General features: G+C 45.8%; 2 pseudogenes; both read right to left on the bottom strand.

Moving 5' to 3' along the window:
- Nucleotides 1–6,494: 6,494 nt before the first annotated feature.
- LOC148005367 (ornithine decarboxylase-like) lies at nucleotides 6,495–27,000 on the bottom strand (annotated as a pseudogene).
- Nucleotides 27,001–43,042: 16,042 nt separating this feature from the next.
- LOC148005366 (ornithine decarboxylase pseudogene) lies at nucleotides 43,043–49,504 on the bottom strand (annotated as a pseudogene).
- Between the last annotated feature and the right edge of the window lie 1,364 nt (nucleotides 49,505–50,868).

Genomic DNA, 50,868 nt, shown 5'->3' with positions numbered 1-50,868 from the left:
AGAGAAGAGCAGAAAGGTAGCCAGCCATGGACACATGGAGGGGGAGTGATTTGTAAGGGGGGAAGAGCAGTGAAGAACAGAGTAAGATGAGTAAGAGGGTAAGACAGTGCAAGCAGCCCCTTTTAGAGTATCAGGCTGTTGCTAGGCATTTGAGGGGTAGAGCATACCTGGCTGTTCCCACGTAGCTATGTTCTTTGAGCTTAGACAGAATACCAACATTCCCCAGTTTGGTTTAATTAAAAAAAAAATTCGTGGTGATGGTGAAGCAGGAATGGTCTTGTCGTAAACTCTTCTACTTCCTGCTTGCTTTGTGGTGACATGTCTCTAGGGAACCTAGAAAAATGGTATGCTGAAGATTGTACAGTCCTAGAGTTGGCTGTCTCCCTGTTGTCCATGGTCTGTGGAACCGTCTGAGGATAGGTCAGAAGGAACAGGTCCAATATAAGTGTCTGTGTCTGTGAGAGGAGATTGTAACATCTAGAGGTCTCATCTCTGGAGCTGTCCTGGGTGTAGTAAGTGCCTGGACTTGAAAAGATGCTGTAACACACATATATGTTTATTACAGGCAGGGAATAAGATTAAGTGCGTTTGGGAGAAAAGAAAACTTTTTCTTAGATGTACACTTGAAACCCAGAGGACTCCCACCCTTAGGAATAGGTAGTAAGTGGGATCTTTAGGCAGATGAACTTCTCTGAGTGGAGTCTTTGGTTCATAAGAGGTAGATCTGAGTATTTCCTGTAGCTTATAAAAGTTTACATTCTTTAAGATCTGCAGAGCAAGGGAGAAGCAAGTGTGTGCATTCACAGGGAGCTGGGAAACTGGTGTGCACAGCTGAGGCACTGTGCTTGGCTGGCAGTGTGAGCACGCTGGATCAAAGTCCTGGACAGAGAGAGGGAGAGCTTGCTTGTACAAGGTTGTTCGGGGCCACACATGCGTGGGAAAGCATTCTTCGCAGACAAGGTTCCTGAAGAATGGGGTTGGACCTGCTTTTCACAAGGCAGGAACTACAGCAATAAAGAAGGGAGAAGAGGGAGGCCTGCTAATGGGGCAAAAAGAGATACTGTTTTCTGGTTAGTATCAATTAGTCCAAAACATCCCAGGAAGTGGGGATAGGCATCGAAGACCTAGAGACCCATGTGTGAGAATAGGGATTAATTGCCCCGACCAGTGCAGTGCTGTGGGTAGACTTAGAGCCAGTGCTCCTGGGCCAGTGAGCATTCTATAGAGGTCTGGCCTGGCATTAATCTGTCTCAAAAAGAGAAAGTCTCACCCAAGGGAAAATGTTCAGAAAGAGGCTCAGTGAAAGGCTCTATCCCCAGAGGCAGCATGGGCAGCTCCAAGCTCACGAACGCTCCCCTGAAACCATGTGTACCCCATGGAAAGTCAAGCTCTGAGGTAAAGCTTACAGAGGTGGAGTAGGTACCTCTCACAAGCATGTGCTTGAAGAGGGCACTCTGCTTGGTGGGCAGCTATACGCAGGGCATCGTGGCGATGCGGAGGCCTGCTGGAGACGTGTAAGTCCTGAGTCCCCCCGCAGTCAGCAGGTGTTAGTGGTCTGATGGCTTACATGGTGTCGCAGCTGGTTTGATTTAATCCCTGTGATGCCCACAGAAGAGGCAGCAGAAGTAAAGGTAGGACTCAACATTAGGACGCTCAGCAGCAGTCTCGGGTCATGCGCACCGAAGAGGCTGGCACTGCAATTCTTGGGCAACGTGGCATTGTCTCGGGAGTCCATGGTTTTATCCATCTTCACCAAGGCTCCGTGCCCCGGGCCAGAGGTGGCCCAGGGTGGAATGGGGGCCCCTGCAGACAGCAGAGGCATGCGGTGAGGAAGAACTATACTCTGTCTCACGGAAGGCAGCAGTGTGGCGGGGGTGCCAGAGCATATGGGCTCATGGAGATGAAAGTCCTCACATGGTGCATCCGAGTCATGGCACCAATGTGAGGGTTCCTGGTTCAATCCCGTGATTCGGTTTAATGTTAGCATTTTGAATCTTGGCCGGTTCCTGGACAGAACACACCCACCCACCATGATTCCACGTGCAGAATGTTAATGAGAGAAGAGTAGAAGAGCAGAACGGCGGCCAGCCACGGGCATTCGGATGGTGTCGTGTGGAAGGGGGCAAGAGCAGTGAAGAATAAAGAGTAAGAGAAGTAAGAGAGGGTAAGACAGGGCAAGCGGCCCACATTTTTACTGTCGAGCACAGCTGGCTATCGCCAGGCAACTGTGGGACACAGCGTACCTGGTTTTACCAGGTAGCTGTGGGGGTAGAGCTTAGACAGAGTACCAATAATCATGGAAGGGCTCTGGGAAAGCTAAGGTCTGCAGCCTTGGTTGGGTAGTCAAAGATATTTGGCAGGAGATGGTGGAACAAGCCTCAAGTTTAGAGCAGGAGGAGACACAGAGGTAATGAACTGGTCAATCCCACCTGGAAAGCCTGACTTATCTTTGCATAGCAATTGTGCCTAGTAGGCAAATTATGAAGATTTTTTTTTAAGATTTGTTTCACGTGCATGCACGGTCCCTGTCACCAGACACACCAGAAGAGGGGGCTTCATATCCCATTACAGCTGGTTGTGAGCAGCCATGTGGTTGCTGGAAATTAAAAGTCAGAAACGCTGGAAGAGCAGTCAGTCCTCTTAACCTCTGTGCAATACCTCCAGCTCTGTGTCTTTTGTCCCCAGAGTCAAAGGGCTCAGAGGCAAGCTGGTGGCAAGAACCCCCAGAGCAGTGATGTGTAGAGAAAGAGGCCAGGTTAGGGTTGGCAGAGGACAATCCCATAACTAAGAATGGTGGAAGAAGAGGAAAGGCAGGAGGGGCTGGTATCATTGGCCTTAGGCCTGGGCTTAGGAGGTAATGATTGTAAAACTACAGGCAACATCAAGGGGCCTGTCAGCCTGAGTCCCCAGAGCAAACAATTAACGTTTTCCTTTTGGTCAGTCTGGACGTATGAAGCATTATTGTTTCTGATCTTAGACGTGTCTGCAGAAGAAAGTGTAGCTTAGGATCTGGCCACAGATCCCTCTTTCATTATCCCCAAAGAGGAATGTTGTTAAGTTAAGGACTGGTGGGTGCGGTTCCTTCCCCTCAGGGACAGTGGGAGTAATCTTGGGAAGAAGTGGATTCACTGCTCAAGCACTCATGGTCTATCCAGGTGTAGTAGATGGGGATCCCAAGGAAGAAATAAAACCTGCTAAAGGGGAGGAAGGGGATAGAATGGCTGAGTTATTTCCCTACATCAGGAGCAAGGCTGCTCCTGTGGCATGAACAGGAGCTTTTGGAAGCACTGGGAAACATGTGCTCTGGCACACAGGTCTATGATCAGAGACCCAGGTTGTCCAAATGCAGGAAGATACAGGAGCTGATGTTAGTTTACTTTCCCAAAAGTCTTGGGATCCAGATTGGCCACTTTAGATACAATTTATAGAAATTGCTTAATTACCATGAATAAGATGGTGCCTATGTGGACCCAGAAGGGAAAACAGAGAAATTGAGAAATTATGTGGCTGACATACCCATAAACTTATGGGGAAGGCATCTTTTACAAAAATGGGGTACTCAAATTGATATTGCCTCAATTCCAGGACAACAAATGAGAAAATGATATGGTAGTTGCTCCTTGGGAAGATATTGATACAGGTGACAGAGTACAAGGAACTAGACCAACCAATGTAAGGGTGTGTTGACAGGAGAAGTGAACTTAGTAATAGTATTAAGGGGATGTGGTTATGCTTACGTTTCTACAGGGATTGAAGAATATGGCTACCAATAGAACCTTATAAATTTTATATCTGACTAGGCAAATCGTCTTGTGAGCTGAGACAGTGTCTTCACCCAGCAAACAGCCCAGGTGACTCACAGACTGCCTCAGTTACTGGTTTCTCCTAACTGTGCATGCAAATCAACTTCAAAAGGGCTAGCACAGAAACTAGAAAGACAGATTGGCCAACAAATGCTTCAGCTGCCTTTTCTCAAACTAACCATCTTTTTCTCTTTGGGGCCCATTTAGGAATTCTTCACCCCAATTCAGCAGAAAGCAGTTTTCTGAAGATCGTCGCCCTAGTCCCTTAAGGTGGGGTGGATAGGTTTGGTCATTTGATGTGATACAATTGTGATCTAGGATGGAAGGTTATTATGAGTTATGATTAGAGATTGATAGACATTTAAAGTCATTTTGTTGGAATTTTGTTACATTAGAATTTGAAGGTTTTTTTCATTACGTTTTTAGAATTTTCAAATTTTTGTTTTACCATTACATTTGGAAAGCAATTGAAGGTTTTGTTTGCATTGTATTTTGATGGAAATTTAAATTGTTCTGACGTATTGTATATTGATAGAAACCTGAGGTTTTTTTTTTAAGTATTGTATATTGATAGAAAGGTAAGGTTTTGTTAAGTACTTGACTATACTATGCATGTGGCATTTATTGAAAATGTGATGGTTTTTACAATAGTTCCCAGTGTGTGTAGATTGCTCATGATAGTGAATAGGACAATTCTTAAACAAAAAGGGGTATATGAAGAGGAGACTTCTAGGTCTTTAAAAAGGTAATTTTGTCAAATGATTTGCTCAGGCACAGAGATGAAAGGATGTCTTAGTAAAGCAAACACGTCAGACTTTTCCTGAAGCAGACACAGGGGAAAGGCTGTTTGGATATAGCAGACACGTGAAAAGGCTCCTGATGAAGGAGTATAAATCTGACCCCACAGACTGTGGGAGATGAGCACTGAGCTTTGGTTTGCTCCACCTCGCCATTCTTCAGTAAAGATACCACATGTATTGGTTCCCCTTACATAGCGTGGTTGAGCTCAACCTGTGATAAAGCTGCCATGGAGAGAAGCTTGCCCAAGAACTGCTCGTGAGGGTCCTGCAGCAGCTTGTCACTTCTGTGGCCTGACCTCAGGTCGGTGGCCAGCCTGGTGGTTTCTTCAGGATTGAACTAAAGCTGCCTGGTGTTTTCTAACTGGAAGGACTGGGCTGTGGCTGCTGGTTCCTGCCTGTTTGCCTGCCTAGAGGACTGGTCTGCAGCTGCTGAGTCGTGTTTGGTGTTTGCTCTGGGACTGAACAACTGTCCAAGGAGAGGGAGCTTAATCCAGAGAACTACTGCTGAGCAGGTCCACTTCCCCACATCCTAATAACTTTTCTCTTCCACTACCCTTGCTCTGTGGTGGGCGAGAGGAGAGCTTAAAAGGAGGTTTCATAACATTTATGCCTACAGGTGGCACCCAAAGTGCCTTAGGCATAATGGGTAACTCTGCTTCTAATGTGATAGAGGGAACTGTAGATTCTGAGGGGTGAGCAATGTTCCTGAAGGAAGTAGGTGAAATGGCAGCTACATTGGCTGGGTGGTCTCCTACAGTGTTCCTGGAGAGGGTGTGTGGTTTTGCTCTGTAGTGTTCACATACCAGCTGAAAGTTTGGAGGGAAGGCCGAAAAGGTTCACTCAATTCTCTTTTGCTAAAAAAGATTACAGACTTGGCTATGCACTGAGAGTTTGGAACTAGAAGTTGAAATGGTTGGAAAGAAAAACAGGTCAAGGGGAGAACAAGGTTCAGGCTTGGTGAATGAGATTGGTAATGCACCCCATGATGAAAAGGGGAAAGAAATATATTGGAAGGGAAAGTGCCGCCCTGCCCTGCTCCCTGTGCTGTCACTACCAGGTGCCCAAATGCCTCAGGGAGACAAGGGGCTGGGAAGAGCAGGAGGCAGCACAGGCACAAAGGGTTAGTGTGTGAGTGAGTGCATTACTACAGGTTTTGTTTGGGCCTCTTGAGGCACCTGCATCCTTCCCAGTGTCTCTGCAGGGTGTGCCTGCTACTGATGCTATTGCTGCCACTGAGCTGACCTGGTGACTGATAGAAATGCTAGATTTAAAGCATTTTGAAGAATCTGTTGTTTTGTATCATTTACACTCTTCTTATGTTAATGAAACACTAAATAATTAGGCCACAGCATGAGGTGATCCCAGAAGATGGGAAGGGGTTGGTGTCAACTGGTCAACAATGACAATGGTTGTCAAGGCAGAGGCATATGAAGCTACAGAACCAGCCCTTGTGGATTTGGTTGCAGGACCTGGGGGGAAAATCCACCTCTTTTACTTTGTTACTATGTCATAGCTTATAGTAACAATTGGCTTGAAAGGTTGTTTTTCAAAATACCTTTGCATAAGAAAGACAGGGAAAGGTTTGCATTCTCCCTACCTAGTTCCAATAATAGCCCTAAAGAGAGAACTGCAAAGTTAGTCCAAAGGGAATCTTAAATAGTCCAACTTTGTCGTATTTTTGTGTAACAACCGTTCACAATTATTTGTAAGCAATCCCCTCCATCTCTCATTTACCATTTTATGAAAGACATTCTGTTGGCTGATTCTGATAAAGGTGGGTTAGGGAACATGGTAAAACAAAAGATTCTACTATACTTGGGATTACAGATTGCTCCAGAAAAAACAAAGGGGAGATCCACTAGTTATCTGTGTTTTAAAGTCCAAACAATTCAACCACCAAAGATACAGATCTGTAGGGACCAGGTGGGTACCTTCATGATTTTCCCCAGATGCTGGATGAGTAAATCTTCTGCCCTAGGCCTTCCCATGTGCATGATCATAAGGAATGCAGGTAAATGATCCATACACTCTCCACCATTCACAGAACACATGAAGCCTTGCTCATTGACTCCTCTTCATCATCAGAACAGGCTGCTCCTTCCACACTTTCACTGGGCAATGATGTCGACTGCAAGTGTGAAAGCAGAGGAGACACAGTATCTGCCCGGCTCAGCTATGGTTCTCACTCCAGAGTCGGATGGCAAGTGCTAGTCCACAGCTGGGTGGATTACACTGTGTTCCCTTCAAATTTAAGCTTTGTATCTTCAGATCCAGGAGAGCCACCACCAATTTCAAGCAGATCCACGCTGAAACCAACTTCTCATTCCATGTCAAAGACACAGCGGGTGTGTGATGCTGCCTGCATGAAGGTCTCAGGGTCAGTACATCTACTGCCCTCATGGAAGCTGATGGTCTTTTGCCTGTTCCATGAGAAGCCTTCTGGTTTTAAGTGTGGCAACAAACTTGACATTGAGGCGACAAAAGGCTCTGGAAGTGTCAACGTCCATATGTAAAACCAACTTTGCCTTTGGATGTGCTCTGGTGACTTCCATCAATTCAATTTCACTGACAAGGTCCTAATGTGGACTCCATTACTGGCGGCATACTTGACTTGAGACACTTGTTTACAAGGATTTGCATAGGTAATGCTCTCTGGAGGCACCCAAGCCTCTACACCAACTGAATGCCACTCTTGCTTGCACAGTCAAATCCTCTCCCACTTGCAGCTAGAGCTCTGCTGTCGTTCCACTTGTCTGTGGAAGGGAGTCACAAGGCAAGAGCTTTTAGCCACCTCAGATGCTGCTTTAGAATCTCTTCGAGGTCTGATATATAGAAAGCTTCCTTATTGTCAGGGAAGAGTTCTTTTTTTTTTTTTCCTTTTTTTTCTTTTTTTCTTTTGGTGTAGAATGTCCTTGGCAGTAAAGCCTTCCTCAAGAATATGGCAACCAATATTTTCCTTAGTAAAGCTGCTCATGGTTCTTGATATGCCTGCGGAAAACAGCACTGGGTCACTGTTGGACAGACCCAAGGTGAGGACTGCACCAGACCCTGAGGATCATCCAGCCATTTTGCTGATGCTGATCCGAGGTGGCGCTGAGCTTCTGGCTAGGGTGGCTGTTGGTGATGTCTGCAGGGTCTGACCCTCAATATTCTTAATGTTGGTGAAAATGGAACAACACCTGGAAGAGGTTATTGAGAAACGTGAATAACTAGGCCAAGCAATGCAAGGATGTGTTGACATGGGGAGGGAACCCGGTAATAGAATCCAGGGGATGTGTTTATGCTTCTGTATATACAGAATTGAAGATATATGGGTACCCACAGAACCTTTTAAAGTTTAGATCTGACTAAGAGAAACCTCTTGTGAGCTGCGACAGTGTCTTCACCAAGCCCAGGTGACTCACAGACTGTGTCAGTTAATGATTCTCCTAACTGTGCATGCAAATCAACTTCAAAAGGGCTAGCACAGAAACTAGAAAGACAGATTGACCAACACATGCTACAGCGACCTTTTCTCAAACTAACCATTTTTTTCTCTTTGGGGCCCATACAGGAATTCCTCACCCCAATTCAGCAGGAAGCAGTTTTCTGAAGATCGTCGCCCTAGTCCCTTAACGTTGTGTGGATAGGTTTGGTCATTTGATGTGTTCTAATTGCTATCTAGGATGGAAGGTTATTATTGGTTATTATCAGAGATTGATCAATACTTAAAGTCATTTTTTTGGAGTTATCGTGTATTAGAAATTTAAGGTATTTTTGTTTCATTATGTTTATAGAACTTTAAGATTTTTGGTTTATCATTACATATTGATAGCCATTTAAGGTTTTTTTAATTGTATTTTGATAGAAATGTTAAATTGTTTTGAAGTGTTCTATATTGATAGTAAGGTAAGTTTTTGTCAATGATTTGACTTTACTATGCATGTGGCATTTATTGAAAATGTGATGGTTCTTACAAAATTTCCATTGCATGTAGATTGCTAATGATAGGGAAAAGGACAATTCTTAGAGAAAAAGGGGGATATGAAGTGGACACTTCTAGGTATTTGGAAAGTTAATTTTGCCAAATGATTTGAGGCACACAGGTGAAAGGCTGTCTTGCTATAGCAAACGCACGTCACAGACTTTTCCTGAAGCAGACACCAGTGAAGGGATGTTTGGATATAGCAGACACGAGAAAGGGCTCCTGATGAAGGAGTGTAAATCTGACCCCACAGACTGTGGGAGATGAGCACTGAGCTTTGGTTTGCTCCACCTGGCCATTCTTCAGTAAGGACACCGCATGTATTGGTTCCCCTTACATAGCGTGGTTGAGCTCAACCTGTGATAAAGCTGCCATGGAGAGAAGCTCGCCCAAGAACTGCTCATGAGGTTCCTGCAGCAGCTTGTCACCTCTGTGGCCTGACCTCAGGTCGGTGGCCAGCCTGGTGGTGTCTTCGGGATTGAAGTACAGCTGCCTGGTGTCTGTTTTCTGAAAGATGCTCTCACATACATATTTATTATGGGCAGAGAAATAAACGACTCATGTCTAAGAAGGAAAGACCTTTTCCTTAGATGTACATTTGGACCCAGAAGACTCCCTCCCTTTGGTACAGGTAATCAGTCGCATCTTAAGGCAGGTGTACTTGTCTGAGTGAAGTCTGTTTGGTCCAGGAGAGGTAGGTCTGAGCGCGTTTTCTGTAGCTTATCAGTTTACATTCTTTAAAATCTGCAGAGCAAGGTACAAGTGGGAGCCCTTGTGTGCACGCAGCTGGGACACTGGTGTGCACAGCTGAGGCACTGCCTGCGGGTGGCAGTGTGAGTACACTGGAGCAAAGTCCAGGACAGAGAGAGAGTACTTGCTTGTAAAAAGGTCTTAGGGGTCCCATACACATGGGAAATGGGCCTCACAGACAGGATTTTGCACAGGACAAAAACCAGGAATTACAGCAACAAGGAAGGGAGAAGAGGGAGGCCTTGGGATGGGGCCAGATAGAGAGAATGTTTCTGCTTACTGAAAATTATATCCCAGGAAATGGGGAGAGGTGGCGAAGATCTATAGACCCATGGGTGAGAATAGGGATCAATTGCCCTCACCAATGCTGGGGCTCAATTTTGAGGAGGTGCTCCTGACCCAGAGAGCAGTCTATCCAGGCCTGGCCTGGCATTAAACTTTCTCAAAAGGAGAGAAAGTCTCACCCCAGGGTAAAGGTCCTAGAAGGAGCCTCAGTGAAAGGCTCTATCCCCAGAGACAGCAGAGGTAGCTCCAAGCTCACGAACGCTCCCCTGAAACCATGTGTACCCCATGGAAAGTCAAGCTCTGAGGTAAAGCACACAGAGGTGGACTAGGTACCTCTCACCTGCATGTGCTTGAAGAGGGCACTCTGCTTGGTGGGCAGCTATAAGCAGGGCATCATGGCGATGGGGAGGCCAGCTGGAGTGGTGTAAGTCCTGAGTCCCTCCACAGCCAGCAGGTGTTAGTTGTCTGATGGCATCGATGGTGTGGCAGCAGCTGTGATGGTATCCCCCATGATGCCCCTCGAGGAGGCAGCAGATGTAATGGCAGGGCCCAACATCAGGAAGCTCAGCAGCAGTGTCGGGTCATTGAAGTGGCTTGCATCACAATTATTGGGCAATGTGGCGATGTCTTGGGAGAGTACGGTTCCATTCCCTTCACCGGGGCTCTGAGCACAGGGCTCGAAGCGGCCAAGAGTGGGTTGGAGGCCACGATGGGCAGCGGAGGCACGCGGTGAGAAAGGCCGATCCTTTGCCCGGAGGTCGGTGGCAGTGTGGCAGGGATGCGAGGCCATATGGGCATGGGGAGATGAAAATCCTCACGTGGTGTTTCCCATTCGTGGCACCAATGTGAGGGTTCCTGGTTCAATCCCAGGTTTTGACACCAATGTTAGCGTTTCATATCTTGGCCTGTGTCTGGACAGAACACACCCAGCCACCATTGTTCCACGTGGAGAACGTTAATGAGAGAAAAGTAGAAGAGCAGAAAGGTGGCCGGCCGTGGTTATGCAGACAGTGTCATGGGCAAGGGGTCCAGAGCAGTGAAGAACAAAGAGTACGAGAAGTAAGAGCGTAAGAGAGGGCAAGAAATCCCTTTTACACTGTCAGGCACAGCTGGCTGTTGCCAGGCCAAGTGAGGCAGAGCATACCTGGCTGTTCTGAGATACCTGAGGGGGTGGGGCTTAGACAGAACCAACAATAATCATGGAAGGGCTCTTGGGAGAGCTAGGGTCTGCGGCCTTGGGAGAGGTCAAAGATATTTGGCAGGAGATGGTGGAACAATCCTCAAGTTAAGAGCAGGAGGAGACAGATCATGAACTGGTAACTCCTGCCTGGAAGACCGGCCTTATCTTTGCCTAGCAATTGTGCCTATTAGGCAAATTATGAAGTCTTTTTTTTTTTTTTAAAGATGTGTTTCATATGAGTATACGGTCACTGTCTTCAGACATACCAGAAGAGAGCATCACATCCCATTAAAACTAGTTGTGAGCAACGATGTGGTTATTGGGAACTAAAATCAGAAACTCTGGAAGAGCAGTCGGTGCTCTTTACCTGTGAATCTCCAGCCCTGGGTCTTTTGTCCACTGATTCAAAGGTCTCAGAGCCAAGCTGGTGGCAAGAACCCCTAGAGCAGAGACATGTAGAGAGAGGTCAGGTTAGGGTTGGCAGCAGCCAATCCTGGAGCCTAGCCCAGTGGTAGAAGGGGAAGTCCGGGAGGTGCTGGTAGCATTTGATGAAGTCCTGGGCTAAGGTGGTAGTGATCTTAAAACTACAAGCAGCACCAAGTGGGAGGCCTGGGAATGGGCCAGACAGAGATACTGTTTTCTCATTACTGTAAATTACATCCAACAAAATGGGGACAGTTGGGGAAGACCTAAAGACCCGTGGGTAAAAATAGGGATTAATTGCCCAGACCTGTGCCCGGACTAGATTTAGATCTGGTGCTCCTAAGCCAGAGAGCAGTCTATCCAGGCCTGGCCTGGTATTAAATTGTCTCAAAAAGAGAGAGAGAGAGTAATTCTCACCCATGGGAAAAGGTCATAGAGGAGGGTCAGTGAAAGGATCTATCCCCAGGGCAGCACAGGTAGCTCCAAGCTCAAGCACTCTCTCCTGAAACCATGTGTAGAGCACGGAAAGCCAAGCTCTGAGGTAAAGAAAGCACACAGAGGTTGAATAAGTAGCACTCACCAGCATGTGCTTGAAGAGGACGCTTTCGTTTTTGGGCAAGTATATGCAGGGCATCATGGCGACGGGGAGGCCAGCTGGAGTACAAATCCTGAGTCCAACAGCAGCCAGCAGGTCGTGGTAGTCCGATGGCGTTAGATGCTGTAGCAGCAGCTGTGATCAAATCCCTGTCGTGCACACAGAAGCAGCAGCAGATGTAAAGGCAGGGCCCAACAGCAGGACGGTCGGAGCAGATCTCGGGACCATTCGTGGCTGCATACTTGATTGGAGACATTGGTTTACAAGGATTTGCGTAGGTAATGCTCTCTGGAGCCACCCCAAACCTCTAGACCATCTGTATTTGAGCCTGGCTTGCACACTCAAAATCTGTAGCAGTTGCAGCTAGGGCTCTGCTGTCTTTTCATTTGTCTGTGAAAGGGAATCACAGGGCAAGAGCTTTCAGCCACCTCAGACGCTGCTTTAGAATGTGTTCGAGGTGTGCAACTTAGAAAGAATCCCTGTCATCAGGGGAAGAAACATTTTTTTTTTCCTGGTGTAGAATGTCCGTGGCAGTAAAGCCTGAATGGAAGATATGATACATTGGACAACCCCAAACCCTGAGGAACATCCTGCCTTTTGTAGATGCTCTCTGAGGTGGCGCCAAGCTTCTGCCTAGGATGGCTGTTGTGGTGATGTCTGCAAGGTCTGACCCTCAATATTTTTAACGTTGGTGAAAATGAAAGAACAGCACCCAAGAGACACTAGATTAATTAAAAAAAAAAAATTGAGGAACTAGGCCAAGCAGTGTAAGGATGTGTTGACAGGAGAAGGGAACCTGGTAATTGTATTAAGGGAATGTGGTTATGTTTATGTATCTACAGAGATCAAAAATGATTACCAACAGACGCTTATAAAGAATAGATCTGACTAGGAGAAACCTCTTGTGAGCTGAGACAGTGTCTCCACAAAGCAAACATCCCAGGTGACTCACAGACTCTCAGTTACTGATTCTCCTAACTGTGCATGCAAATCAACTTCAAAAGGGCTAGCACAGAAACTAGACAGACAGATTGGGCAACAAATGCTACAGCTACCTTTTTTCAAACTAACCATTTTTTATTCTCCCTGGGGCCCATACAGGAATTCTTCACCCTGTTTCAGCAGGAAGCAGTTTTCTGAGGATCGTCGCCCTAGTCTCTTAAGCTGGGGTGGATAGATTTGGACATTTGATGTGTTCTAATTGTTGTTAAGGATGGAGGGTTATTATTTTGATCAAAGATTGCTAAAAATAGCCTTTTTTGGAATTATTGTATTCTACGAATTTAAGATATTGTTTCATGTTTTTAGAATTTTCAGATTTTTTTATCATTACAAATTGATATCAATTTAAGTTATTGTTTGAATTGTATTGATAGAAAATTTAAATTGTCTTGAAGGTTTGTATATTGTCAGAAAGGTAAGGTTTTGTTAATTATTTCACTAAACTCTACATGTGGCATTTATTGAAAATGTGATGGTTCTTGCAATAACTTCCAGTGTGTGTAGATTCCTAATGATAGGGAAAAGGATAATTCTTAGAGAAAAGGGGGAATATGAAGTGGAAACTTCTAGTTCTTTGAAAAGTTAATTTTGCCAAATGATTTGCTCAGGCACAGAGATGAAAGGATGTCTTGCTAAAGCAAACACGTCAAAGCCTTTTCCAGAAGCAGACATATGTGAAAGGATGTTTGGATATAGCAGACAGTGAAAGGGCTCCTGATGAAGGAGTATAAATCTGACCCCACAGACAGTGGGAGATGAGCCCTGAGCTTTGGTTTGCTCCACCTCGTCGTTCTTCAGTAAATACACCGCATGTATTGGTTCGCCTTACATAGCGTGGTTAAGCTCCACTTGTGATAAAGCTGCCATGGAGAGAAGCTCGCCCAAGAACTACTCGTGAGGTTCCCGCAGTAGCTTGTCACCTCTGTGGCCTGACCTCAGGTCGGTGGCCAGCCTGGTGGTTTCTTCAGGATTGAAGTACAGCTGCCTGGTGTCTGCTTGCTGACAGGACTGGACTATGTCTGCTGGTTTGAGCCTGTTTTCTGCCTGCCTAGAGGACTGGTCTGCAGCTGCTGAGTCCTGTTTGGTGTTTGCTCTGGGACCGAACAGCTGCCCAAGGAGATGGAGCTCAAACCAGAGAAAGACTGCTGAGCAGGTCCACTTCCCCACATCCTAATCTCTTTTCTCTTCCACTACCCCTGCTCTGTGGTGAGCTAGAGGAGAGCTTAAGAGGAGGTTTCAAAACATTTATGCCTACAGGTGGCACCGAAAGTGCTTTAGGCATAAGGGGTAACTCTGCTCCTAATGTGGTAGAGGAAACCGTAGATTCTGAGGGGTGAGCAATGTTCCTGAAGGAACTAGGTGAAATGGCAGCTACATTGGCTGGGTGGTCTGCTACAGTGTTCCTGGAGAGGGTGGGTGGTTTTGCTTTCCAGTGTTCACATAGCATTCTGAAAGTTTGGAGGGAAGGGCGAATACTCAGAATGTTCACTCAGTTCTCTTTTGCTAAAAAAGATTAGGGACTGGAAGTTGAAATGGTGGAAAGAAAAACAGGCCAGGGGGAGAACAATGCTCAGGCTTGGTAAATGAGACTGGGAATGTACCCCATGATGAAAAGGGGAAAGAAATAGACTGGAAGGGAAGGAGCCGCCCTGCCCTGCTCCCCGTGCTTTCACTACCAGGTACCCAAAGTGCCTCAGGTAGACAAGGGGCAGGGAAGAGCAGGAGGCAGCACAGGCACAAAGGGTTAGTGTGTGAGTGAGTGCATTACCACAGGTTTTGCTTGGGCCTCCAGAGAGACCTTCATCCTTCCCATTGTCTCTGCAGCATGTGCCTGATACTGATGCTATTCCTGCCACTGAGCTGACCTGGTGACTAATAGAAATGCTAGATTTAAAGCATTTTGAAGAACCTGTTGTTTTGTATCATTTACACTTTTCTCATGTTAATGAAAGGCTAAATAACTAGGCCACAGCATGAGGTGATCCCAGAAGATGGGAAGGAGTTGGTGTCAGGTGGTCAACAATTACAGTGGTTGTTGAGGTAGAGGCATGAAGCTACAGCACCAGCCCTTGTAATTAACAAGTGGAATAACTGTTGCTAAAGAACAACTACCTGGTGATGGGCCTTATCTGACTTACAGGAACAAATCAGATCTGAAGGTGTGAATGAACAATGTTGTGTTGCCACTTTAAGAGCTTGGGGTCTGGTTGCAAAACCTGAGGGAAAAAAATCTACCTCTTTACTAAAATAGGATTCTGGAGAATTCCTTTAGAGAATTCTTACAGAGGTTAAGTTCAGGTGTTTATAGAACCCTGTCAGACTTAGAAACTAGACAGTCATGGATAGAAATGTTGGCTTTTGGGGATGCAAACACAGAATGTAAGAGAGCAATTAGACCATTGAGAGCATGTAGAGCCCTATAGATGAATGCATAAGGGAGACCACTGGTATAGTTTCTCAGGAGTATAATGCAAATATCATAGGGTAAATGGTGGCTAGAGATATCAGCAATCAGAATGCTTGATGTTTTAACTGTACACAACTTGGTCATTTCCCAAGAAATTGTAAGGCCATAGGTTCCATAGTTCAAAATGACAGGTGCATTGATTCTAGAGAATACGGTAACCGTACCTAAGACCTTGGTTCTGGTTACTATGATCTACAGAGGCTTCTAGGCCACTGCAGTCTTTGACATTGGTCAAAGGATTTGCCAGTCTGAGTCTGAACAAGGAAACCTCTTGCCATAGGGAACCAAACTGACCTGTGGATTGCTGTCTGTATGCAGGTGAGGCCAGGTACAAATCTTAATTAGTTACATGAGCCTGTGATTGGGCAGTGGGAAAAGAAGGCAGGCTGAAAGTTTAGAGAGAGGGGACAGAGAGGTGACCAGGAAGAGACAGGAGATGGAGGAAGGTGAACCGGATGCACATGGATCTGAGTCATCTTCATCTTCTCTGTGTCTTCTTCCTGTCTGTCTCTTCGGATAACGGTGGACATAATTGTTAGGGTTTCGAATTTTGGCCTGTGCCCTGACAGAACACGCCAAGCCACCTTGGTTCCATGTGAAGAGGTTAAATGAGAGAAGAGTAGAAGATCAGAAAGGCGGCTGGCCATGGACATATGGGGGGAGGGATAGGGAAGGGGGAATGAGCAGCAAAGAAAGAGGAAGAGAAGTAAGAGAGGGTAAGACAGGGCAAGCAGCCCCTTTTCTAGTGTCAGGCACAGCTGGCTATTGCCAGGCAACTGTGGGTAGTGCATACCTTGCTGTTCCCATGCAGCTGTGCTCTTGAGCTTAGACAGAACACCAACATTCTCCCATTTAGGTTTAATTAAAAAAGAGTAGACTCGATGGTGAAGCAGGAATTGGGTTGTGATGTCTGACTACTTCCTGCTTGCTTTGCGGCGATGTGTCTCTAGAACCTAAAAAGATGGGTGTGGGGTTATTTGTTCAGTTTTCTGTCTCCATATTGTCCATGGTCTGTGGAACCATCCAAGTATAGGTCAGAAGGAACAGGTCCAATAGAAGCATCTGTGTCTGTGAGAGGAGATTAGAACATATGCGGGTCTCTTCTATGGAACTGTCCTGGGTGTAGTAATCGCCTGGACTTGGCAAGATTCTAAAACACATATATTATAGGCAGAGAATAAGATTAAGCACGTTTGGGAGAAAACTTTTTCTTAGATGTACATTTGAAACCCAGAGGACTCCCACCTTTCGAATAGGCAGTAAGTGGGGTCTTCAGGCAGATGCACTTACCTGAGTGCAGTCTATTTGGTCCATAAGGCGTAGGTCTGAGTGTTTCCTGTAGCTTATAAGTTTACCTTCTTTGAGATCTGCAGAGCAAAGGAGAAGCAAGAGTGTGCATGCACACACAACTGGGACACTGATGTGCACAGATGAGGCACTGTGCTTGGGTGGCAGAGTGAGCAAGAAGTAGCAAAGTCCCGGACAAAAGAGAGAGCTTACTTGAACAAGGATCTTCGTGGTCAGACACCTATGGGAACACAGGGCTCACACAAGGTTCCTGCAGAAAGGGGTCAGACCGGATTTTCACAGGCACAAACCAGGATCTACAGCAAAGAAGGGAGAAGAGGGAGGCCTGGGCATGGGACAGACAGAGATACTGTTTTCTGTTTAGTGTAAATTACATCCCAGGACATGGGGACAGGCAGTGAAGAACTAGAGACTCATGAGTGAGAATAGGGATTAATTTCCCTGACTTGTGCCGGGTCTAAATTTAGAGCCAGTGCTCCTAAGCCAGAGAACAGTCTATTCAGGCCCAGCCTGGCATTAAACTGTCTCAAAAGGAGAAAGAAGGTCTCACCCAAGGGAAAAGGTCCTAGAAGGGAAGGCTCCATGAAAGGATCTATCTCCAGAAGCAGCACGGGTACCTCTCCAAGCTCAAGCACTCTCTCCTGAAACCATGTGTTCACCACGGAAAGTCAAGCCCTGAGGTAAAGAAAGTGCACAGAGGTTGAGTAAGTATCGCTCACCAGCACATGCTTGAAGAGGGCACTCTCGTGGGTGGACAGCTAAGAACAGGGCATCATGGTGATGGGGAAGCCTGAGGAGTGGTGTAAGTCCTGAAGGCCCCCAGCAGCCAGCAGGAGGTGGTCTGATGTAGATGGTGAGGCAGCAGCTCTGATCGAATCCCTCTGATACTTGCAGAAGCCACAGAAGTTTTAATGACAGTGTCCATCAGCAGGATGCTCATTGGAAGTCTCCGGTTATGTGCACAGAAATAGCATACACCTCCATTTTTCCTTGCCACAGCCAGTGTGAGTGAGTAGTCCATGGCAAGCAAGTGTGACTGGGCCCTGGGCCCAGAGTGGACTTCGGGCAGTGGGGCGATGTGGCAGGAGTGCATGGTCCCATCCATCTCGACTGATGTTCCGAGTTCCTGGCCTTAGGCATCCCAGGGCAGGCTGTGGACTACTTTGGGGAGCAGAGGCATGGAGTGGGAAAGGCCTGTCCTCTACCCCTGAGTTGGTGGCAGGGTGGTGGGAGCATCAGGACATCTGAGCAAGGGAAAATCAAAATCCTCACGCAGGACATCGGAGTGAACAGCACCAATGTTAATGTACTGGTAACTCCCACCGGGAAGGCCTGCCTTATCTTTGCATAGCAACTGTGCTTAGTAGGCAAATTATGAAGTCTTTTTTTTTTTTTTTTGAGATTTTTTTCATGTGAGTATACTGTCCCTGTCTTCAGACAACACCAGAAGAGGGCCTCAGATCCCATTACAACTGGTTGTGAGCCACCATGTGTTTTCTGGGATTTAAAGTCAAACTCTGGGAGAGCAGTCAGTGCTCTTAACCTCTGTGCAATACCTCCAGCCCTGTGTTTTTTGTCCCCAGATTCAAAGGGCTCAGAGGCAAGCTGGTGGCAGGAACCCCAGAGCAGTGATGTGTAGAGAAAGAGGCCAGGTTAGGGTTGGCAGAGGACAATCCCATAACTAAGAATGGTGGAAGAGAAGGAAAGGCAGGAGGGGCTGGTAGCATTGGCCTTAGGCCTGGGCTGCTAAGGTGGTAGTGATTTTAAAACTATAGGGAACGCTGAGGGCCTGTCAGCCTGAGTCCCCAGAGCAAGCAAGTTTTCCTTGTGGTCAGTCTGGATGTATGAAGCATAAGGTGTTTCTGATCTTATACATGGCTGCAGAAGAAAGGTTAGCTTTGGATCTGGCCACAGATCCCTCTTTCATTATCCCCAAAGAGGAAGATTGTAAGTTACCCACTGGTATGTATGGTCCCTTACCTTCAGGGACAGTGGGAATAATCTTGGGAAGAAGTGGATTCATTCCTCAATGACTTATGGTCTATCCCGGTTTAGTAGATGGGGATGGCAAGAAATAAATAAAACCTGCTAAAGGTGAGAAAGGAGATCGAATGGCTGAGTTATTTCCCTACATCAGGAGCAAGGCTGCTCCTGTGGAATGAAAAGGGGCTTTTGGGAGCACTAGGAAACGTGTGCTCTGGCAAACAAAGGTCTCTGATCAGAGACCCCAGATTGTCCAAATATGTGTGTTGACATAGAAAGGCTGGTTGATACAGGAGCTGATGCTAGTATACTTTCCCAACATTCTTGGAATCCAGATTGGCCACTTCAGGTTTTGATGCAATTTAAAGGAATTGATAAATTATTGGTAAAATATGGAAGCTGAGGTCAATGATGTCAATCTTTGGAGCTTTCGCTTGTTCCATGAGAAGCTGGCAGGGTTTGAGTGTGGCACCAAACTTAACATTTAGGTGACAAAATGCTTTGGAAGTGTCAACATCTAACTGCAAAACCAAATTTTCCTTTGGATGTGCTCTGGTGACTTTCTTCGATTTCATTGTTAAAAATCTAATGTGGACTCCATTAGTGGCGGTATAGTTGATTTGAGACACTGGTTTACAGGGATTTGCATAAGTAATGCTCTCTGGAGGCACCCAAGCCTCTCCAGCAACAGAATGTCACTCTTGCTTGCACAGTCAAGTACTCTCTCAGTTGCAGCTAGAGCTCTGCTGTCATTCCACTTGTCTGTGGAAGGGAGTTAGTGGGCAAGAGATTTTAGCCACCTCACAAGCTGCTTTTGAATGTCTTCCAGGTCTGCAACATAGAAAGCATCCTTATCAGGGGAAGACTGTTCCTCTTTTTTTTTTTTTTTTTTTTTGGTGTAGAATGTCCTTGGCAGTAAAGCCTTCATTGAGGATATGGCAATCAATCTTCTCCTTAGTAAAGCTGCTCATGGTTCTCGATATGCCTACAGAAAATAGCCCTGGGCCACAGCTGGTCAGACCGATGGTGAGGACACCATCCAAACCCTGAGGATCATCTGGCCATTTGTAGAAGCTGATCCCAGGGGCACCAAGCTTCTGCCTATGGTGGCTGTTGGTGATGTCTACAGGGGCTGACCCTCAATGTTCTTGCTATTGGTGAAAATGGAACAACACCACCCAAGAGAGGTTATTGAAAATACTGAGGAACTTGGTCAACCAATGTAAGGAGGTGTTGACAGGGGAAGGGAGCCTGTAACAGTATGAAGGGGATGTGGTTATGCTTATGCATCTACAGAGAGGGAAAATGGCTATGAATAGAAGCCTATAAAGATAGATCTGATTAGGAGAAACCTCTTGTGAGCTGAGACAGTGTCTTTCCAAAGCAAACATCCCAGGTGACTCACAGACTCTCTGTTACTGATTCTCCTAACTGTGCATGCAGATCAACTTCAAAAGGGCTAGCACAGAAACTAGAAAGACAGATTGGGCAACCAATGCTACAGCTACCTTTTCTCAAACTAACCATTCATTTCTCCTTGGGGCCCATTCAGGAATTCTTCACCCCAATTCAGCAGGAAGCAGTTTTCTGAAGATCGTTGCCCTAGTCCCTTAAGGTGGGGGTGGATAGGTTTGGTCATTTGATGTGATATAATTGTTATCTAGGATGAAAGGTTATTATTGGTTATGACCAGAGATTGATAAACATTTGAAGTCATTTTATTGGAATTACTGTATAATAGAACTTTAAGGTATTTTTGTTTGATTATGTTCTTAGAAATTTCAGATTTCTGTTTTACCATTACTTATGGAAAGCAATTGAAGTTTTTGTTTGCATTGTATTTTGATGGAAATTTTAAATTGTTTTGAAGTATTGTATATTGATAGAAACCTGAGGTGTTTTTTTTAAAGTATTGTATATTGATAGAAAGGTAAGGTTTTGTTAATCATTTGACTTTACTATACAAGTGGCATTAATAGAAAGTGTGATGGTTCTTAAAATAATTTCCAATGTGTATAGATTGCTAATGATAGTGAATAGGACAATTCTTAAAGAAAAAGGGGTATATGAAGAGGAGACTTCTAGGTCTTTAAAAAGGTAATTTTGCCAAAGGATGTTTTGCTGGGGCACACAGGTGAAAGGATGTCTTGCTATAGCAAACGCACGTCATAGACTTTTCCTGAAGCAGACACAGGTGAAAGGATGTTTGGATATAGCAGACACATGAAAGGGCTCCTGATGAAGGAGCATAAATCTGACCCCACAGACTGTGGGAGATGAGCACTGAGCTTTGGTTCGCTCCACCTGTCCATTCTTCAGTAAAGACACTCCATGCAATTGTTCCCCTTACATAGCGTGGTTGAGCTCAACTCGTGATAAAGCTGCCATGGAGAGAAGCTCGCCCCAGAACTGCTCATGAGGTTCCTGCAGCAGCTTGTCACCTCTGTGCCCTGACCTTAGGTCAGTGGCCAGCCTGGTGGTTTCTTTATGATTGAAGTATATCTGCCTGGTGTCTGCTTCCTGAATGGACTGGACTGTGGCTGCTCGTTCGTGCCTGTTTTCTGCCTGCCTAGAGGACTGGTCTATAGCTGCTGAGTCCTGTTTGGTGTTTGCTCTGGGAGAGAACAGCTGCCCAAGGAGAGGGAGCTCAATCCTGGAAAACTACTGCTGAGCAGGTCCACTTGCCCACATCCTAATAACTTTTCTCTTCCACTGCATCTGCTCTCCTGTGGGCTAGAGGAGAGCATTAGAGGTTTCAAAGCATTTATGCCTACAGGTGGCACCCAAAGTGCCTTAGGCATAACAGGTAACTCTGCTCCTAATGTGGTAGAGGGAACTGTAGATGATGAGGGGTGAGCAATGTTCCTGAAGGAAATTGGTAAAATGGCAGCTACATTGGCTGGGTGTCCTCTGATAGTGTCCTGGAGGGGGTGTTTTGGATTCGCATATAGTCTTCACCCACTATTTTGAAAATTTGTAATAAAACCCAAAAACTTAAAAATTCACGCGATTCTCTTCTGCTAGAAAAGATTGCAGATTGACTATGCACATAGAGTGTGTGACTAGAAGTGGAAATGCTTGGAAAGGAAAAAGAGCCAGGGGGAGAACAAGGCTTGGTGAATGAGACTGGGAATGTACCCCATGAAGGAGAGGGAAAGAAATAGAGTGGAAGGGAAAGTGCCGCCCTGCCCCGCTCCCCGTGCTTTCACTACCAGGTACACAAATGCCTTAGGGAGACAAGGGGCTGGGAAGACCAGGAGGCAGCACAGGTACAAACTGGTAATGTATAAGTGAGTGCATTACCACAACTTTTGCTTGGGCCTCCAGAGGCACCTGCATCCGTCCCAGTGTCTCTGCAGCATGTGCCTGCTACTGATGCTATTCCTGCCACTGAGCTGACGCTTCAACTGATAGAAATGCTAGATTTAAAGCATTTTGAAGAATCTGTTGCTTTGTATCATTTACACTCTTCCTATATTAATGAAACACTAAATAACTAGGCCACAGAATGAGGTGATCCCACAAGATTAGATGGAAGGGGTTGGTGTCAGCTGGTCAACAATGACAATGGTTTTCATGGTGGAGGCATGAAGATACAGAACCAGCCCTGTAATTAACAAGTGGAATAACTGTTACTGAAGACGAGCTGCTTGGTGATGGGCATCATGCTGTCTTAGGGGAATAAATCAGATCTGACGGTGAAATTGAACAATGGTGCGTTGCAACTTTAGGAGCTTTGGATTTGGTTGCAGGATCTGGGGGAAATTTTCTTTTACTAAAATAGGATTCTGAAGAATCCTTTAGAGAATTCTTACAGAGGTTGAGTTCAACTGTGAATATAACCATATCAGACTTTAAAAACAGAAATTCATTGATAGAAATATGTCTTTGAGAATGCAAACACCAAACGTGAGAGAGCAGTTAAACCATTGAAAGCCATGTAGAGCCCCTATAGAGGAATGGATAAGGGAAACCACTGGTATTGCTTGTCAGGGGTAAAATGCCAATATCATACGGCAAATGGTGGCTAGATTTATCAGCAATCAAAATGCCTGATGTTTTAATTGAGGTCCATTGGGTCATTTACAAAGACCTTGTAAGACCAAAGTATCCAGACTTCAAAATAACAAGTGCAATGATTGTAGCGAATATGGTAATCCTAGCTAAGAACAGGCAGGTTCTGGTTATTGTGAGCTACAGAGGATTCCAGGCTACTGCAGCCTCTGTGCAAAAGGCAGACATTGGTCAAAGGATTGGCAGTCTAAGAGCCACATGGATCTGCTTCATCTCCATCTTCTCTGCCCCTCTCTTCTCTGTCCTTCTCTCTTTGGAGGAAGATGGACATAATAATTGTTAGGGTTTTGAATCTTGGCCCGTGCCTGGACAGAACATGCCAAGCCACCATGTTTCCACGTGGAGAACTTTAATGTTTAGAGTAGTAGAGCCAAAATGTTTGCCGGCCATGGGAACATGAAGTGGGGGATTGGGAAAGGGGCAGGAGCAGTAAAGAAAGAGTAAGAGAAGAAGTAAGAGAGGGTAAGAGGGCAAGCAGCCCCTTTGAGAGTGTCAGGCACAGGTGGCTCTTGCCAGGCATTTGTTGGGTGGAGCGTACCTGACTGTTCCCATGTAGCTGTGCTCTTGGAGCTTAGACAGAATACCAACATTCCCCTGTTTTACTTTAATTAAAAAAATCAGCAGCAAGGGTGAAGCAGGAATTGGGTTGAGGTGATCTGACTACTACTTCTTGCTTGCTCTGTGGTGACTTGTCTCTAGGGAACCTAGAAAAATGGTATGGGGTAGTTTGTACAGTCCTAGAGTTGGCTGTCTCCCTGTTGTCCAGGGTCTGTGGAACTGTCAGAGGATAGGTCAGAAGTAACCGATCCAATAGAGGCATCTGTGTCTGAGAGGAGATTGGAACATCTGGAGGTCTCTTCTCTGGGGCTGTCCTGGGTGTAGTAAGCACCTGGACTTGATGAGGTGCTGGAACATACATACTTATTATAGGCAGAGAATAAAATTAAGCATGTTGCAGTAGATAAGTAAACTTTTTCTTAGATGGAAATTTAAAAACCAGAGGACTCCCACCCTTTGGAATAGGTAGTAAGTGGAGATTTAGGCAGATGCACTTATCTGAGTGAAATCTATTTGGTCCATAAGAATAGGTCTGAGTGGGATTCCTGTAGCTCATAGGTGTCCATTCTTCAAGATCGGCAGAGCAAGGTATAAGCGGGAGTGCTCAAGTACTTGCAGTTGGGACAGTGGTGTGGACAGCTGGGGCAATGTGTGCAGGCGGTGTTGTGAGCTCGCTGGAGCAAAGTCCTGGACAGAAAGAGAGAGCTGCCTTATACAAGGGTCTTAGGGTCGCAGAGACGTGGGAAACGGGCCTCATAGACAGGGTTCCTCCTAAACAGGGTCAGACCTGCTTTTCATAGGGCAAGAACCAGGAGCTACAGCAACAAGCATGGGAGAAGAGGGAGGCCTGGGAATGGGGCCAGACAGAGAGAATGGTCTCTGGTTAGTGTAAATTAGACCAACACATCCCAGGAAATGGGGACAGGCATTGAAGACCTATAGACCCATGGGTGAGAATAGGGATTAATTGCCCCAACTTGTGCTCGGGCTAGATTTAGAGCCAGTGCTCCTGGGCCAGAGAGCAGTCTATCCAGGCCTAGACTGGCATTAAACCGTCTCAAAAAGAGAAAGTCTCACCCAAGGCAAAAGTTCCTAGATGGAGGCTCTGTGAAAGGATCTATCTCCAGAGGTAGCACCAGTAGCTCCAAGCTCAAGAACGCTCCCCTGAAACCCTGTGTACCCCATGGAAAGCCATCTTTGAGTAAAGCACCCAGAGGTTGAGTAAGTACTGCTCACCTGCATGAGCTTGAAGAGGGTGCTCTCCTGGGTGGGCAGCTATAAGCAGGGCGTCCTGGCGACTGGAGACCTGCTGGAGTGGTGTAAGTCCTGAGATCCCCACAGCCAGCAGGCGTTGGTGGTTTGATGGCGTCGATGGTGTGGCAGCAGCTGCGATCAAATCCCTGTGATGCTCACAGAAGTGGCAGCAGATGTAATGGCAGGGCCCAACAGCAGGACGCTTGGTAGCAATCTCGAGTCATGTGCACAGAAGTGGCAAGCATCTCCATTCTTACTTGCCAAGCCAGGCAGAGTGCAGAGCCAATGGTGAGCAACTGCAGCTGTGCCCACAGACCCGTGTGAACTGTGGACAATGCAGCAGCAACGAGGTAGGAGTGCATAGGTTCCCTCCACCTCCACCAAGGTTCTGCCAAGGTAAGCTGGCGGTTGCCTCGGGCAGAGGAGGCAGGTGTTGGGAAAGGCCTATCCTCTGTCTCGGGGTCAGCAGAGGGATGGTGGAAAAACCAGGCAATGTGGGCAGGCTGAAATCAAAGTGCTCACCTGGGGGCATCCGAGTTAAGGCACCAATGTTAAGGTTCCTGGTTTGATCCAGGATTTCGGAACCAGTGTTTGGATTTTGAATCTTGGCCCATGCCTGGACAGAACACACCCAGCCACCGTTGTTCCAAGTGGAGAACCTTAATGAGAGAAGAGTAGTAGAATGCATAGGCCACTGTCAGGCACATCTGGCTGTTGCCAGGCAACTGTGGGGCAGAGAATATCTGGCTGTCCTGAGGTACCTGTGGTTATAGAGCTTGGGGAGAATTCCAACAATAATCATGTAAGGGCTCTGGAAAAGCTAGGCTCTGCAGCCTTGGGAGGGAGGTCAGAGATACCTGGCAGGAGATGGTAGAACAAACCTCAGGTTTAGAGCAGGAGAAAACACAGAGATAATGAACTGGTAACTCCCTCCTGGAAGGCCTGCATTATCTTTGTCTAGAAATTGTGTCTGGTAGACAAGTTATAAAATGTTTTTTTAAAGATTTTCTGCATGTGAGTACACTGTCCCTGTCCTCAGACACACCAGCAGGGACATCAGATCCTATTTCATGTGTTGTGAGTCACCTTTTTATTGCTGGCAATTGAAGTCAGACCCCTGGAAGAGCAGTCAGTGCTCTTAACCCCTGAGCCATCTCTCCAGCCCTGTGTCTTTTGTCCACAGATTCAAAGGTCTCGGAGGCAAGCCAGTTGCAAGAACCCACAAAGCAGTCGCGGATAGAGAAAGAGGCCAGGTTAGGGTTGTCAATGGCCAATCCCAGAGCTAAGCATGGTGGAAGAAAAAGAAAGACAGGAAGGGCTGGTGGCATTGGCTGCAGTCTGGGCATGAGGTGGTAGTGATTGTAAAACTACAGGCAGCCCTGTAAGCTAGAGGCCCCTCGGCAAACAATGGAGACATTGTCCTTTTGGTCAGTCAGGAGGTACCAAGCAGGCAAGAAAAGTGGGTGTTTCTGATCTTATCCATGGCTGCAGAGAAAGTGTAGGTTTGATCTGGCCATTGATCACTCTTACATTATCCCCAAAAGTCACATGATATAAGTGGACCACTGGTGTCGATGGTCCCTTACCTTCATGGACAGTGGGAATAATCTTGGGAAGAAGTGGATTCACTTCTCATGGGCTCATGGTGTATCCAGGGGTAGTAGATGGGGATCCCAAGGAAGAAATAAAAGTTGCTAAAGGGGAGGAAGGAGATAGAATTGCTCAGCTATTTCCCTACAACAGGGGGAAGGCTGCTCCTGTGGAATGAACAGGGGCTTTTGAGAGTGCTGGGAAACATGTGCTGTGGCACACAGGTCGATGATCAGAGACCCAGGTTGTCCAAATACGGGTGTGGACATAGAAGGGATGGTACATACAGGAGCTGATGTTAGTATACTTTACCAACATTCTTGGAATCCAGATTGGCCACATCAGGTTTTGATGCAATTTATAGGAATTGACAAATTATTGGTAAAATATGGAAGCTGAGGTCAATGATGTCAATCTTTAATGCTTTTGCTCGTTCCATGAGAAGCTTGCTTGTTTTGAGTGTGGCACCAAACTTAACATTTAGGTGACAAAATGCTTTGAAAGTGTCAACGTCCAGCTGGAAATCCAACTTTGCCTTTGGATGGGCTCTGCTGACTTTCTTCGATTTCATTGTGAAGAATCCTAATGTGGACTCCATTACTGGTAGCATACTTGATTTGAGACACTGGTGTACAGGGATTTGCATAGGTAATGCTCTCTGGAGGCACCCAAGCCTCTACAGCAACCGAATGTCACTCTTCCTTCCACAGTCAAATCCTCTCCCAGTTGCAGCTAGGGCTCTGCTGTCATTCCACGTGTCTGTGGAAGGGAGTCACAAGGCAAGAATTTTAGCCACCTCAGATGCTGCTTTAGAATCTCTTCGAGGTCTGATATATAGAAAGCTTCCTTATCCTCAGGGGAAGAGTTCTTTTTTTTTTTTTTTCTTTTGGTGTAGAATGTCCTTGGCAGTAAAGCCTTCATTGAGGATATGGCAATCAAACTTTTCCTTAGTAAAGCTGCTCATGGTTCTTGATATGCCTACAGAAAATAGCCCTGGGTCACAGCTGGCCACATCCATGGTGAGGACACCACCAAACCCTGAGGATCATCTGGTCATTTGTAGAAGCTTATCCCAGGGGCACCAAGCTTCTGACTAGGGTGGCTGTTGGTGATGTCTACAGGGGCTGACCCTCAATGTTCTTGCTATTGGTGAAAATGGAACAACACCACCCAAGAGAAGTTATTGAAATAACAGAACTAGTTCAACCAATGTAAGGAGGTGTTGACAGGTGAAGGGAACCTGGTAACAGTATGAAGGGGATGTGGTTATGCTTATGCATCTACAGAGAGGGAATAAATGGCTACAAATAGAAGCTTATACAGAATAGATCTGACTAAGGAAAACCTCTTGTGAGCTGAGACAGTGTCTTTCCAAAGCAAACATCCGAGGTGACTCACAGACTCTCTGTTACTGATTCTCCTAACTGTGCATGCAGATCAACTTCAAAAGGGCTAGCACAGAAACTAGAAAGACAGATTGGGCAACAAATGCTACAGCTACCTAATCTCAAAAAAACCATTTATTTCTCCTTGGGGCCCATACAGAAATTCGTCACCCCAATTCAGCAGGAAGCAGTTTTTCTGAAGATCGTTGCCCTAGTCCCCCTCAGGTGGGGTGGATAGGTTTGGTCATTTGATGTGATACAATTGTTATCTACGATGAAAGGTTATTATTGGTTATGACCAGAGATTGATAAACATTTAAAGTCATTTTATTGGAATTAATCTGTCTTAGAAATTTCAGGTATTTTTGTTTGATTATGTTCTTAGAAATTTCAGATTCCTGTTTTACCATTACATATAGAAAGCAATTGAAGTTTTTGTTTGCATTGTATTTTGATGGAAATTTTAAATTGTTTTGAAGTATAATATATTGATAGAAACCTAAGGTCGTTTATTAAGTATTGTATATTGATACAAATGTAAGGTCTTGTTAATAATTTGACTATACTATACAAGTGTCATTAATAGAGTGTGATGGTTTTTAAAATAATTTCCAATGCTTATAGATGGCTAATGATAGGGAAAAGGACAATTCTTAAAGAAAAACGTGTTATATGAAGAGGAAACTTCTAGGTCTTTAAAAAGTAATTTTATCAAAGGATGTTTTGCTGGGGCACACAGGTAAAAGGATGTCTTGCTAAGGAAACACGTCATAGACTTTTCCTGAAGCAGACACAGGTGAAAGGGCTCCTGATGAAGGAGTATAACTCTGACCCCACAGACTGTGGGAGATGAGCATTGAGCTTTGGTTTGCTCCACCTCGCCATTCTTCAGCATAGACACCGCATATTTTGATTCGCCTTACATAGCGTGGTTGAGCTCAGCTTGTGATAAAGCTGCCACGGAGAGAAGCTTGCCATAGAACTGATCGAGAGGTTCTTATGGCAGATTGCTTGTTGCTTTGTTGACCTCATATCAGGTCATTGGGGAGCCTAGCAGTTTCTTGAGGATTGAAGTGCAGCCTCCTGGTGTCTGATCGCTGAATGAACTGAATTGTAGCTGCTGGTTCCTGCCTGTTGTCGGTTGACCTACAGGACTAGTCTGCAGCTGCCGAGTCCTGTTTGGTGTTTGCTCTGGAAATGAACTTCTGCCCAAGGAGATGGAACTCAATCCAGAGAACGACTGCTGAGCAGGTCCACTTCCCCACATCCTAATAACTTTTCTCTTCCACCACCTCTGCTCTGTGGTGGGCTAGAGGAGAGCTTAAGAGGAGGTTTCAAAGCATTTATGCCTACAGGTGGCACCCAGTGTGCCTAAGGCATAACGGGTAACTCTGCTTCTAATGTTGTAGAGGGAACCATAGATTCTTTTTTTTTTTTTTTTTTTGGTTCTTTTATTCGGAGCTGGGGACCGAACCCAGGGCCTTGCGCTTCCTAGGCAAGCGTTCTACCACTGAGCTAAACCCCCAACCCCGGAACCATAGATTCTTAGGTGTTAACAATGTTACTGAAGGAAGTTGGTAAAATGGCAGCTACAGTTGGGGCTGCTATCCTACTCTTTGTTCCTGAGAGAAGGACTTTTGGTTTTGCTTTGTATGTTCACATACCATTCAGAAAGTTTGGAGTGAAGGCTGAAAACTCAGAAGGTTCGCTTAATTCTCTTTTGCTAAAAAACATTGCAGACTTGGCTATGCACGTAGAGTTTGGGACTAGAAATTGAAATGGTTGGAAAGAAAGAGCCACGGGGAGAACAATGTTCAGGCTTGGTGAATGAGACTGGTAATGTACCCCATGATGAAAAGAGGAAATAAATAGTGGAAGGGAAGGAGCCGCCCTGCCCTGCTCCCCGTGCTTTTCACTACCAGGTGCCCAAAGTGCCTCAGGGAGACAAGGGGCTGGATAGAGCAGGAGGCAGCACAGGCACAAAGGGTTAGTGTGTGAGTGCATTACCACAACTTTCGCTTGGGCCTCCAGAGGCACCTTCATCCTTCCCCAGTGTCTCTGCAGCATGTGCCTGCTACTGGTGCTATTCCTGCCACTGAGCTGACCTGGTGACTGATAGAAATGCTAGATTTAAAGCATTTTGAACAGTCTGTTTTTTTTGTATCATTTATACTCTTCCTATGTTAATGAAAGGCTAAAGAACTAGGCCAGAGCATGAGGTGATCGCACAAGATGGGAAGGGGTTGGTGTCAGCTGGTCAACAATTACTGTGGTTGTGGTGGTGAAGGCATGAAACTACAGAACCAGCCCTTGTAATTTCGAAAGTGGAATAACTTATTAAAGAACAGCTGCTTGGTGAAGGATGTTATGCTGACTTACAGGACCAAATCGGATCTGAGGGTGTAATTGAACAATGTTGTGTTGCAACTTTAAGAGCTTGGGGTCTGGTTGCAGAACCTGAGGAGGAAAATCTACCTCTTTACTAAAATAGGATTCTGGTGAATTCCTTTAGAGAATTCTTACAGAGGTTAAGTTCAGCTGTTTATAGAACTCTATCAGACTCAGAAAGTAGACAGCCATTGATAGAAATATTGTCTTTGGGGAGGCAAACACAGAATGTAAGAGAGTAATTAGACCATTGAGAGCATGTAGAGCCCTATAGATGAATGCATATGGGAGACCACCTGTATAGGTTCTCAGGAGCATAATGCAAATATCACAGGGCAAATGGTGGCTAGAGCTATCAGCAATCAAAATGCTCAATGTTTTAATTATAGACAATTTGGTCATTTCCCAAGAAATTTTAAGGCCAAAGGGTCCAGAGTTCAAAATGACAGGTACATTGATCCTAGAGAATACGGTAACCGTACCTAAGACCTTGCAGGTTCTGGTTACTATGGGCTACAGAGGCTTCTAGGCCACTGCAGCCTTTGACATTGGTCAAAGGATTTGCCAGTCTGAGTCTGATCAAGGAAACCTCTTGCCATTGGGAACCAAACTGACCTGTGGATTGCTGTCTGTATGCAGGTGAGGCCAGGTACAAATCTTAATTAGTTACATGAGCCTGTGATTGGGCAGTGGGAAAAGAAGGCAGGCTGAAAGTTTAGAGAGAGGGGACAGAGAGGTGACCAGGAAGAGACAGGAGATGGAGGAAGGTGAACCGGATGCACATGGATCTGAGTCATCTTCATCTTCTCCATGTCTTCTTTCTGTCTGTCTCTTCAGACGAAGGAGGACATAATTGTTAGGGTTTCGAATTTTGGCCTGTGCCCTGAAAGAACAAGCCAAGCCACCATGGTTCCACGTGAAGAGGTTAAATGAGAGAAGAGTAGAAGATCAGAAAGGCGGCTGGCCATGGACATATGGGGGAGGGATGGGGAAGGGGACAAGAGCAGCAAAGAACAAAGAGGAAGAGAAGTAAGAGAGGGTAAGACCGGGCAAGCAGCCCCTTTTCTAGTGTCAGGCATAGCTGGTTCTTGCCAGGCAACTGTGGGTAGTGCATACCTGGCTGTTCCCATGCAGCTGTGCTCTTTGAGCTTAGACAGAACACCAACGTTCTGCCATTTTGGTTTAATTAAAAACGAGTAGACTCGATGGTGAAGCAAGAAGGGTTGTGATCTCTACTTCCTGCTTGCTTTGCGGCGATGTGTCTCTAGAACCTGAAAAGATGGGGATGGGGTTATTTGTTCAGTCTAGAGTTTGCTGTCTCCATGTTGTCCATGGTCTGTGGAACTATCCGAGTATAGGTCAGAAGGAACAGGTTCAAAAGAAGCATTTGTGTCTGTGAGAGGAGATTGGAACATCTGAGGTCGCTTCTCTGGACCTGTCCTGGGTGTAGTAAGCGCCTGGACTTGACAAGATGCTGGAACACACATCTGTGTTTATTATAGGCAGAGTATAAGATTGAGTTGGTTTGGAAAGAACGTGTTCTTAGATGTATATTTGAATCCCAGAGGACTCCCACCCTATGGAATAAGTACTGAATGGGATCTTTCCACTCAGATAAGTAAGATAAGTAAGTTTGCCCAGTCTATTTGGTCCATAAGAGGTAGGTCTGAGTGGGTTTACTCTATCTAGTTCATAAGATTACATTCTTTAAGATCTGCAGAGCCAGGGAGAAGTAGAGCTTATGTAATTGGGACATTGTGTGCACAGCTGGTGCACGGCAAGCAGGTGGCCACGTGAGCATGCTGGAGCAAAGTCCTGGACAGAAAGAGCTTGTTTGTACAAGGGTCGTAGGGGTTGAAAACGCATGGGAAAGCAGGCATCACAGACAGGGTTCCTCCTACACTTGATCTTAGCCAAAAGGCCGAGAAGCGATGACAGGGTTCCTCCTAAAAGGGGTCAGACCTGCTTTTCCTGAGGCACAAACCAGGAACTACAACAGTCAGATATGGATAAGAGAGAGGCCTGGGATGGGGCCAGACAGAGATACTGTTTTCTGCTTAGTGTAAATTACATCCACCAAAACGGGGAAAGGCAGCAAAGGCCTATGGACTCGTGTGTGAGAATAGGGATCAATTGCACTGACGTGTGCTGGTTCTAGATTTAGAGCCAGTGCTCCTGAGCCAAAAAGCAGTCTATCCAGGCCTGGCCTGGCATTGCGGTGATGCGGCAGGAGTGCATGGTTCCATCCATCTCCACCAATGCTCCAAGTTCCTGGCCCTAGGCAGCCGAGGCATGTGGTGGAAAAGGCCTGTCCTCTGCCCCTCAGTTGGTGGCAGGGTGGTGGGAGCATCAGGACCTGTGAGCAAGGGGAAATCAAAATCCTCACGCAGGACATCCAGGTGAACAAGACCAATGTTAGGGTTCCTTCTTCAATCCCAGATTTCGGCACCAGTTCGGCTTTTGAATCTCAGCCCATGCCCAGACAGAACACACCCAGCCACCATGGTTCCATGTGAGGAACTTTAATGAGAGGAGAGGAGAGGAGCAGACAGGCAGCTGGCATGGGCATGTGGATGGAGGGATGGTGAAGGGATTGAGAGAAGTAAGAGGGTAAGAGAGGGCAAGCAGCCCTGGTTATTCTGTCAGGCACAGTTGGCTGTTGCAGGGAACTGTAGGGCAGAGCTTACCTGGCTGTTCCCAGGTAGCTGTGGGGTTGGAGCTTAGACAGAAAACCAACAATAATCATGGAAGGGCTCTGAGAAAGCTAGGGTCTGCAACCTTGAAAGGGTGGTCAGAAACATTTGGCAGGAGATGGTGGAAGAAGCGGCAAGTTTAGAGCAGGAGGAGACAGAGATAATGAACTGGTAACTCCTACCTGGAAGGCCTGCCTTATCTTTCCATAGCAATTGTGCCTACTAGACAAATTACAAAGTCTTTGTTTAAAAAAATATTTATTGCATGTGAGTATACTCTCCCTGTCTTCAACCACACCAGAAGAGGGCATCAGATCCCATTCTAGATGGTTGTGAGCAACCATGTGGTTGCTGGAAATTAAAAGTCAGAAATTGAGTCCGATGATGGCTGGGAATTGAGTCAGAACCTCTGGAAGAGCAGTCAGTTCTCTTAACCCGTGAGCCATCTCTCCAGCCCTGTGTCTTCTCTCCACAGACTCAAAGGTCTCAGAGACAAGCTGGTGGCAAGAACTCCCTGAGCAGTGACCAGTGGAGAACGAGGCCAGGTTAGGTTTGGAAGCAGCCATTCCCTGAGCTAAGCATGGTGGAAGAGGAGGAAAGGCGGGAGGGGTCGGTAGCTTTGGCTGCAGGCCTAGGCTAAGATGGTGCTCATTTTATAACTACAGGCAACACTGAGGGGCCTGTCAGCTAGAGGATACGCAGCAGACAGTGCGAGTCATTTTCCTTTTGGTCAGTCAGGACATTCCAAGCATTAGGTATTTCTAATCTTATACACAGCTGCTCATGGAAGGTTAGCTTTGGATCTGGCCACAGATTCCTCTTACATTATCCCCAAAAGTCGAATGTTGTAAGCTAACCACTGGTATGGATGGTCCCTTATGTTCATGTACTTGGGGATAATCTTGGGCAGAAGTGGATTCACTTCTCAAGGACTTATGGTCTATCCAGGTATAGCAGATGGGATTGCATGAAGTAAATGAAACCTTAGGTGAGATAGGGGATAGAACTGCTCAGCTATTTCCCTATATGAGTAGTAAGGCCGCTCCTGTGGAATGAACAGGGGCTTTTGGGAGCACTGGGAAACATGTGCTCTGGCATACAGGTCTATGATCAGAGAACCAGGTTGTCCAAATACGGGTGTGGACATAGAAGGGTTTTTCATAGAGGAGCTGATGTTAGTATACTTTCCCAAAGGTCTGAAATCCAGATTGGCCACCTCAGGTTTTGACACAATTCATAGGAATTGGTAAATTATCGAGAATAGGGTGGTATCCAATGGATTGCATGTATGGGACCTGAAGGGCAAAAATGGAAATTGAGACACTATGTGGCTGACATACATGTGAACCTGCATCAGGAAAGGTTGTTTTGCAATAACTGGGTACTCAAAATATTGAAATATCTGAAAGGCCAACGAATATAACAATGTGTTGATAGTGGAATGGAAACCGGCAATACTATTAAGGGGATGTGCTTATGTGTATGCATCTACAGAGAATCAAAAACATGGCTACCAACAGAACTTTGTAAAGATCATATCTGACTAGGAAAAACCTGTTTTCTGCTGAGACAGAGTCTTCACCCAGCAAACAGCCCAGGTGATTCACAGAGTGTGTCAGTTACTGGTTTCTCCTAACTGTGCAGGCAAATCAACTTCAAAAGTGCTAGCCCAGAAACAAAACCAGATAGGGCAACAAATGCCACAGCTATGTTTTCCCAAACTAACCATTTCTTTCTCCTTTGGGGCCCATACAGGAATTCTTCACCCCAATTCAGCAGGAAGCAGTTTTCTGAAGATCATCGCCCTAGTCCCTTAAGGTGGGGTGGATAGATTTGGTCATTTGATGTGTTAAAATTGTTATCTAGGATAGAAGGTTTTTTTTTTTTTTTTTTTTTTTTTTTTTTTTTTTTTTATCATGAGAGATCGATAAAATACATAAAGTCATTCTGTTTGCTCCACCTGGCCATTCTTCAGTAAAGACACTGCATGCATTGGTTTGCCTCACATAGAATTGTTGAATTCAACTTGTGATAAAGCTGCCATGGAGAGAAGCTCACCCAAGAACTGCTTGTATAGTTCTGCAGCAGCTTGTCACTTCTGTGGCCTGACCTCAGGTGGGTGGCCAGCCTGGTGGTTTCTTCAGGATTGAAGTACAGCTGCCTGGTGTCTGCTTGCTGACAGGACTGGACTGTGGCTGTTGGCTTCTGCCTCTTTTCTGCCTGCCTGGAGGACTGGTCTGCAGCTGCTGAGTCCTGTTTGGTGTTTGCTCTGGGACCGAACAGCTGCCCAAGGAGATGGAGCTCAATCCTAGAAAACTACTGCTGAGCAGGTCCACTTGCCCACATCCTAATAACTTTTCTCTTCCACTGCATCTGCTCTACTGTGGGCTAGAGGAGAGCTTAAGAGGAGGTTTCAAAACACTTATGCCTACAAGTGACACCCAAAGTGCCCTAGGCATAATGAGTAATTCTGCTTCTAATGTGGTAGAGGAAACTGTAGATTCTGAGGTGTGAGCCATGTTACTGAAGGAAGTTGGTAAAATGGCAGCTACAGTTGCTGGGTGCTATCCTACTGTGTAACTAGAAGATTTTGTTTTGTTTTGTTTCTGCTTTGTATGTTCAAATTCTCTTCTGAAAGTTTGGAGGGAAGGTCAAAAACTCAGATGGTTCACTCAATTCTCTTCTGCTAGAAAGGACTGCAGACTTGGCTATGCATGTAGAGTTTTTGACTAGAAGTTGAAATGCTTGGAAGGCAAAACGGCAGAGGGAGAAGAAGGCTCAGGCTCGGTGAATGAGACTGGGAATGTACCCCATGATGAAAAGGGGACAGAAATAGACTGGAAGGGAAGGAGCCGCCCTGCCCTGCTCCCTGCGCTTTCACTACCAGGTGCCCAAATGGCTCAGGGAGACAGGGGCTGGGAAGAGCAGGAGATAGCACAGGCACAAAAGGATGATGTGTGAGTGAGTGCACTCCCACAAGATTGTCTCAGGCCTGCGGAAACGCATGCATCCTTCCCAGTGTCTCTGCAGCATGTGCCTGCTACTGATGCTATTCCTGATAGTGAGCTGACCTGGTGACTGATGGAAATGCTAGATTTTAGAGCAGTTTAAAGAATCTATTGTTTTGTATCATTTATACTCTTCCTCTATCAAAGAAACCCTAAATAACTAGGCCACAGCATGAGGTGATCCCACAAGTCTGGAAGGGGTTGTTGTCACCTGGTTAACAACTTCAGTGGTTTTTGAGGCAGGGGCATGAAGCTACAGAACCAGCCATTGTGATTAACAAGTGGAATAACTGTTACTAAAGACCAGCTGCTGGGTGATGGGCGTTAAGATGCCTTTCAGGAGCAAATCAGATCTGATGGTGCAAATGTACAATGTTGCTTTACAACTTTATGAGCTTGGGATCTGGTTGCAGAATCTCGGGGAAAATCGACCTCTTTTACCAAAATAGGGTTCTGGAGAATCATTTACAGAATTCTTACAGAGGTTGAGATCAGCTGTGAGTAGAGCTATATCAGACTCTGAAACCAGACAGTCCTTGATGCAAATATTGGCCTCAGGAATGCAAACAGGGAATGTAAGGGAACAATTGGTCCATTGATAGTAAGTAGAGCCCTTTTACATGAATGGATAAGGGAAACCACTGGTGTTGGTTCAGTAGTATAATGCAAATCTCATAGGGCAAAAGTTGGCTAGAATATCAGGAATCAAAATGCTTGATGTTTTAATTGTGGTCCATTTGGTCATAACCAGAGAAAGTGTAAGGCTAAAGGTTCCAGAGTTTAAAAAGACTGGTGCACTGATTCTAGAGAATACGGTAATTGTAGCTAAGAAGGGGCAGGTTCTGGTTACTGTGAGCTACAGAGGCTTTCAGGCTACTGCAGCCTCTGTGCAAAGGGTAGACATCAGTCACAGGATTGGTAGTCTAAGAGCCACGTGGATCTGCTTCATCTTCATCTTCTCTGAGTTTCTGTCTGTCTCTCTTTGGACAAAGGAGGACATAATAATTGTTATGGTTTCAAATCACGGCCTGTGCCCTGTCAGAACTCTCCAAGCCACCATGGTTCCACCTGAAGTAGTTAAAGGAGAGAAGAGCAGAAAGGTAGCCAGCCATGGACACATGGAGGGGGAGTGATTTGTAAGGGGGGAAGAGCAGTGAAGAACAGAGTAAGATGAGTAAGAGGGTAAGACAGTGCAAGCAGCCCCTTTTAGAGTATCAGGCTGTTGCTAGGCATTTGAGGGGTAGAGCATACCTGGCTGTTCCCACGTAGCTATGTTCTTTGAGCTTAGACAGAATACCAACATTCCCCAGTTTGGTTTAATTAAAAAAAAAATTCGTGGTGATGGTGAAGCAGGAATGGTCTTGTCGTAAACTCTTCTACTTCCTGCTTGCTTTGTGGTGACATGTCTCTAGGGAACCTAGAAAAATGGTATGCTGAAGATTGTACAGTCCTAGAGTTGGCTGTCTCCCTGTTGTCCATGGTCTGTGGAACCGTCTGAGGATAGGTCAGAAGGAACAGGTCCAATATAAGTGTCTGTGTCTGTGAGAGGAGATTGTAACATCTAGAGGTCTCATCTCTGGAGCTGTCCTGGGTGTAGTAAGTGCCTGGACTTGAAAAGATGCTGTAACACACATATATGTTTATTACAGGCAGGGAATAAGATTAAGTGCGTTTGGGAGAAAAGAAAACTTTTTCTTAGATGTACACTTGAAACCCAGAGGACTCCCACCCTTAGGAATAGGTAGTAAGTGGGATCTTTAGGCAGATGAACTTCTCTGAGTGGAGTCTTTGGTTCATAAGAGGTAGATCTGAGTATTTCCTGTAGCTTATAAAAGTTTACATTCTTTAAGATCTGCAGAGCAAGGGAGAAGCAAGTGTGTGCATTCACAGGGAGCTGGGAAACTGGTGTGCACAGCTGAGGCACTGTGCTTGGCTGGCAGTGTGAGCACGCTGGATCAAAGTCCTGGACAGAGAGAGGGAGAGCTTGCTTGTACAAGGTTGTTCGGGGCCACACATGCGTGGGAAAGCATTCTTCGCAGACAAGGTTCCTGAAGAATGGGGTTGGACCTGCTTTTCACAAGGCAGGAACTACAGCAATAAAGAAGGGAGAAGAGGGAGGCCTGCTAATGGGGCAAAAAGAGATACTGTTTTCTGGTTAGTATCAATTAGTCCAAAACATCCCAGGAAGTGGGGATAGGCATCGAAGACCTAGAGACCCATGTGTGAGAATAGGGATTAATTGCCCCGACCAGTGCAGTGCTGTGGGTAGACTTAGAGCCAGTGCTCCTGGGCCAGTGAGCATTCTATAGAGGTCTGGCCTGGCATTAATCTGTCTCAAAAAGAGAAAGTCTCACCCAAGGGAAAATGTTCAGAAAGAGGCTCAGTGAAAGGCTCTATCCCCAGAGGCAGCATGGGCAGCTCCAAGCTCACGAACGCTCCCCTGAAACCATGTGTACCCCATGGAAAGTCAAGCTCTGAGGTAAAGCTTACAGAGGTGGAGTAGGTACCTCTCACAAGCATGTGCTTGAAGAGGGCACTCTGCTTGGTGGGCAGCTATACGCAGGGCATCGTGGCGATGCGGAGGCCTGCTGGAGACGTGTAAGTCCTGAGTCCCCCCGCAGTCAGCAGGTGTTAGTGGTCTGATGGCTTACATGGTGTCGCAGCTGGTTTGATTTAATCCCTGTGATGCCCACAGAAGAGGCAGCAGAAGTAAAGGTAGGACTCAACATTAGGACGCTCAGCAGCAGTCTCGGGTCATGCGCACCGAAGAGGCTGGCACTGCAATTCTTGGGCAACGTGGCATTGTCTCGGGAGTCCATGGTTTTATCCATCTTCACCAAGGCTCCGTGCCCCGGGCCAGAGGTGGCCCAGGGTGGAATGGGGGCCCCTGCAGACAGCAGAGGCATATACTATACTCTGTCTCACGGAAGGCAGCAGTGTGGCGGGGGTGCCAGAGCATATGGGCTCAGGGAGATGAAAATCCTCACATGGTGCATCCGAGTCATGGCACCAATGTGAGGGTTCCTGGTTCAATCCCGTGATTCGGTTTAATGTTAGCATTTTGAATCTCGGCCGGTTCCTGGACAGAACACACCCACCCACCATGATTCCACGTGCAGAATGTTAATGAGAGAAGAGTAGAAGAGCAGAACGGCGGCCAGCCACGGGCATTCGGATGGTGTCGTGTGGAAGGGGGCAAGAGCAGTGAAGAATAAAGAGTAAGAGAAGTAAGAGAGGGTAAGACAGGGCAAGCGGCCCACATTTTTACTGTCGAGCACAGCTGGCTATCGCCAGGCAACTGTGGGGGTAGAGCTTAGACAGAGTACCAATAATCATGGAAGGGCTCTGGGAAAGCTAAGGTCTGCAGCCTTGGTTGGGTAGTCAAAGATATTTGGCAGGAGATGGTGGAACAAGCCTCAAGTTTAGAGCAGGAGGAGACACAGAGGTAATGAACTGGTCAATCCCACCTGGAAAGCCTGACTTATCTTTGCATAGCAATTGTGCCTAGTAGGCAAATTATGAAGATTTTTTTTTTAAGATTTGTTTCACGTGCATGCACGGTCCCTGTCACCAGACACACCAGAAGAGGGGGCTTCATATCCCATTACAGCTGGTTGTGAGCAGCCATGTGGTTGCTGGAAATTAAAAGTCAGAAACGCTGGAAGAGCAGTCAGTCCTCTTAACCTCTGTGCAATACCTCCAGCTCTGTGTCTTTTGTCCCCAGAGTCAAAGGGCTCAGAGGCAAGCTGGTGGCAAGAACCCCCAGAGCAGTGATGTGTAGAGAAAGAGGCCAGGTTAGGGTTGGCAGAGGACAATCCCATAACTAAGAATGGTGGAAGAAGAGGAAAGGCAGGAGGGGCTGGTATCATTGGCCTTAGGCCTGGGCTTAGGAGGTAATGATTGTAAAACTACAGGCAACATCAAGGGGCCTGTCAGCCTGAGTCCCCAGAGCAAACAATTAACGTTTTCCTTTTGGTCAGTCTGGACGTATGAAGCATTATTGTTTCTGATCTTAGACGTGTCTGCAGAAGAAAGTGTAGCTTAGGATCTGGCCACAGATCCCTCTTTCATTATCCCCAAAGAGGAATGTTGTTAAGTTAAGGACTGGTGGGTGCGGTTCCTTCCCCTCAGGGACAGTGGGAGTAATCTTGGGAAGAAGTGGATTCACTGCTCAAGCACTCATGGTCTATCCAGGTGTAGTAGATGGGGATCCCAAGGAAGAAATAAAACCTGCTAAAGGGGAGGAAGGGGATAGAATGGCTGAGTTATTTCCCTACATCAGGAGCAAGGCTGCTCCTGTGGCATGAACAGGAGCTTTTGGAAGCACTGGGAAACATGTGCTCTGGCACACAGGTCTATGATCAGAGACCCAGGTTGTCCAAATGCAGGAAGATACAGGAGCTGATGTTAGTTTACTTTCCCAAAAGTCTTGGGATCCAGATTGGCCACTTTAGATACAATTTATAGAAATTGCTTAATTACCATGAATAAGATGGTGCCTATGTGGACCCAGAAGGGAAAACAGAGAAATTGAGAAATTATGTGGCTGACATACCCATAAACTTATGGGGAAGGCATCTTTTACAAAAATGGGGTACTCAAATTGATATTGCCTCAATTCCAGGACAACAAATGAGAAAATGATATGGTAGTTGCTCCTTGGGAAGATATTGATACAGGTGACAGAGTACAAGGAACTAGACCAACCAATGTAAGGGTGTGTTGACAGGAGAAGTGAACTTGGTAATAGTATTAAGGGGATGTGGTTATGCTTACGTTTCTACAGGGATTGAAAAATATGGCTACCAATAGAACCTTATAAATTTTATATCTGACTAGGCAAATCGTCTTGTGAGCTGAGACAGTGTCTTCACCCAGCAAACATCCCAGGTGACTCACAGACTGTCTCAGTTACTGGTTTCTCCTAACTGTGCATGCAAATCAACTTCAAAAGGGCTAGCACAGAAACTAGAAAGACAGATTGGCCAACAAACGCTTCAGCTGCCTTTTCTCAAACTAACCATCCTTTTCTCTTTGGGGCCCATTTAGGAATTCTTCACCCCAATTCAGCAGAAAGCAGTTTTCTGAAGATGGTCGCCCTAGTCCCTTAAGGTGGGGTGGATAGGTTTGGTCATTTGATGTGATACAATTGTGATCTAGGATGGAAGGTTATTATGAGTTATGATTAGAGATTGATAGACATTTAAAGTCATTTTGTTGGAATTTTGTTACATTAGAATTTGAAGGTTTTTTTCATTACGTTTTTAGAATTTTCAAATTTTTGTTTTACCATTACATTTGGAAAGCAATTGAAGGTTTTGTTTGCATTGTATTTTGATGGAAATTTAAATTGTTCTGAAGTATTGTATATTGATAGAAACCTGAGGTTTTTTTTTAAGTATTGTATATTGATAGAAAGGTAAGGTTTTGTTAAGTACTTGACTATACTATGCATGTGGCATTTATTGAAAATGTGATGGTTTTTACAATAGTTCCCAGTGTGTGTAGATTGCTCATGATAGTGAATAGGACAATTCTTAAACAAAAAGGGGTATATGAAGAGGAGACTTCTAGGTCTTTAAAAAGGTAATTTTGTCAAATGATTTGCTCAGGCACAGAGATGAAAGGATGTCTTAGTAAAGCAAACACGTCAGACTTTTCCTGAAGCAGACACAGGGGAAAGGCTGTTTGGATATAGCAGACACGTGAAAAGGCTCCTGATGAAGGAGTATAAATCTGACCCCACAGACTGTGGGAGATGAGCACTGAGCTTTGGTTTGCTCCACCTCGCCATTCTTCAGTAAAGATACCACATGTATTGGTTCCCCTTACATAGCGTGGTTGAGCTCAACCTGTGATAAAGCTGCCATGGAGAGAAGCTTGCCCAAGAACTGCTCGTGAGGGTCCTGCAGCAGCTTGTCACTTCTGTGGCCTGACCTCAGGTCGGTGGCCAGCCTGGTGGTTTCTTCAGGATTGAACTAAAGCTGCCTGGTGTTTTCTAACTGGAAGGACTGGGCTGTGGCTGCTGGTTCCTGCCTGTTTGCCTGCCTAGAGGACTGGTCTGCAGCTGCTGAGTCGTGTTTGGTGTTTGCTCTGGGACTGAACAACTGTCCAAGGAGAGGGAGCTTAATCCAGAGAACTACTGCTGAGCAGGTCCACTTCCCCACATCCTAATAACTTTTCTCTTCCACTACCCTTGCTCTGTGGTGGGCTAGAGGAGAGCTTAAAAGGAGGTTTCATAACATTTATGCCTACAGGTGGCACCCAAAGTGCCTTAGGCATAATGGGTAACTCTGCTTCTAATGTGATAGAGGGAACTGTAGATTCTGAGGGGTGAGCAATGTTCCTGAAGGAAGTAGGTAAAATGGCAGCTACATTGGCTGGGTGGTCTCCTACAGTGTTCCTGGAGAGGGTGTGTGGTTTTGCTCTGTAGTGTTCACATACCAGCTGAAAGTTTGGAGGGAAGGCGGAAAAGGTTCACTCAATTCTCTTTTGCTAAAAAAGATTACAGACTTGGCTATGCACTGAGAGTTTGGAACTAGAAGTTGAAATGGTTGGAAAGAAAAACAGGTCAAGGGGAGAACAAGGTTCAGGCTTGGTGAATGAGATTGGTAATGCACCCCATGATGAAAAGGGGAAAGAAATATATTGGAAGGGAAAGTGCCGCCCTGCCCTGCTCCCTGTGCTGTCACTACCAGGTGCCCAAATGCCTCAGGGAGACAAGGGGCTGGGAAGAGCAGGAGGCAGCACAGGCACAAAGGGTTAGTGTGTGAGTGAGTGCATTACTACAGGTTTTGTTTGGGCCTCTTGAGGCACCTGCATCCTTCCCAGTGTCTCTGCAGGGTGTGCCTGCTACTGATGCTATTGCTGCCACTGAGCTGACCTGGTGACTGATAGAAATGCTAGATTTAAAGCATTTTGAAGAATCTGTTGTTTTGTATCATTTACACTCTTCTTATGTTAATGAAACACTAAATAATTAGGCCACAGCATGAGGTGATCCCAGAAGATGGGAAGGGGTTGGTGTCAACTGGTCAACAATGACAATGGTTGTCAAGGCAGAGGCATATGAAGCTACAGAACCAGCCCTTGTGGATTTGGTTGCAGGACCTGGGGGGAAAATCCACCTCTTTTACTTTGTTACTATGTCATAGCTTATAGTAACAATTGGCTTGAAAGGTTGTTTTTCAAAATACCTTTGCATAAGAAAGACAGGGAAAGGTTTGCATTCTCCCTACCTAGTTCCAATAATAGCCCTAAAGAGAGAACTGCAAAGTTAGTCCAAAGGGAATCTTAAATAGTCCAACTTTGTCGTATTTTTGTGTAACAACCGTTCACAATTATTTGTAAGCAATTCCCTCCATCTCTCATTTACCATTTTATGAAAGACATTCTGTTGGCTGATTCTGATAAAGGTGGGTTAGGGAACATGGTAAAACAAAAGATTCTACTATACTTGGGATTACAGATTGCTCCAGAAAAAACAAAGGGGAGATCCACTAGTTATCTGTGTTTTAAAGTCCAAACAATTCAACCACCAAAGATACAGATCTGTAGGGACCAGGTGGGTACCTTCATGATTTTCCCCAGATGCTGGATGAGTAAATCTTCTGCCCTAGGCCTTCCCATGTGCATGATCATAAGGAATGCAGGTAAATGATCCATACACTCTCCACCATTCACAGAACACATGAAGCCTTGCTCATTGACTCCTCTTCATCATCAGAACAGGCTGCTCCTTCCACACTTTCACTGGGCAATGATGTCGACTGCAAGTGTGAAAGCAGAGGAGACACAGTATCTGCCCGGCTCAGCTATGGTTCTCACTCCAGAGTCGGATGGCAAGTGCTAGTCCACAGCTGGGTGGATTACACTGTGTTCCCTTCAAATTTAAGCTTTGTATCTTCAGATCCAGGAGAGCCACCACCAATTTCAAGCAGATCCACGCTGAAACCAACTTCTCATTCCATGTCAAAGACACAGCGGGTGTGTGATGCTGCCTGCATGAAGGTCTCAGGGTCAGTACATCTACTGCCCTCATGGAAGCAGATGGTCTTTTGCCTGTTCCATGAGAAGCCTTCTGGTTTTAAGTGTGGCAACAAACTTGACATTGAGGCGACAAAAGGCTCTGGAAGTGTCAACGTCCATATGTAAAACCAACTTTGCCTTTGGATGTGCTCTGGTGACTTCCATCAATTCAATTTCACTGACAAGGTCCTAATGTGGACTCCATTACTGGCGGCATACTTGACTTGAGACACTTGTTTACAAGGATTTGCATAGGTAATGCTCTCTGGAGGCACCCAAGCCTCTACACCAACTGAATGCCACTCTTGCTTGCACAGTCAAATCCTCTCCCACTTGCAGCTAGAGCTCTGCTGTCGTTCCACTTGTCTGTGGAAGGGAGTCACAAGGCAAGAGCTTTTAGCCACCTCAGATGCTGCTTTAGAATCTCTTCGAGGTGTGATATATAGAAAGCTTCCTTATTGTCAGGGAAGAGTTCTTTTTTTTTTTTCCTTTTTTTTCTTTTTTTCTTTTGGTGTAGAATGTCCTTGGCAGTAAAGCCTTCCTCAAGAATATGGCAACCAATATTTTCCTTAGTAAAGCTGCTCATGGTTCTTGATATGCCTGCGGAAAACAGCACTGGGTCACTGTTGGACAGACCCAAGGTGAGGACTGCACCAGACCCTGAGGATCATCCAGCCATTTTGCTGATGCTGATCCGAGGTGGCGCTGAGCTTCTGGCTAGGGTGGCTGTTGGTGATGTCTGCAGGGTCTTACCCTCAATATTCTTAATGTTGGTGAAAATGGAACAACACCTGGAAGAGGTTATTGAGAAACGTGAATAACTAGGCCAAGCAATGCAAGGATGTGTTGACATGGGGAAGGAACCCGGTAATAGAATCCAGGGGATGTGTTTATGCTTCTGTATATACAGAATTGAAGATATATGGGTACCCACAGAACCTTTTAAAGTTTAGATCTGACTAAGAGAAACCTCTTGTGAGCTGCGACAGTGTCTTCACCAAGCCCAGGTGATTCACAGACTGTGTCAGTTAATGATTCTCCTAACTGTGCATGCAAATCAACTTCAAAAGGGCTAGCACAGAAACTAGAAAGACAGATTGGCCAACACATGCTACAGCGACCTTTTCTCAAACTAACCATTTTTTTCTCTTTGGGGCCCATACAGGAATTCCTCACCCCAATTCAGCAGGAAGCAGTTTTCTGAAGATCGTCGCCCTAGTCCCTTAACGTTGTGTGGATAGGTTTGGTCATTTGATGTGCTCTAATTGTTATCTAGGATGGAAGGGTATTATTGGTTATTATCAGAGATTGATAAATACTTAAAGTCATTTTTTTGGAGTTTATCGTGTATTAGAAATTTAAGGTATTTTTGTTTCATTATGTTTATAGAACTTTAAGATTTTTGGTTTATCATTACATATTGATAGCCATTTAAGGTTTTTTTAATTGTATTTTGATAGAAATGTTAAATTGTTTTGAAGTGTTCTATATTGATAGTAAGGTAAGTTTTTGTCAATGATTTGACTTTACTATGCATGTGGCATTTATTGAAAATGTGATGGTTCTTACAAAATTTCCATTGCATGTAGATTCCTAATGATAGGGAAAAGGATAATTCTTAGAGAAAAGGGGGAATATGAAGTGGAAACTTCTAGTTCTTTGAAAAGTTAATTTTGCCAAATGATTTGCTCAGGCACAGAGATGAAAGGATGTCTTGCTAAAGCAAACACGTCAAAGCCTTTTCCAGAAGCAGACATATGTGAAAGGATGTTTGGATATAGCAGACAGTGAAAGGGCTCCTGATGAAGGAGTATAAATCTGACCCCACAGACAGTGGGAGATGAGCACTGAGCTTTGGTTTGCTCCACCTCTCCATTGTTCAGTAAAGACACCGCATGTATTGGTTCTACTTACATAGCGTGGTTAAGCTCCACTTGTGATAAAGCTGCCATGGAGAGAAGCTCTCCATAGAACTACTCGCGAGGTTCCCACAGCAGCTTGTCACCTCTGTGGCCTGACCTCAGGTTGGTGGCCAGCCTGGTGGTTTCTTCAGGATTGAAGTACAGCTGCCTGGTGTCTGCTTGCTGAAAGAACTAGACTGTGGCTGCTGGTTCGAGCCTGTTTTCTGCCTGCCTAGAGGACTGGTCTGCAGCTGCTGAGTCCTGTTTGGTGTTTGCTCTGGGACCGAACAGCTGCCCAAGGAGATGGAGCTCAAACCAGAGAAAGACTGCTGAGCAGGTCCACTTCCCCACATCCTAATCTCTTTTCTCTTCCACTATCCCTGCTCTGTGGTGAGCTAGAGGAGAGCTTATGAGTAGGTTTCAAAACATTTATGCCTACAGGTGGCACCGAAAGTGCTTTAGGCATAAGGGGTAACTCTGCTCCTAATGTGGTAGAGGAAACCGTAGATTCTGAGGGGTGAGCAATGTTCCTGAAGGAACTAGGTGAAATGGCAGCTACATTGGCTGGGTGGTCTGCTACAGTGTTCCTGGAGAGGGTGGGTGGTTTTGCTTTCCAGTGTTCACATAGCATTCTGAAAGTTTGGAGGGAAGGGCGAATACTCAGAATGTTCACTCAGTTCTCTTTTGCTAAAAAAGATTTGGGACTGGAAGTTGAAATGGTGGAAAGAAAAACAGGCCAGGGGGAGAAAAATGCTCAGGCTTGGTAAATGAGACTGGGAATGTACCCCATGATGAAAAGGGGAAAGAAATAGACTGGAAGGGAAGGAGCCGCCCTGCCCTGCTCCCCGTGCTTTCACTACCAGGTACCCAAAGTGCCTCAGGGAGACAAGGGGCAGGGAAGAGCAGGAGGCAGCACAGGCACAAAGGGTTAGTGTGTGAGTGAGTGCATTACCACAGGTTTTGCTTGGGCCTCCAGAGAGACCTTCATCCTTCCCAGTGTCTCTGCAGCATGTGCCTGCTACTGATGCTATTCCTGCCACTGAGCTGACCTGGTGACTAATAGAAATGCTAGATTTAAAGCATTTTGAAGAACCTGTTGTTTTGTATCATTTACACTTTTCTCATGTTAATGAAAGGCTAAATAACTAGGCCACAGCATGAGGTGATCCCAGAACATGGGAAGGGGTTGGTGTCAGGTGGTCAACAATTACAGTGGTTGTTGAGGTAGAGGCATGAAGCTACAGCACCAGCCCTTGTAATTAACAAGTGGAATAACTGTTGCTAAAGAACAACTACCTGGTGATGGGCCTTATGCTGACTTACAGGAACAAATCAGATCTGAAGGTGTGAATGAACAATGTTGTGTTGCCACTTTAAGAGCTTGGGGTCTGGTTGCAAAACCTGAGGGGAAAAAATCTACCTCTTTACTAAAATAGGATTCTGGAGAATTCCTTTAGAGAATTCTTACAGAGGTTAAGTTCAGGTGTTTATAGAACCCTGTCAGACGTAGAAACTAGACAGTCATGGATAGAAATGTTGGCTTTTGGGGATGCAAACACAGAATGTAAGAGAGCAATTAGACCATTGAGAGCATGTAGAGGCCTATAGATGAATGCATAAGGGAGACCACTGGTATAGTTTCTCAGGAGTATAATGCAAATATCATAGGGCAAACGGTGGCTAGAGATATCAGCAATCAAAATGCTTGATGTTTTAACTGTACACAACTTGGTCATTTCCCAAGAAATTGTAAGGCCATAGGTTCCATAGTTCAAAATGACAGGTGCATTGATTCTAGAGAATACGGTAACCGTACCTAAGACCTTGGTTCTGGTTACTATGATCTACAGAGGCTTCTAGGCCACTGCAGTCTTTGACATTGGTCAAAGGATTTGCCAGTCTGAGTCTGAACAAGGAAACCTCTTGCCATAGGGAACCAAACTGACCTGTGGATTGCTGTCTGTATGCAGGTGAGGCCAGGTACAAATCTTAATTAGTTACATGAGCCTGTGATTGGGCAGTGGGAAAAGAAGGCAGGCTGAAAGTTTAGAGAGAGGGGACAGAGAGGTGACCAGGAAGAGACAGGAGATGGAGGAAGGTGAACCAGATGCACATGGATCTGAGTCATCTTCATCTTCTCTGTGTCTTCTTCCTGTCTGTCTCTTCGGACAAAGGAGGACATAATTGTTAGGGTTTCGAATTTTGGCCTGTGCCCTGACAGAACACGCCAAGCCACCTTGGTTCCATGTGAAGAGGTTAAATGAGAGAAGAGTAGAAGATCAGAAAGGCGGCTGGCCATGGACATATGGGGGGAGGGATGGGGAAGGGGGCATGAGCAGCAAAGAAAGAGGAAGAGAAGTAAGAGAGGGTAAGACAGGTCAAACAGCCCCTTTTCTAGTGTCAGGCACAGCTGGCTATTGCCAGGCAACTGTGGGTAGTGCATACCTGGCTGTTCCCATGCAGCTGTGCTCTTGAGCTTAGACAGAACACCAACATTCTCCCATTTAGGTTTAATTAAAAAAGAGTAGACTCGATGGTGAAGCAGGAATTGGGTTGTGATGTCTGACTACTTCCTGCTTGCTTTGCGGCGATGTGTCTCTAGAACCTAAAAAGATGGGTGTGGGGTTATTTGTTCAGTTTTCTGTCTCCATATTGTCCATGGTCTGTGGAACCATCCAAGTATAGGTCAGAAGGAACAGGTCCAATAGAAGCATCTGTGTCTGTGAGAGGAGATTAGAACATATGGGGGTCTCTTCTATGGAACTGTCCTGGGTGTAGTAATCGCCTGGACTTGGCAAGATTCTAAAACACATATATTATAGGCAGAGAATAAGATTAAGCACGTTTGGGAGAAAACTTTTTCTTAGATGTACATTTGAAACCCAGAGGACTCCCACCTTTCGAATAGGCAGTAAGTGGGATCTTCAGGCAGATGCACTTATCTGAGTGCAGTCTATTTGGTCCATAAGGCGTAGGTCTGAGTATTTCCTGTAGCTTATAAGTTTACCTTCTTTGAGATCTGCAGAGCAAAGGAGAAGCAAGAGTGTGCATGCACACACAACTGGGACACTGATGTGCACAGATGAGGCACTGTGCTTGGGTGGCAGAGTGAGCACGAAGTAGCAAAGTCCCGGACAAAAGAGAGAGCTTACTTGTACAAGGGTCTTCATGGTCAGACACCTATGGGAACACAGGGCTCACACAGGGTTCCTGCAGAAAGGGGTCAGACCGGATTTTCACAGGCACAAACCAGGATCTACAACAAAGAAGGGAGAAGAGGGAGGCCTGGGCATGGGACAGACAGAGATACTGTTTTCTGTTTAGTGTAAATTACATCCCAGGACATGGGGACAGGCAGTGAAGAACTAGAGACTCATGAGTGAGAATAGGGATTAATTTCCCTGACTTGTGCCGGGTCTAAATTTAGAGCCAGTGCTCCTAAGCCAGAGAACAGTCTATTCAGGCCCAGCCTGGCATTAAACTGTCTCAAAAGGAGAAAGAAGGTCTCACCCAAGGGAAAAGGTCCTAGAAGGGAAGGCTCCATGAAAGGATCTATCTCCAGAAGCAGCACGGGTACCTCTCCAAGCTCAAGCACTCTCTCCTGAAACCATGTGTTCACCACAGAAAGTCAAGCCCTGAGGTAAAGAAAGTGCACAGAGGTTGAGTAAGTATCGCTCACCAGCACATGCTTGAAGAGGGCACTCTCATGGGTGGACAGCTAAGAACAGGGCATCATGGTGATGGGGAAGCCTGAGGAGTGGTGTAAGTCCTGAAGGCCCCCAGCAGCCAGCAGGAGGTGGTCTGATGTAGATGGTGAGGCAGCAGCTCTGATCGAATCCCTCTGATACTTGCAGAAACCACAGAAGTTTTAATGACAGTGTCCATCAGCAGGATGCTCGTTGGAAGTCTCCGGTTATGTGCACAGAAATAGCATACACCTCCATTTTTCCTTGCCACAGCCAGTGTGAGTGAGTAGTCCATGGCAAGCAAGTGTGACTGGGCCCTGGGCCCAGAGTGGACTTCGGGCAGTGGGGCGATGTGGCAGGAGTGCATGGTCCCATCCATGTCGACTGATGCTCTGAGTTCCTGGCCTTAGGCATCCCAGGGCAGGCTGTGGACTGCCTTGGGGAGCAGAGGCATGGAGTGGGAAAGGCCTGTCCTCTACCCCTGAGTTGGTGGCAGGGTGGTGGGAGCATCAGGACATCTGAGCAAGGGAAAATCAAAATCCTCACGCAGGACATCGGAGTGAACAGCACCAATGTTAATGTACTGGTAACTCCCACCGGGAAGGCCTGCCTTATCTTTGTATAGCAACTGTGCTTAGTAGGCAAATTATGAAGTCTTTTTTTTTTTTTTTGAGATTTTTTTCATGTGAGTATACTGTCCCTGTCTTCAGACAACACCAGAAGAGGGCCTCAGATCCCATTACAACTGGTTGTGAGCCACCATGTGTTTTCTGGGATTTAAAGTCAAACTCTGGAAGAGCAGTCAGTGCTCTTAACCTCTGTGCAATACCTCCAGCCCTGTGTTTTTTGTCCCCAGATTCAAAGGGCTCAGAGGCAAGCTGGTGGCAGGAACCCCAGAGCAGTGATGTGTAGAGAAAGAGGCCAGGTTAGGGTTGGCAGAGGACAATCCCATAACTAAGAATGGTGGAAGAGAAGGAAAGGCAGGAGTGGCTGGTAGCATTGGCCTTAGGCCTGGGCTGCTAAGGTGGTAGTGATTTTAAAACTATAGGGAACGCTGAGGGCCTGTCAGCCTGAGTCCCCAGAGCAAACAATTCAAGTTTTCCTTGTGGTCAGTCTGTACGTATGAAGCATAAGGTGTTTCTGATCTTATACATGGCTGCAGAAGAAAGGTTAGCTTTGGATCTGGCCACAGATCCCTCTTTCATTATCCCCAAAGAGGAAGATTGTAAGTTAACCACTGGTATGTATGGTCCCTTACCTTCAGGGACAGTGGGAATAATCTTGGGAAGAAGTGGATTCACTCCTCAATGACTTATGGTCTATCCCGGTTTAGTAGATGGGGATGGCAAGAAATAAATAAAACCTGCTAAAGGTGAGAAAGGAGATCGAATGGCTGAGTTATTTCCCTACATCAGGAGCAAGGGTGCTCCTGTGGAATGTAAAGGGGCTTTTGGGCGCACTAGGAAACGTGTGCTCTGGCAAACAAAGATCTCTGATCAGAGACCCCAGATTGTCCAAATATGTGTGTTGACATAGAAAGGCTGGTTGATACAGGAGCTGATGCTAGTATACTTTCCCAACATTCTTGGAATCCAGATTGGCCACTTCAGGTTTTGATGCAATTTATAGGAATTGACAAATTATTGGTAAAATATGGAAGCTGAAGTCAATGATGTCAATCTGTGGAGCTTTCGCTTGTTCCATGAGAAGCCGCCAGGGTTTGAGTGTGGCACCAAACTTAAC

The sequence above is a fragment of the Rattus norvegicus genome, chromosome 6 (genome assembly GCF_021556685.1).
Source record: "Rattus norvegicus strain SHRSP/BbbUtx chromosome 6, alternate assembly SHRSP_T2T, whole genome shotgun sequence".
NCBI classification, from domain to species: Eukaryota; Metazoa; Chordata; class Mammalia; order Rodentia; family Muridae; genus Rattus; species Rattus norvegicus.
This window is presented reverse-complemented; position numbering and strand designations above follow the sequence as displayed.